This window comes from Triticum aestivum, chromosome 3D, assembly GCF_018294505.1.
Source record: "Triticum aestivum cultivar Chinese Spring chromosome 3D, IWGSC CS RefSeq v2.1, whole genome shotgun sequence".
In the NCBI taxonomy this organism is placed as follows: Eukaryota; Viridiplantae; Streptophyta; class Magnoliopsida; order Poales; family Poaceae; genus Triticum; species Triticum aestivum.
In genome coordinates this window covers 403,987,500-404,059,588 of record NC_057802.1, presented here as the reverse complement: position 1 = coordinate 404,059,588, position 72,089 = coordinate 403,987,500, and the positions used below count along the sequence as shown (strand labels likewise).

General features: G+C 44.8%; 3 protein-coding genes across 4 annotated transcripts; all 3 read left to right on the top strand.

Annotated features, from left to right (window-relative positions):
- The first annotated feature begins 26,716 nt into the window (after positions 1-26,716).
- On the top strand, positions 26,717-38,195 carry LOC123079207 (uncharacterized protein At4g18490). Its single transcript, XM_044501918.1, has 17 exons — positions 26,717-26,907; positions 27,009-27,096; positions 28,513-28,594; positions 28,858-28,978; positions 29,083-29,268; positions 29,355-29,567; positions 29,654-30,160; positions 30,428-30,610; positions 30,689-30,796; positions 33,061-33,246; positions 33,330-33,501; positions 34,427-34,491; positions 34,582-34,621; positions 35,031-35,183; positions 35,724-35,834; positions 35,926-36,000; positions 37,776-38,195. The coding sequence occupies exons 3-17, from the start codon at positions 28,531-28,533 to the stop codon at positions 37,779-37,781; spliced, it is 2,190 nt and encodes a 729-aa protein (XP_044357853.1). The 5' UTR covers positions 26,717-26,907; positions 27,009-27,096; positions 28,513-28,530; the 3' UTR covers positions 37,782-38,195.
- Positions 38,196-39,576: 1,381 nt separating this feature from the next.
- Positions 39,577-40,150, top strand: LOC123074758 (CLAVATA3/ESR (CLE)-related protein 3-like). The gene has a single exon (XM_044497515.1). It carries the CDS (start codon positions 39,716-39,718, stop codon positions 39,941-39,943), a length of 228 nt encoding a protein of 75 aa, XP_044353450.1. The 5' UTR covers positions 39,577-39,715; the 3' UTR covers positions 39,944-40,150.
- Positions 40,151-62,487: 22,337 nt separating this feature from the next.
- On the top strand, positions 62,488-65,588 carry LOC123079206 (pentatricopeptide repeat-containing protein At3g58590). Of its 2 annotated transcripts, none has more exons than XM_044501916.1 (3): positions 62,488-64,715; positions 65,188-65,436; positions 65,556-65,588. In XM_044501916.1, the coding sequence occupies exon 1, from the start codon at positions 62,706-62,708 to the stop codon at positions 64,689-64,691; it is 1,986 nt and encodes a 661-aa protein (XP_044357851.1). In that variant the 5' UTR covers positions 62,488-62,705; the 3' UTR covers positions 64,692-64,715; positions 65,188-65,436; positions 65,556-65,588. The 2 variants fall into 2 exon arrangements, with proteins under 2 accessions (XP_044357851.1, XP_044357852.1); XM_044501917.1 differs by having other exon boundaries at positions 64,834-65,436.
- Positions 65,589-72,089: the final 6,501 nt, after the last annotated feature.

Here is a 72,089-nt window from a genome sequence, read left to right as displayed (position 1 = left end):
TCATTCTTCCTTTTATCTCAGCAATCTCTTTGTCATCCTTCTGAGCTTCCCGAATCTTTCCTAACAATGTAGACTGAACTTCCATTGTTGCAACAAAATCTCTAGGAACAATCTCCAATCGAAGTTCCCTGAGATCCTCTGCTAACTCCTTTGGCAATCCCGTGCTCACTAGGGTGTTAGCATAACTCTTCCGGCTCAAAGCGTTGGCTACGACATTGGCCTTGCCTGGATGATAGTGAAGCTTCATGTCATAATCTTTTATAAGCTCCAACCATCTCCTCTGCCTAAGGTTTAGCTCCTGTGGTGAATGACCATATATTCATACAACCCGTACCGTGTGGTGAATGCTGTCTTTGTATATCCTTCTCTCGAATCTTCAGCTGGTGATATCCTGATCGCAGGTCGATCTTTGAAAACACCTTAGCTCCTTGCAGTTGGTCAAACAAATCATTGATCATCGGCAGTGGGTATTTGTTCTTGATCGTCACCTCATTTAACGCACGATAATCAACAACCATTCTTAGAGACTTATCCTTCTTCTCAACCAAAAGCATTGGGGCTCCCCATGGTGATGAACTCCGCCAAATGTAACCTTTCTCCAATAACTCATTGATCTGCTTCTTAATCTCCTCCAGATCATTTGCGGGCATTCGGTAGGGTCTCTTTGATATTGGCCCTGTACCTGGCAATAGCTCTATCAAAAACTCGATGTCTCGATCCGGTGGCATGCCTGGTAATTCCTCTGGAAAAACATTCGGGTAATCCTTCACTACAGGCACTTCCTCCTGAACAACTCTCGTGAGGGTATTTACTTGGCTCCTCCTAGGCGCATGCCTAGATACATACTTAATCCTTTTTCCCTCCGGGGTGGTGAGATAAATCGACTTACTAGCACAGTCAATGCTTCCTCCATACTTTGACATCCAGTCCATGCCTAATATCACATCCAATCCTTATGACTCCAGAATTATTAGGTCTGACGGGAAAACGTGGCTACCAATGGTTAAGGGTATCTGGTCGCACCATCGGCTAGCCATATACTCTGCTCCAGGTGAACTGACTAACAGAGGGGTCCTAAGGGTTTGGGTTGGTAGTTTAAACTTATCCACAAATCCCCTTGATATGTATGAATGCGATGCACCAGTATCAAAAAGAACAAGGGCGGTAAAAGACTTAACCAAAAACTTACCGATAACCGCGTCTGGCTGCTCTTCAACCTCCTCCACGTTAACGTGGTTCACTTGTCCTTTGTTGAATGGATTGGGCTTCTTCGCAGCACTCCCATTACCGTTTCCATTCTTCGCTTCAGGGCACTCCGTGGCATAGTGTCCAGTCTTCCCGCACTTGAAGCAAGTAATGTGACTTAGATCTCTCTTGGCGGGTGTGGCTGGGTTGGAGCGGTTCTGATTGTTGCTTGTTCCATTCCCATTCCCATTCTTAGAACCATTGTTGTTATGCGAACTTCCTCCGGCGTGGTTATGACCTCCATGGTTATGAACAAGTCCTCCCGAGTTCGGGGTTAGGCGAGGTTTCTGCTGAGCTCCTGAGTTATACCTCCCTTGCCCATACTTCCTCTTATGGCTCTCAATTTGCTGCTGCTTCCCTTCAATCATAAGAGCCTTATCTACCAACTCCTAGTAGTTGTTGAATGTTGCCACCATCAACTGCATGCTCATCTCATCATTCAGCCCTTCCATAAACTTCTCCTGCTTTGCGGCAGCTGTGGCCACATCGTCAGGGGCATAGCGAGATAACATGCTAAACTCATCCACGTACTGAGCTACAGTACGGTTCCCCTGGCGTAAGTTGTGAAACTCACGCTTCTTCATATTCATAGCTCCAGTTGAGACATGGGTTGTGCGAAAAGCTTGCTGAAACTGATCCCAAGTGACGTTGGCTATGGGGAAAGTGGACGTATAATTCTCCCACCATGAGACTGCTGGTCCATCCAATTGATGTGCGGCAAAACGCACCTTCTCAGCATCTGTGCATCCTGCGGTGGTCAACTCCCTTCCAATACGGCGTAGCCAATCATCAGCAACGATAGGCTCGGTGCTACTGGAAAACACCGGCGGCTGCAACCTCAGAAAGCGGGCTAAGTTGTCAACTGGAGGCGGGTTGTTGTTGTTGTTGCCTTGGTTCTGGACTAACAATTGCATCAAGGCATTCTGCTGCTGGATCAACTGAGTAAGCTCTGGCGGGAAGGCAAATCCGGTGTCACGTCTCGGAGGCATCTGGTGGGTTTAGAGGGGAGAGATTAGAATAGAAAAGGGGTCTAGTGAGAAAGCACTACCCATATGCACATGAGACAAACACAATCATTTCACTCAATCAATCAAGCAAGTCATACAAACGGTCTAGAACTATCGTAGAAAGTGCTCAACTACTACTATATACATGGGGAAATACTACTAATTATTTGGTGGTCATCTAGAAATTTTGATCGGTAGAAGACTCCATAATGTCTGCTCCAGCTTCGTCTTCAAAGTCACCATCACTGGGGTCGGAGTCAGTGTCGTCGATGATGATGTAGTTCTCCGGGCAAGTGGAATCATCGTCCTCTCCTCCTGGCGCGGGATCTCCCATGAATACTTCGATCTTCTTTATCAGGTCGTCATTCTTCTCCAATAGTGTTGCAATTTCCTCCTCGTATCCATCGCGTGTAGACTTAAGTTCTTCCTCCAGCTCGATGATCCTTGTCTTCGCCTTCTTCAAATCTATCATGTCTGCGCACATCTGATTCTCCTGGCGTCGAATGTGCTGGTTTAACTCCTGGATGAAAGCTGCAATGGATCTGTCCTTCTTGGTGCTGATCATCTCCCATTGCTCATCTCGGCGCCCACATATCTGGTAAATAGTGTCCTTGAGATCCTTGTTGTAGACTTCTCCAATGCGTCCCATGGTAATGTGGGCTGCCATGCTCTTGCCTAGACTCCAGGTGGGTGCTTCAAAAGAAAATTCTATGGGCTTAGTGGTTGGCGAGAACATCCTTCCTGGAACTTGAACTTGAATCATCCAGCGCTCCTCTTCTGGTAAGGTGGCGTTGTAAGTCCCGGTGAAGCTTGGTATTCCGATGTTCAGGTACCTAGTGACTTCCTTCAAGTGGCTTCCAAAGGGTGTGTCTTCATCCGGTTGTGCAAACTTATTCTTCAAATCCGCCATCCTAAGGAGTAGAAAATGGAGAGGAGTCAGAAATGAGTAGAGAAGACTGATCTATGGCTTATCTTAGTGGTCGTGTCCTACACTCAGCGTGTGCTCTGATACCATCTTGTAGCGACCCGACCTCAAACGATCAAGTCTCTGTGCTTCAGTGTCATCCCTGGATCGGTAATGCTGACACACACAGTACTCGAAGGATTTATAACAGAGTAGCAATCACACACTTATTACATCGAATGTCTCAGAAGAGAACTTATTACAATAAATATGGCTTAAGGCCATCTAATACGATAACAGCGGAAGGCTTGGAAGATAAAGTGAGTCCATCAACTCCAACGGCATAGCTGAGCTGCACGGCAACGACCTAACGAACCTTACTCCTCGTCTGAAAAGTCTGCAACATAATACGTTGCAGCCTAAAAACGGGTCAGCACGTGGAATATGCTGGCAATATAACACAGTAGAGCAAGAACAGAATAATGCTATCACTACATGCATATTTGGCTGGTGGAAAGCTCTACGGTTATAGTTTTGCGAAAAGCCAATTTTTCCCTACAACAAAGGAATAAGTTTTATTTTAACTATCATGGTAGTTGAAACATCATTGAGAAGGTTCCTCCAACTCAATCCCAATTAAAGTAATTATCAACCCAACAATATTAATTAAGAGTGATGAGATACTTATGATAATCCAAGTACTAGATACTCAAGATTGTCCATAACCGGGGACACGGCTAACCATGATTAGATTGTACACTCTGCAGAGGTTTGCACACTTTTCCCCGCAAGACTCGATCTCCTCCATTGGATTTCTTGCACTACATGGTGTTTGAGAAACGGATGACCGAGACACAGCCTTTCAGAAACATTAACTCTTTACTCCGGGCAGACCATACCAAACCTACATCCCTCTACCTGCTGATCCACCTCTTCAAGAGCTCATGCAACTTACTCAACTATGCTAGAGCCCATAATAGCTTGTGGTTGCACACGGAAGTTTCTAGCATGAAAATATCTCAGTTCCCTTTGAGCCTGGGTGGCGGACCTTAGGATGATCACACGGGTACTCCGGGATATCCTAGGACAACACTGGATTCTCCAGGTGCCCGACAAGCAATCCACCCAGATGTGTATTAAAGTTGCCACCTTAAGTTGAACCATTAATTAACAATCTCACATCTGTCATGGATTCACTCACCCAAACCACGTCTACGAGCATAGCATAGCAATATAAGCAATACGTAGAAGTAACTCCCAAGGGTTTGATAGTAACAGGGCAATAGGTTCTACCTCATCAACTACTTCCCAATACCCACAAGTTAATCACAACCTAATCATGCAGTGTTTGAGGGTTGAAACTAATGCATAAAAACTGGGTATGAAAAGAGTATGATCAATGTGTTACTTGCCTTGCTGACGATCCGCAAAACCTAGAGACTCGTAGTAGCACGCTTCGCACTCCGGGAATTCTATCGCAAACAAACAATAGCATACATAAGCATTCAAGCAAAGAAGCATGGGTAAAACTCGAATAAGAAGATCTAACCAGAAAGTTCAACTTAAGAACTCCGGTTTGCAAAAAGAATCAAATCAAACGGAGCAACGAAACTCAAACTGCGAAAGAAACACGATCCGTTTACTAATCTGAACTAGAGTCAAATTTTACAGTACCAAAACCTTGTTCAAGTTGATTAAACAGAAAGAGGGTTTCAAGACAAAGATCTAGGCGCTTGAATCGCCTGATTCCGATAAACGAGCGAAAAGATAAACTAAAACGAAAATCGGATCAGAAATCGCGATCGAAAATAATCGCGAAAAACCCGAGAAAAAGAAAAACTGACGAACAGGCTAACGAATGAACGTTCCTTGTCTATAACTAACGAGCGAAAACCGTTCGTTAAAACGAACATACGGACGAACGTCCGCTAAATAAACTAAACCAGAAAATAAAATAAAACCGATCTATTCTAAAAAAACTAGGGTTTTCTAAAAAAACCGGATCGGTTTTTCTCTCAAAACCGGCGGCGGCGAGGCGACTACCTTGGCGGGGCTCCGGCGAGATCCGGCGGTCTCCGCGGGGTCCGGGTGGGGCTGCGGGGCGGCGGGGAGGTGCGGTGATGCTAGGCGGTAGCGGCAAAGGGCGGCGGCGCGGCGCGGCTAGGCGGCGGGGTTGGCGGGGCGGCTCGGGTGGTGGTGTGGGGGTGCGGGGGCGACGCTATAAAAGGAGGGGGCTTGCTTGGGGGAAGGGGCAAGGCGGCGCGGAAGGAGTCCCGGCCGGACTCGGCTTCGGGCGGCGGCGGCCTCCCGTTCTCCTCGAGGGAGACGAGGCGCGGGGAGGTGGGCCAGCTCGGCTGGGCTTCGGCCCAGTCGGGCGCTGGAGATTTTTTTTAAAATAATTTTGCCGGAACTTAAATAAATCCTAGAAAATAAAATAAAAATCTAAAAATGACAAAACAAATTTTCACCGTCTAAATAAAATATTTAGAACGAGATGAACATTTTCATGGCCCTAAAATGCAACTTTGAAAAACGTGCAATTTTTCTAATTCAAATAAAATAGCAATAAACTCCGAATAAAATCAAATATTTGATTTTAATATTTTTCCTCCAATATTTCATTTACTTTGGAGAAGTCATATTATCTCCTCTCATATATTTCAATATGAAATATTTTCGGAGAGAAAAATAATTAAAACCAAAAATACTCGTTTCAATATTTGATAAAACTCAAATATGAAGGCAGGGAAATCCCCAACTCTCTCCGAGGGTCCCTGAGTTGCTTAGGATTTCGAGGATCGCAAAACGAAATGCATCAAAATATGATATGCATGAATGATCTATGTATAACATTCCAAATTGAAAATTTGGGATGTTACAAATAACATCTATATCAAATATACCTTTGTTCACTCTGCCATCCTTCTTATCTGCCAAGTATTTGGGGGCAGTTCCACTTCGAGTGACCATTCCCTTTGCAGTAGAAGCACTTAGTTTCAGTCTCGGGTCTAGCTTTGGGCTTCTTCATGGGAGTGGCAACTTGCTTTCCATTCTTCTTGAAATTCCCTTTCTTTCCCTTGCCCTTATTCTTGAAACTAGTGGTCTTGTTTAATCATCAACACTTGATGCTCTTTCTTGATTTCTACTTTCGCCGATTTCAGTACCGCGAAGAGCTCGGGAATTGTTTTCGTCGTCCCTTGCATATTATAGTTCATCACGAAGTTCTAGTAGCTTGGTGATAGTGACTAAAGAACTCTGTCAATCACTATCTTATCTGGAAGATTAACTCCCACTTGATTCAAGCGATTGTAGTACCCAGACATTCAGAGCACATGCTCACTGTCTGAGCTATTCTCCTCCATCTTGTAGGCAAAGTAGAGGTCTCACACCTTTCGACACGGGCATGAGTCTGAAATACCAATTTCAACTCTAGGAACATCTCATATGCTTCATGGCGTTCAAAACGTTTTTGAAGTCCCGGTTCCAAGCCGTAAAGTATGGCGCACTAAACTATTAAGTAGTCATCATATCGAGCTTACCAAACGTTCATAACTTCTGCATCTACTCCTGCAATAGGTTTGTTACCTAGCGGTGCATCAAGGACGTAATTCTTCTGTGCAGCAATGAGGATAATCCTCAGATCATGGACCCAGTCCGCATCATTGCTACTATCATCTTTCAACTTAGTTTTCTCTAGGAACATATCAAAAAACAGGGGAGCTATATCGCGAGCTATTGATCTACAACATAGATATGCAAAACTATTAAGACTAAGTTCATGATAAATTAAGTTAAATTAATCAAATTACTAATGAAGTCCCACTTAAATAAACATCCCTCAAGTCATCTAAGTGATACGTCATCTAAATCAACTAACCCATGTCCGATCATCACGTGAGATGGGGTAGTCATCAATGATGAACATCTCTATGTTGATCATATCTACTATATGACTCACGTTTGAACTTTCAGTATCCAGTGTTCCGAGACCATGTCTGTACATCCTAGGCTCGTCAAGTTTAACCCAAGTATTCTGCATGTGGAAAACTGTCTTACACCCGTTGTATGCGAGCGTAGATTCTATCACACCCGATCATCACGAGGTGCTTCGAAACGACGAACTTTGGCAATGATGCATACTCGGGGAGAACACTTTTATCTTGAAATTTAGTGAAGGGATCATGTTATAATGCTACCGCCGTTCTAAGCAAAATAAGATGCATAAAGGATAAACATCACATGGAATCAAAATATGTGACATGATATGGCCATTATCATCTTGTGCTTTTGATCTCCATCTCCAAAGCATCGTCACGATCTCCATCGTCACCGGATCGACACCTTGATCTCCATCATTGCGTCGTGATCGTCTCGCCCACTATTGCTTACAACTATTGCTAACGCATAGCGATAAAGTAAAGCAATTACATGGCGTTTGCATCTCATACAATAAAGAGACAACCATAAGGCTCCTGCCGGTTGCCGATAATTTACAAAACATGATCATCTCATACAATAACGCATATCACATCATTTCTTGACCATATCATATCACAACATGCCCTAGAAAAACAAGTTAGACGTCCTCTACTTTGTTGTTGCAAGTTTTACGTGGCTGCTACGGGCTTCTAGCAAGAATTGTTCTTACCTACGGCAAAAACCACAACGGTGCTTCATCAAGTTTGTTGTTTTAACCTTCTTCGAGGACCGACCGTAGTCAAATTCAATTCAACTAAAGTAGGAGAAACAGACACCCGCGAGCCACCTTTATGCAAAACTAGTTGCATGTCTGTCGGTGGAACTGGTCTCATGTGCGTGGACATGTAAGGTTGGTCCGGGCCACTTCATCCCACAATACCGCCGAATCAAAATAAGACATTGGTGGTAAGCAGTATGACTATCACCGCCCACAACTCTTTGTGTTCTACTCGTGCATATCATCTACGCATAGACCTGGCTCGGATGCCACTGTTGGGAAATGTTGCATGGAAAACAAAAAAAGTTCTATGCACACACAAGATATATCAAGGAGTTGCACAACAACGAGAGGGGGAGAGTGTGTCTACATACCCTCGTAGACCGTAAGCAGAAGTGTTTGACAACGCGGTTGATGTAGTCGAACTTCTCTGCGTTCCAACCGATCGAGCACCGAACATACGGCAGCTCCGTGTTCAGCACACGTTCAGCTCGATGACATCCTCCGCCTTCTTGATCCAGCAAGATGGCGAGGTAGTGGATGAGTTCCGGCAGCACAATGGCGTGGTGACGGTGATGGTGAAGTGATCTCCGTAGGGCTTCGCCTAAGCACTACGAAAATATGACCGGGGGTGTAAACGGTGGAGGGGGCACCGCACACGGCTAGGCAATTGTCTGTTGTGTGCTAGGCGCCCCCTCCCACATATATATAGGTGGGAGGGAGGGAGGAGCAGCCAAGGGGGGCGCCCAAGTAGGAGGAATCCTACTTGGGGTCTCTCCCAAGTCGTGCCCCCAGCCTTATATAGGTGCGGGGAAAAGGCAGGGGAGGGTGGCGCCCCCCCCCCTTCCTTTATCCCATGATAGGGAAAGGCAGGAGGGGCTAGCCCTCCCCCCTTTCCTTTCCTAGGGCTGGTCGGCCAGGGAGAGGGGCGCACCAGCCCCCTGTGGGCTTGTCTGTCCCTCCCTTGGCCCATAAGCCCATATCACCTACCGGGGTGTCCGGAACCTATTCCATGTTGGGAATATGCCCTAGAGGCAATAATAAAATGGTTATTATTATATTTCCTTATTCATGATAATTGTCTATTGTTCATGCTATAATTGTGTTATCCAGAAATCGTAATACATGTGTGAATACATAGACCACAACATGTCCCTAGTGAGCCTCTAGTTGACTAGCTCGTTGATCAATAGATAGTCATGGTTTCCTGACTATGGACATTGGATGTCATTGATAACGGGATCACATCATTAGGAGAATGATGTGATGGACAAGACCCAATCCTAAGCATAGCACAAGATCGTGTAGTTCGTTTGCTAGAGCTTTTCCAAATGTCAAGTATCATTTCCTTAGACCATGAGATTGTGCAACTCCCGGATACCATAGGAGTGCTTTGGGTGTGCCAAACGTCACAACGTAACTGGGTGGCTATAAAGGTGCACTACGGGTATCTCCGAAAGTGTCTGTTGGGTTGGCACGAATCGAGACTGGGATTTGTCACTCCGTATGACGGAGAGGTATCTCTGGGCCCACTCGGTAATGCATCATCATAATGAGCTCAATGTGACCAAGTGTTTGGTCACGGGATCATGCATTACGGTACGAGTAAAGTGACTTGCCGGTAACGAGATTGAACAAGGTATTGGGATACCGACGATCGAATCTCGGGCAAGTAACGTACCGATTGACAAAGGGAATTGTATACGGGATTGATTGAATCCTCGACATCGTGGTTCATCCGATGAGATCATCGTGGAACATGTGGGAGCCAACATGGGTATCCAGATCCCGCTGTTGGTTATTGACCGGAGAGTCGTCTCGGTCATGTCTGCATGTCTCCCGAACCCGTAGGGTCTACACACTTAAGGTTCGGTGACGCTAGGGTTGTAGAGATATTAGTATGCGGAAATCCGAAAGTTGTTCGGAGTCCCGGATGAGATCCCGGACGTCACGAGGAGTTCCGGAATGGTCCGGAGGTGAAGAATTATATATAGGAAGTCCAGTTTCGGCCACCGGGAAAGTTTCGGGGGTCACCGGTATTGTACCGGGACCACCGGAAGGATCCCGGGGGTCCACCGGGTGGGGCCACCTATCCCGGAGGGCCCCATGGGCTGAAATGGGGAAGGGAACCAGCCCCTGGTGGGCTGGTGCGCCCCCCTTGGGCCTCCCCTGCGCCTAGGGTTCGAAACCCTAGGGGTGGGGGGCGCCCCACTTGACTTGGGGGGCAAGTCCCCCCCTTGGCCGCCCCCCCCCCCTTGAGATGGGATCTCTGGGGGCCGGCGCCCCCCTGCACCCCTATATAAAGAGGGGGGAGGGAGGGCAGCCGCACTCAAGCCCCTGGCGCCTCCCTCTCCCTCCCGTGACACCTCTCCCTCTCGCTGAGCTTGGCGAAGCCCTGCCGAGATCCCCTCTACTTCCACCACCACGCCGTCGTGCTGCTGGATCTCCATCAACCTCTCCTTCCCCCTTGCTGTATCAAGAAGGAGGAGACGTCTTCCCAACCGTACGTGTGTTGAAAGCGGAGGTGCCGTCCGTTCGGCGCTCGGTCATCGGTGATTTGGATCACGACGAGTACGACTCCATCAACCCAGTTCACTTGAATGCTTCCGCTCGTGATCTACAAGGGTATGTAGATGCACTCCTATCCCTCTCATTGCTAGAAGACTCCATAGATTGTTCTTGGTGATCCGTAGAAAATTTTAATTTCTGCAACGATCCCCAACAGTGGCATCATGAGCTAGGTCTATGCGTAGTTTCTATGCACGAGTAGAACACAAACTTGTTGTGGGCGTAGATGTTGTCAATTTTCTTGCCACTACTAGTCTTATCTTGTTTCGACGGCATCGTGGGATGAAGCGGCCCGGACCGACCTTACACGTACGCTTACGTGAGACAGGTTCCACCGACTGACATGCACTAGTTGCATAAGGTGGCTAGCGGGTGTCTGTCTCTCCCACTTTAGTCGGAATCGGATTCGATGAAAAGGGTCCTTATGAAGGGTAAATAGAAGTTGGCATATCACGTTGTGGTTTTACGTAGGTAAGAAACGTTCTTGCTAGAAACCTATAGAAGCCACGTAAAAACATGCAACAACAATTAGAGGACGTCTAACTTGTTTTTGCAGCATATGCCTTGTGATGTGATATGGCCAAAAGGATGTGATGAATGAAATATATGTGATGTATGAGATTGATCATGTTCTTGTAATAGGAATCACGACTTGCATGTCGATGAGTATGACAACCGGCAGGAGCCATAGGAGTTGTCTTTATTTTTTGTATGACCTGCGTGTCATTGAATAACGCCATGTAAATTACTTTACTTTATTGCTAAACACGTTAGCCATAGAAGTAGAAGTAATCGTTGGCGTGACAACTTCATGAAGACACGATGATGGAGATCATGATGATGGAGATCATGGTGTCATGCCGGTGACGAAGATGATCATGGCGCCCCGAAGATGGAGATCAAAGGAGCAATATGATACTGGCCATATCATGTCACTATTTGATTGCATGTGATGTTTATCATGTTTTACATCTTATTTGCTTAGAACGACGGTAGCTTAAATAAGATGATCCCTCGCAATAATTTCAAGAAAGTGTTCCCCCTAACTGTGCACCGTTGCGAAGGTTCGTTGTTTCGAAGCACCACGTGATGATCGGGTGTGATAGATTCTAACGTTCGAATACAACGGGTGTAAGCCAGATTTACACACGCAATACACTTAGGTTGACTTGACGAGCCTAGCATGTACAGACATGGCCTCGGAACACGGAAGACCGAAAGGTCGAGCATGAGTCGTATAGAAGATACGATCAACATGAAGATGTTCACCGATGTTGACTAGTCCGTCTCACGTGATGATCGGACACGGCCTAGTTGACTCGGATCATGTTTCACTTAGATGACTAGAGGGATGTCTATCTGAGTGGGAGTTCATTGAATAATTTGATTAGATGAACTTAATTATCATGAACTTAGTCTAAAATCTTTACAATATGTCTTGTAGATCAAATGGCCCACGCTAATGTGCCCTCAACTTCAACGCGTTCCTAGAGAAAACCAAGCTGAAAGATGATGGCAGCAACTATACGGACTGGGTCCGGAACCTGAGGATCATCCTCATAGCTGCCAAGAAAGATTATGTCCTAGAAGCACCGCTAGGTGACGCACCCATCCCAGAGAACCAAGACGTTATGAACGCTTGGCAGCAGCGTGCTGATGATTACTCCCTCGTTCAGTGCGGCATGCTTTACAGCTTAGAACCGGGGCTCCAAAAGCGTTTTGAGCAACACGGAGCATATGAGATGTTCGAAGAGCTGAAAATGGTTTTCCAAGCTCATGCCCGGGTCGAGAGATATGAAGTCTCCGACAAGTTCTTCAGTTGTAAGATGGAGGAAAATAGTTCTGTCAGTGAGCACATACTCAAAATGTCTGGGTTACACAACCGCTTGACTCAGCTGGGAGTTAATCTCCCGGATGACGCGGTCATTGACAGAATCCTTCAGTCGCTTCCACCGAGCTACAAGAGCTTTGTGATGAACTTCAATATGCAGGGGATGGAAAAGACCATTCCTGAGGTATATTCAATGCTGAAATCAGCGGAGGTGGAGATCAAAAAGGAACATCAAGTGTTGATGGTGAATAAAACCACTAAGTTCAAGAAAGGCAAGGGTAAGAAGAACTTCAAGAAGGACGGCAAGGGAGTTGCCGCGCCCGGTAAGCCAGTTGCCGGGAAGAAGCCAAAGAATGGACCCAAGCCTGAGACTGAGTGCTTTTATTGCAAGGGAAGTGGTCACTGGAAGCGGAACTGCCCCAAGTACTTAGCGGACAAGAAGGCCGGCAACACCAAAGGTATATGTGATATACATGTTATTGATGTGTACCTTACCAGCACTCGTAGTAGCTCCTGGGTATTTGATACCGGTGCGGTTGCTCATATTTGTAACTCAAAGCAGGAGCTGCGGAATAAACGGAGACTGGCAAAGGACGAGGTGACGATGCGCGTCGGGAATGGTTCCAAGGTCGATGTGATCGCCGTCGGCACGCTACCTCTACATTTACCTACGGGATTAGTTTTAAACCTCAATAATTGTTATTTAGTGCCAGCTTTGAGCATGAACATTGTATCTGGATCTCGTTTAATGCGAGATGGCTACTCATTTAAATCCGAGAATAATGGTTGTTCTATTTATATGAGAGATATGTTTTATGGTCATGCCCCGCTGGTCAATGGTTTATTCTTAATGAATCTCGAACGTGATGTTACACATATTCATAGTGTGAATACCAAAAGATGTAAAGTTGATAACGATAGTCCCACATACTTGTGGCACTGCCGCCTTGGTCACATTGGTGTCAAGCGCATGAAGAAGCTCCATGCTGATGGACTTTTAGAGTCTCTCGATTATGAATCATTTGACACATGCGAACCATGCCTCATGGGCAAAATGACCAAGACTCCGTTCTCCGGAACAATGGAGCGAGCAACCAACTTATTAGAAATCATACATACTGATGTGTGCGGTCCAATGAGTGTTGAGGCTCGCGGAGGCTATCGTTATGTTCTCACTCTCACTGATGACTTGAGTAGATATGGGTATGTCTACCTAATGAAACACAAGTCTGAGACCTTTGAAAAGTTCAAGGAATTTCAGAGTGAGGTTGAGAATCAACGTGACAGGAAAATAAAATTCTTACGATCAGATCGTGGAGGGGAATATTTGAGTCACGAATTTGGCACACACTTAAGGAAATGTGGAATAGTTTCACAACTCACGCCGCCTGGAACACCTCAGCGAAATGGTGTGTCCGAACGTCGTAATCGCACTCTATTGGATATGGTGCGATCTATGATGTCTCTTACCGATCTACCGCTCTCATTTTGGGGCTATGCTTTAGAGACTGCCGCATTCACTTTAAATAGGGCTCCGTCGAAATCCGTTGAGACGACACCGTATGAATTATGGTTTGGGAAGAAACCTAAGCTGTCGTTTCTAAAAGTTTGGGGATGCGATGCTTATGTCAAGAAACTTCAACCTGAAAAGCTCGAACCCAAGTCGGAAAAATGCGTCTTCATAGGATACCCTAAGGAAACCATTGGGTATACCTTCTACCTCAGATCCGAAGGCAAGATCTTTGTTGCCAAGAACGGGTCCTTTCTGGAGAAAGAGTTTCTCTCGAAAGAAGTAAGTGGGAGGAAAGTGGAACTTGATGAAGTACTACCTCTTGAACCGGAAAGTAGCGCAGCTCAGGAAGATGTTCCTGTGGTGCCTGCACTGACTAGAGAGGAAGCTAATGATGATGATCAAGGTACTTCGGATCAAGTTACTACTGAACTTCGTAGGTCCACGAGGACACGTTCCACACCAGAGTGGTATGGCAACCCTGTCCTGGAAATCATGTTGTTAGACAACGGTGAACCTTCGAACTATGAAGAAGCAATGGCGGGCCCAGATTCCAACAAATGGCTTGAAGCCATGCAATCCGAGATAGGATCCATGTATGAAAACAAAGTGTGGACTTTGACAGACTTGCCCGATGATCGGCGAGCGATAGAAAACAAATGGATCTTTAAGAAGAAGACGGACGCGGATGGTAATGTTACCATCTATAAAGCTCGACTTGTCGCTAAGGGTTATCGACAAGTTCAAGGGGTTGACTACGATGAGACTTTCTCACCCGTAGCGAAGCTGAAGTCCGTCCGAATCATGTTAGCAATTGCCGCATACTATGATTATGAGATATGGCAAATGGACGTCAAAACGGCATTCCTTAACGGCTTTCTTAAGGAAGAATTGTATATGATGCAGCCGGAAGGTTTTGTCGATCCTAAGAATGCTAACAAGGTATGCAAGCTCCAGCGCTCCATCTATGGGCTGGTGCAAGCATCTCGGAGTTGGAACATTCGATTTGATGAGATGATCAAAGCGTTTGGGTTTACACAGACTTATGGAGAAGCCTGTGTTTACAAGAAAGTGAGTGGGAGCTCTGTAGCATTTCTCATATTATATGTGGATGACATACTGTTGATGGGAAATGATATAGAATTCTTGGGAAGCATAAAGGCCTACTTGAACAAGTGTTTTTCAATGAAGGACCTTGGAGAAGCTGCTTATATATTAGGCATCAAGATCTATAGAGATAGATCAAGACGCCTCATTGGTCTTTCACAAAGTACGTACCTTGACAAGATATTGAAGAAGTTCAATATGGATCAGTCCAAGAAGGGGTTCTTGCCTGTATTGCAAGGTGTGCAATTGAGCACGGCTCAATGCCCGACCACGGCAGAAGATAGAGAAAAGATGAGTGTCGTCCCCTATGCCTCGGCCATAGGGTCTATTATGTATGCCATGCTGTGTACCAGACCTGATGTAAACCTTGCCGTAAGTTTGGTAGGAAGGTACCAAAGTAATCCCGGCATGGAACACTGGACAGCGGTCAAGAATATCCTGAAGTACCTGAAGAGGACTAAGGATATGTTTCTCGTTTATGGAGGTGACGAAGAGCTCGTCGTAAAGGGTTACGTCGATGCTAGCTTCGACACAGATCTGGATGACTCTAAGTCACAAACCGGATACGTGTATATTTTGAATGGTGGGGCAGTAAGCTGGTGCAGTTGCAAGCAAAGCGTTGTGGCGGGATCTACATGTGAAGCGGAATACATGGCGGCCTCAGAGGCAGCACAAGAAGCAATCTGGGTGAAGGAGTTCATTACCGACCTAGGAGTTATTCCCAATGCGTCGGGCCCGATGACTCTCTTCTGTGACAACACTGGAGCTATTGCCCTTGCCAAGGAGCCCAGGTTTCACAGGAAGACCAGGCATATCAAGCGTCGCTTCAACTCCATTCGTGAAAATGTTCAAAATGGAGACATAGATATTTGTAAAGTACATACGGACCTGAATGTAGCAGATCCGTTGACTAAACCTCTCCCTAGAGCAAAACATGATCAACACCAGAACTCTATGGGTGTTCGATTCATCACAATGTAACTAGATTATTGACTCTAGTGCAAGTGGGAGACTGTTGGAAATATGCCCTAGAGGCAATAATAAAATGGTTATTATTATATTTCCTTGTTCATGATAATTGTCTATTGTTCATGCTATAATTGTGTTATCCGGAAATCGTAATACATGTGTGAATACATAGACCACAACATGTCCCTAGTGAGCCTCTAGTTGACTAGCTCGTTGATCAACAGATAGTCATGGTTTCCTGACTATGGACATTGGATGTCATTGATAACGGGATCACATCATTAGGAGAATGATGTGATGGACAAGACCCAATCCTAAGCATAGCACAAGATCGTGTAGTTCGTTTGCTAGAGCTTTTCCAAATGTCAAGTATCATTTCCTTAGACCATGAGATTGTGCAACTCCCGGATACCATAGGAGTGCTTTGGGTGTGCCAAACGTCACAACGTAACTGGGTGGCTATAAAGGTGCACTACGGGTATCTCCGAAAGTGTCTGTTGGGTTGGCACGAATCGAGACTGGGATTTGTCACTCCGTATGACGGAGAGGTATCTCTGGGCCCACTCGGTAATGCATCATCATAATGAGCTCAATGTGACCAAGTGTTTGGTCACGGGATCATGCATTACGGTACGAGTAAAGTGACTTGCCGGTAACGAGATTGAACAAGGTATTGGGATACCGACGATCGAATCTCGGGCAAGTAACGTACCGATTGACAAAGGGAATTGTATACGGGATTGATTGAATCCTCGACATCGTGGTTCATCCGATGAGATCATCGTGGAACATGTGGGAGCCAACATGGGTATCCAGATCCCGCTGTTGGTTATTGACCGGAGAGTCGTCTCGGTCATGTCTGCATGTCTCCCGAACCCGTAGGGTCTACACACTTAAGGTTCGGTGACGCTAGGGTTGTAGAGATATTAGTATACGGAAATCTGAAAGTTGTTCGGAGTCCCGGATGAGATCCCGGACGTCACGAGGAGTTCCGGAATGGTCCGGAGGTGAAGAATTATATATAGGAAGTCCAGTTTCGGCCACCGGGAAAGTTTCGGGGGTCACCGGTATTGTACCGGGACCACCGGAAGGGTCCCGGGGGTCCACCGGGTGGGGCCACCTATCCCGGAGGGCCCCATGGGCTGAAGTGGGGAAGGGAACCAGCCCCTGGTGGGCTGGTGCGCCCCCCTTGGGCCTCCCCTGCGCCTAGGGTTGGAAACCCTAGGGGTGGGGGGCGCCCCACTTGACTTGGGGGGCAAGTCCCCCCCCTTGGCCGCCGCCCCCCTTGAGATGGGATCTCTGGGGCCGGCGCCCCCCTGGACCCCTATATAAAGAGGGGGGAGGGAGGGCAGCCGCACCCAAGCCCCTGGCGCCTCCCTCTCCCTCCCGTGACACCTCTCCCTCTCGCTGAGCTTGGCGAAGCCCTGCCGAGATCCCCGCTACTTCCACCACCACGCCGTCGTGCTGCTGGATCTCCATCAACCTCTCCTTCCCCCTTGATGGATCAAGAAGGAGGAGACGTCTTCCCAACCGTACGTGTGTTGAACGCGGAGGTGTCGTCCGTTCGGCGCTCGGTCATCGGTGATTTGGATCACGACGAGTACGACTCCATCAACCCCGTTCACTTGAACGCTTCCGCTCGCGATCTACAAGGGTATGTAGATGCACTCCTATCCCTCTCGTTGCTAGAAGACTCCATAGATTGTTCTTGGTGATGCGTAGAAAAATTTAATTTCTGCAACGATCCCCAACATTCCGGTGACCCGATGGCTACTCGGTGCATCTCGAAACCCTTCTGGTGTCCGAATACCATTGTCGTATATATCAACCTTTACCTCTTGACCATTTTGAGACTCCTCGTCATGTCCGTGATCTCATCCGGGACTCCGAACAACATTCGATCACCAAATCATATAACTCATATAACACTATATCGTCAACAAACGTTAAGCGTGCGGACCCTACGGGTTCGAGAACTATGTAGACATGACCGAGGCACCTCTCCGGTCAATAACCAATAGCGGAACCTGGATGCCCATATTGGCTCCTACATATTCTATGAATATCTTTATCGATACAACCGTTATGACAACATACGTAATTCCTTTTGTCCATTGGTATGTTACTTGAGCGAGAGTCGATCGTCGGAATCTTCATACCTAGTTCAATCTCGTTAGTGGCAAGTCTGTTTACTCATTCCCTGATACATCATCTTGTAACTAACTCATTAGTCACTTTCCTTGCAAGGCTTCTTATGATGTGTATTACCGAGAGGGCCCAAAGATACCTCTCCGATACCCGGAGTGACAAATCATAATCTCGATCTATGCAAACTCAACAAACACCTTTGGAGATACCTGTAGAGCATCTTTATGATCACCCAGTTACTTTGTGATGTTTGATAGCACACAAGGTATTCCTCCGGTATCCGGGAGTTGCATAATCTCATAGTCGAAGGAATATGTATTTGACATGAAGAAAGCAATAGCAATAAACTGAACAATCAATATGCTAAGCTAACGGATGGGTCTTGTCCATCACATCATTCTCCTAATGATGTGATCCCGTTATCAAATGACAACACATGTCTATGGTTAGGAAACCTTAACCATCTTTGATCAACGAGCTAGTCTAGTAGAGGCTTACTAGAGACATGGTATTTGTTTATGTATTTACACATGTATTTAAGTTTCCGATCAATACAATTCTAGCATGAATAGTAAACCTATATCATGATTAAGGAAATATAATAATAACCATTTTATTATTGTCTCTAGGGCATATTTCCATCAGTCCAGCCATTTATCGACCTTTGTAACCAAAAAAACTCTAGAATAAAACTTGCCGAAAACACAAATAACTTGGCATGGTGCTTTGAGTTGGTCATACAAGGTGATGAAAAAATTGGGGCCATTTAAGAGATGTCTAGGAATGAGGTGGTCTCAAATGGACCCTTCTCTCTCTGTTGAAGATGCATTTTTTTAAACCTCAGGACTGACCCCAACTTTTGAATGGAGCTGGGCATGCCCATGTTAGGCATCCATGCCTGGTTTGAATGACTTCTGACACCATGTTCAAGTTGCGTCACATCCGACCTTTTTTCACCGGGAAAACTCTAGAAAATGCAAACTTGTCAAAAACCCAAACAACTTGGCATGGTTCCTTCAATTGGTCATACAAGGTCATGGAAAAAAGTTGGGATCATTTCAAGGTTGTTGGGAAACAAACATGCTCTCACACGGAGCCTTCTAGCCTACCCGAACACAGGCTTCAACATGGTCTATTTTTGGTTATCCTTGAAATGAGCCAAACTTTTGCAAGCATGTGGCATGCCCATGGTAGGCATCCATGCCATGCTTGAATGAATTTTGACACCGTTTGAACATTGTAACACGTCCGTGCATTTATCAGCCTTTTGTCACCGGGAAAACGCCAGAAAAGGCAAAACTTGTTGAATACCCAAACAACTTGGCAACGTGCCTAGAATTGGTCATACAAAACTATGGAAAAAATTGGGATCATTTCATGGATGTCAAGAAACAACGTGCTCTAAGATGGACCCTTCTAGCCTACCCGAACACTCTCCTTTGAACATGAGCTATTCTTGGACATATTTCAAATGACCCCAACTTTTGCAAGCAGGTGGCATGCCCATGGTAGGCATGCATATCAGGCTTGAAAGATATCCGACACCATATGCAACCTGCCATTTATCGGCCATTTATTACTGAGAAAACTACAGAAAATGTAAAATTTATTGAGAAACAAACAAACTTGGTGCCCTAAATTGGTCATAAAAATTCATAGAAAAAATTGCCATTTTACGGATGTAAAAAAAATGCTCACCCTCCGTTGAACATGGTCCATTTTTGGACATGCATGAAATGACCCAAACTTTTGGCATCAAGTGGGCATGCCATAGTAGGCATCCATGCTTGGTTTAAATGAATTCCGGTACCATATGCACGTTGCGTCATCCCGGGTCATTTATCGGCCTTTTTTCACCATGAAAACTCCAGAAAATATAAAACTAGTCAAAAACCCAAACAAGTGGACATGGTGCCTTGAATTGGTCATGCAAGGCCATGAAATAAATTGGGGGTCATTTGACGAATGTAAAAAAATTGGGGCCATTCCAAGGATGTCGGAAAAAGTTCATGCCTAAAAAAATTCACAAATTTGGAAAAAAAAATCACGAGCTAAAAGTTCATGACTAAAAAAATTCACAAATTTGGACAAAAAACATTCGGGTGAAAAAGTTTATGAAATTTTAAAAAAGTTCACAAATCTTGGAAAATTCACGAATTAGGAAGAAAAGTTCACGAGCTAAAAGTTCATGCATTCGAAAGGAGGTCATGGCTAAAAAATTCATGAATTTGAAAAAAGTGCATGGATTTTAAAAAATCATGAATTTGGAATAGTTCATGAAGATTAGAAAATTTTCACAAAGAAGTTTGAAAATTATGAAAAGAAAAGAAAAAGTAAAAAAGAAAGAAAGTGAAAATAGTAAAAAAGTTTGTGAATTAGTAAAAGAAAAAACAAAGAAAGAGAAATCGAAAAAAACTTGAAGAAAAACCACCAAAAAAACCAGACTGTACTGCGCTGCTTCTTTTATCGTTATATTTACTATACAAAAAGTGAAAAATGGGGGAAGTGGGCATAGCGAGTAAGTTGGACTAGTTGGTTAGGTCCGCTTGAAGAAAACTACACGGAGGAAGTTCCAGTCCCACAGCTCGCATGAGTTTTTTTAAAATTTAAAAGAGCAAAAAAAGTAAGTGGACCGAGCCCATGAAGGAAAGGGGTGTGCACTGGGCGGAAATGGCCGGCTCAGTCGGGCGGCCTGAACGTACCGTGTATACATTTCATCTGGCGACCCACGTAGTACCTTTTTTTTGCGAAATGGCGATCCACATACATATCATATGTCAAAGGTTCATATCTATACTTACTAATAAAGAGAATAGGTATTCTTGGTCCGTCACGCTATTTTACAGAAAACCCTTCTGATGTTTTAGATAATCAACATGCAGCCCAGTTTTAAGTCCGTCTATCCGAGGTGGTATTAAAATCTTTAGCGTCTGCCCGCAAGAAAAAAAGTCTGTCTTCATATGCTTGTACGCCTGACTGGGCCTTGGCCCAAGAAAACAAACATATACGTCCATCCTGATCCTTGCTAAAATAACCGTTGATGCTTGACTCGCATCGATCACTTCACGTATTTAACAGTACCACCTCAATCTCTCACAGCCATCTAGACCAGTTAATATATCTCTGAAAAATTAGAACTCACGTGGCATTTGAAACATGGAAAAACAACGAGAGAAAAAACATGCATTCATGAGACCTCTTCTAATGCAAAGGTGTTTAGGCTGGCCATAGTGGGGGTAACATAACCGGTAACATGCACTTGGGATTAGCAAACATGCTTATGTGACACAATTAAATAAGAGAGAGGGTTATAGTAACATAGGTAGATACCATATCATGTTAAATGTTATACTACTTTGTGTCATGCATGACAATAAATATGGTCATCTATGATACTACTTTATAATATTATGCACTATGAAGGTAGTATCATATGCATGATACTACTATATGTTACTCCCCACTATGAGTAGCCTTAGAGGAGGTGCATAGTGCATTAAATAACTTAGCAACTCAACTCCCCAATGCATAGGTGCTTAAGACTACCCACAGTGGGAGTAACATAGATAGTAATATCACACATATCTAGATAAAGTAGATGATGTGGCACAATAATTGAAGAAAGAGAGGAAAGTAGTAACATAGCTAGTTACTAGTACTATGAGTAACATCACACATATCAAGGCAAGATGTGTTTATAGCCTAATAAATAAAGTGTTACATGTTACCACACATATGTTACTCCCCACTATAGAGGTGGTAACATAGACTAGTAACATGGGCATGGTAATAGTCTATGTTACTATCCATTGTGGCTAGTCTAATTTGTTGTTACTAAGCACACTTTATTTAATGACTTAGCACTTAAAGTCTTTCATGCATTGGTTTGCTTAGGTTCTCGTGCTTGGCATTGGTTCTTCATGGAATAGCCAAAGTGCTATCTCCCCTTCTTAAATGTTCTGCCATGTCATTTTTTTGCTTACGTGGCATGCTTAGCACCTGTCCACCGTGGAGCACTGAGAAGGGCCTGAGGCACCATGGGAAAATCGACCGGAGCAAAAGCACGCACGCATGCATGCAGGGCCAATCAAAGAGTGAGATGCGTGCCTTAATAACTATATCAAAGAGAAACGAAACTACTATATCAAAGAGAAACGAAAGCTTAGATGCCTGCCTGATCAAATATGTGCCACATACATGAGTAACAAACTAAAACACAAACAACTGCTTTAATTCAGCCAGTGGAATGGGACGTGGCTTGGACGGGAGAGAGAGAATCATGGCTAGCTAACAAAATGAAAGAGGAGCACATAATGGGTAATTAAACGGAGGTACTTTGTCTCCCAAAAAAGAGACACTTTGAAACATGCACAGTACGTATATGCACAATGCATGTGCATGATGATGCCATCCATATATATATGGTGAGGTTAGCTCTTAAAATTCCCTTTAATATTTCTAATTAAACACTGCCCTTAGGGCGATTGACCCCTTTAGGTTGATATGAATTATTTGTTCTCAGCTTGGGTATATTACTTTTTAAAGGTTTTAACATTTTCTTGCTATGGCATGGTTCATCCAACACGGTGAGATTATTTTAGATTTTGAACGTTCCCTTGTGCTAGCGCGGTTCAGTGACACATGTGACGTGCGATGGACGTGCTCATCGCCTTGAGATGATTGGCCATGTTCGATGACCACTACGGCCATCATTGACAAGGGCGGAAAAGAGGATAAGTAACAACACGAATAAAATGGGTCTTATAGCGAAAAGTCCATTCTGCACCCGAGCTCATATGCTCTCGCATGAACAGTAAAATCAGAAAAAAATTCAAAAAATTCTATTTTTTTTTGAGAAAAACATTGACAAAAGTTCTAAGTGCCTGCAAAAATTCATCATGAAATCACATTCCTGTAAGGCGTGGCAAAAAAATCAAATTCAGTGCTTCAAAATGCGTTTGAAAGTAGCTTTTTCAGAGTACTGTTTTTGTTTTTTTTGCCACGCCTTCTAGGAATGTGATTTCATGACGAATTTTTGCAGGCACTTAGAACTTTTGTCAATGTTTCTCTCAAAAAATTTTGAAATTTTTTGATTTTTTTTTATTTTACTGTTCAACCGAGCTCATTTGAGCTCGGGTGCAGATTTGCCGCGTCCGTCTTATAGGATACCATGTTAAAATATAAGACGTGGATCCGGGAGAGAGTCTTGATCAATCATATTTATCGGGTAGGGGCATATTGATGTTATATTTCCCCGTTGCATCGCACGGGCATGTTTGCTGGTTACACTTACGTTTAGGGAGGGGCTTGTACAGACTCGTGGTAGAAACCGACGCAATGCAGCTTGTTCATTGGATCAAGTCGTCTGACAGTGATCTTACCCCGAACGGAGCAGTACTACATTTTGGCTAGCGGCCATGGCCGGTCGCTACGCGTCGTGCCAGCCCCGCGCATAGCTAGCCACCACACCCCGACGCTACGTCACGCTTCGCTGTAGTACTGCGTACGCTGCGTTGCATTTCTCAATCCCATGTCAGCTGGCATGCAGCAGTCGATCGAGGCCGCGAGCGCCGCCGTTAATCCCTGCACGCAATGCAAATAGTCCAATTACGCTGCTGACAGACAAACGCAGAGGCACGAGGTAGGCCGCGACAACTCGGCAGGAGGAGGTGGCGAACGGCGAGGGCGACGTCCATGGGCCCCCGCCGCGACACCGAGGGCGACGCGTCAGGGCCCTGCCCGCCCGGCCTGGCGGGAGGTTTTGGATCTGCACGCGCCGGGGCCCGCCGCGCCTGCAGTTTTGAAACTTTATATACGGACGCATGAGCGAGCGACGACGACGGATGGATCGATGCGCGGGCAGACCATCGTCGTCGACGCCGTCGCCGTTTGGGAGTGGCAGGCGTAGGGAGCAGCGGCAGGGGACAGCGCAAACGGATTATAATCGGTGAATAGTCCAGCGGCAGTGCTGCCGCCGCTGCATGCTACTACTGCATGGGTGAAGTTGTTTGTTACGGCGTGTGGTGGTCTATCTCGGAGGCTTTGAGCATCTACGAATGGGCAAATCTAATCCATATGTGATATGTGTCCGCGAACAGGAGCCGGCCGCCCTTCTTCTTCCCTTTTGCTCCTCACAACACGAAGGACTCGAGTTCAACCATACCGTAATACAACACTTGATACGGCTATAATGTGCCAAAAGATGTGCTATCTATTTTGTTCTCTACCAATTTTATAAGAAACAAACTATGTAACATTCAAGTGAGCTTTAATCTCAGCGTCAAGATGATCATAGGCTAATCTGAAAAGTGTGTCACCGGCGAGAGTTGCCAATGCAGTCGAAGAATCCAATTGAACGATCACCGGCTTGTCTGAATGTTAGATGGCCAAAGCCATGCCTTGCATGATTGCATGCATTTCCGCTTCAAAGGCGTCGTTGCAATGAAAGATGTACATATATGCCGCAAAGATCATATAACCATCCTCATTCCGCAGTATCATTCCAATAGAAGCATGTTCATCCTTTCTCGAAAAAGAACCATCAAATAGAAAGGGCTATCCAACTAGCTGGAGGGCGAGGCCATGGTACAAGGGTTGACAACCGTTTACTGCTAACCACACGGCCTTCCTCCGAAATTGGCATCGATCTTACCTTTTATTATTTCTTCTGTAGTAAATTTTCTTGCCAACTGAAGCGATTTGTAATAGCTATCCAAGTAGTCAACTGTAGCATGAACCGGGGTCTCACCCTTTTCATAAGTAATGTCGTTCCGTAGCTGCCATATTCGCCAAATGGTCATAATCACCAAGTCCCTAGTATGTTCTAAACACTTCAATGGCAGTTGCAAGAGCCGATCCTTCCCTGATTCAATTAGTAGAGCATCATCAGGTAATGGCCAAATCTTGCATAGACCTTTCCAGACTTGTCAAGCATGCATGCGTGTTATAAGGGCATGAAAGCTACTCTCTTTATCCTTGCCATATATCGGACATGAACTGCGCACTGGTATATGACGTTGAACCTTGCCCAAATTAGTAGCTAATGCCCCGCTCACCGTCTTCCATGCTAATATGCGCATCTTGAGAGGGACCTGAGACTTCCATATAGAATTCCAAATTGTCCGGTCGCCATCCAGCCTGTTACTGCTAGCATCATCATTTTGTCCATGTTAGAGATACGACACGCAAATCAAATGACGAAGAACAAAATCAACACATCTATTGGAGCTGTGTTTTTGCCCTCTAAAAAATGGTCCCGGACTATTTTACATCATCTATCGGAGATGCTCTAAGTATAACTTGGTTCTTCCAAGAGAAATAACTTGTCACTTACTACAAACTACTGCATTTGCCCCCTCCTCGGGTGTTGCCGTTGTACTCGACACTGCGCGAAGATCCCACTGCAACAGTTCCGACCTTTCGTTTGACGAGGCAGCTATTGACCTCGAAGATCCCTCTGTCGTTGTTTACACAAGTAAAAACATCCATATGTATGAAATAAATTTTTCAGCACACAAAAAATACTTGTTCACCAAAATAATTATATTTGTCTATTATGCTTTTCTTAAAATAACCATGGATTAAAAATTGTTCATATATATGAAATAAAAATTTCATACTATAATATATATATGGATAAATATTCATCACATAATTAAAAGTATTTATTTATACAAATAATAAACTCATGTGTTACAAATAAGTTTACATACTTTTACTAAACTTCATGATTTTGTCTAAGGGAATATATAAGACGACATGTAAAATATAGGAAATGATTTAAAAATAAATGCAAAAAGAAAGAAAATGTAAAACAACTGAAAACGAGAAGAAGCTGAAAAACGACTAAAACCTCAAAGGAAAACAAAACAGGGTAAAAACCTGCGGAAACTAAGAATGGCCCAGCCCATTTGCATGCTCCTTGCGCCATTGCCCTCTTATTCGACGCGTTGGATTCAAAGTATTTCCAAAGAAATTTTGGAGGATTCTAATCCTTAGTATTTTTCCCTATGTGGGTTGTTTGATCTGTAGTACCAAAATACACATTTTTCTTAGGATTCATTTGTAGTTTTCATAGATAAAATCTCATACACTCTAATATCATGTAAAGAATAATACATTTTTCTCGCGTACAATCAAATGCCCGTACTAACACTATAGTATTGAAGATGACATACCACTCCAATGTGTTTTTTCTTTCCAACATTTTACAACTCCTACGAATCAAAATAGACTCTAAGTGTGGAATAGTCCACAAGCACAATCTAATATGACTTTTTAAATCATTTTTTTTTCTAAAAATGCTTTCAGCTTAGCATTTTTAAATATTTAAGGCAGTCAAAAATAAAAATAAAATATATTCATATTCATATGTTAGAAAAACTTCACATTTATTAAAAAAATTCTCATGTGTTTTGAAAAACTGTCAGTGTATATTTTTCTAAAAAAATTAGTGTATACGAAAGAAAATGTTCACGCACTACTACAAAAGAATGCTCACATATATAGATGAAAAAATGTTTACATATCTGCCTCTGGAAAAGGATTTTTTTAAATAGAAGGTAAAATCAAAAAATTAAAATAGGAAAATAGAAAACAAAGTAAAAACAGAAGAGAGAAAAAAGGCAAAACAAAAAATGACAGAACGAGAAAAAAACTAAATGGGCCAGAGCGTATGCCGGCCTAGACTCTTGTATGCCGCCTTGCCTCGATTGATCAGGCCTGCTCCAGCCCCGGACTGTGTTCACTGTTCACCCACTTCACCCCTGTCTTCTTTCGTTCACCTCACCTCGCGTGTAGGCGCGCGCGCGCTCGCTCTCGCTCCCCTCTCTCTCTCGTGGCAACGACTGGCCGACCGCCGCCGCCCTACGCCAGGTGCCTAGGTATTCGTCGGGCCGTTCGCCGGCGACGAGCACCCACCAGGTGTGCCCACCCCTTCTCTTCCCTTCCCGCTGTGCGAAACCGAGCACCCACGACACCTTCTAGATCCGCCCCTGATTGGTGCGTTTTTGCTGTTAATCTAGGGTGATTTCTGCTCAATTCGTTTTGCGTGGATTTGCGAAGGTTTGGTGCAGGATTAAGGGAGGTCTCTACTCTCCACGCCACCTCTAGGTCTTCCACACCACCCGTTCCGTGCGTGTTTGCGCGCGCACGCTGTTTGATCAAATGTTTCCTTCGTTTTGATTACGGTGTACCGCAACCAGCAAGCAGTGGCATAATTGTGATAGTTTCCTGGGCGTTCGCGTGGCTTTAGCATTCCGACAAGTTTCATGATCTTGTTTGATTGCCTCGTGGGCTCTTATGAGCAGTAGCTAGTGTCATTGGAGTCATGCTGTTTTTCAACCCCTGCCCGTTGCCATTTTGCTGTTTTGATTCGACTCAGTAAAGTGGTTTTCCTGTCAACGAAATATAATTAGGGCATTTCTTCGAATTCCATGTTCATTTAATATATGGATGAGCAACACGGAAACTGAAAAAACGGAAGGCCGCCTACAAAAGATATCACTGTAGCTGACAATACTACAAAACCTCTAAAGTACACCAGTACTCCTGGTTTTCAAATCTTATTGGAGGGATCTTCAATACTGCTCTCCTTATTTTCGTGCATTTCATGGTTAAAATGGCGCATTAAGTGTTCTATAAGTTCTCAATGTTTAACCGTGTAGCCTGCTGTCAAACTCTGATTCGCATAGACTTGCTTTACCAAACTTCATTTGATCCTAAGTCTATTGTCAAAATGTCAAATAGAGGTCCCTTGCTCCAAATTTTGTCCAGTAATGTTAATTATTCCACTGATAAAAGACTGTCAAGGTCAAAGTTAACTTGTAGTTTGTTGTTTAAAATTATTGTCATTCTTCTGCAACAATTTATTGGTATCTAGTATGACATTGCAAATCAAAATTGTTTTCAGTTTAGTTCTAGTTAGTTCAAGCGTTCAGTTCTATGGCCCACTTGATGTTTTTGTTGATCATAGTAACTTTCTACTTTCAAGTTTCAAGAAATGAGCTGGTGCTCTGAATGGAATGTGTTCATATTATTTGTCGCCTGTCAGATTTTCATGTTCCCCATTGTTGCTGTTTTCTGGATCTTTGGTGAGGTCCTACCCATTAAGCACCTTGATGAGATTGCCTATAGTCTCTGAAAACATGAGCAGATAGGTTTTATTGTTTAAATCTAGGTAATGTAAGCTGAATAGAGGTATGATCTCAGAGAGAGATAGGGTAACTGAAAATCTAGTAGTCAGTCGATAGACCCTTTTGTTTTTTTATTCTATTGTTTAATGTCTCTCTATATTTCACATGTGCTTTGTTTCCTATTAAGCATAGTGGTGGGAAAAAACAAATCTGAATTGACCTATTCCTAATGTGTCACCAGCATAATTAAAACATCACCAGCATTTGCAAATGTATTTGGATATTTCCTGTATCTAGTTATTAAGAATATTAATAATACTGGCATACATGGTTCCACTTCCACTCTGTGTCTTTAGTGGTTCCTAATGTATTTTCCTTTTCCTTTGGCATGCAGTCCACGTTTGTGGGAACCATGGATGAATCACGAAAAAGAGCTGCCTCTAATGCGAATGCTAAAAATTCAAGTTCATCCCTTGGTATGTATCTTGTTATTATTGTGTTATGATACTAGGTTATCCGGGCACCTTGTTTCCTATATGCTGCACCATAGTCAAACTTATCTTAGACTGCTATATTGAAGATTTCTGATTGATGCTGTGTATGAGTCATGTCCATTGTATTTGTTTCCTGCTTACCCTCGAGAAATTAAATCTACTACATGAGCTGTGTGGTAGACTTGGAAAATGCATTTTAAAGATGTAATGATTTAACCTGCTGTATTCATGTTATTTATTGGCAGATGAAGACTTTGGCAATGATTTCCTTTCATCTTGGAAGTTACCAAAATCAGGAAAAGATACAATTGACTTTGACGTCGAGTCAGCTCCAAAGAGTAGCAAGAAGTTTAGCTTTGAGAATCTGTGAGTATTGCGCTTCAAAGTTTCCTTAACATTTGGTGCAAACAAGTGGAAATTAGTTACTATCTACTGTTCATGTGGCGCTGACAATCTCTTTCTTTGTCCAGTGATGATTTTGGACTTGATGGAGCCTTTGACAAATTGTCATCATTTAAAATGGGCATGTCTGATTTAGATTTCTCTAGTCCTCTGAAGAAAAAAGCGAAGAACAACAGTTCAAACGGCGATGAGCTTTCTGAAGGGAGAAAAGTAACTGAAAAAGACAACTTCTCCTTTTCCTTTGATTTTAATGAGTAAGTTATTCTGGCTGATGAAGACTGTTTTTCTCACAAAGTTCATGTAATTAGCTGTTCATTTTGTTTATTTTGTTTCCTTAAAGGCTGGGCAACTTCAATCTTGACACAAAGTTGGGCTTTGAGGAAAATGTTATGAGCAGACCTAAAGAAAAAACTGACCCTATCTCTTCAGTGGGTAACAAGGATCCAGAAAGTGGTATTTCAGGGAAGAGCACTGATGTTCCTGAAGATAGTAAGAGTAAGGAACAAATACAAACACAGAATGCTTGCACTTTGAAGCCTGCTCATTTGACAAGGTAGGCGAATCTAACAAACGGCAGTTGTCTGACTTTAAGTATGAGCATTACTGAGTCATCTAACGAAAAATGCATCATTTTTTCAGCATCAATCCTTCAAGTGTGGACCAACTTGAAGTAGATATGGTGTCAAATGATGTGCTTGAAGAGCACTCTAATGAGACATATCCAACAAAACCAGTTGTCAACAATTCTTCTCATAGTTTTCCTTCCACTGCTGTATCTGGTGAAGATCCAACACATTCGAAAGCAGTAGCAGTTCCTGAGAGCAGCAAGGAAGCTCCTCCAGTGGACCCTAGTAAAGTTAATATAACATCAAGGGAGAATAATAGCAGTGAGCAATCAGTTAGTTCACAATCCAGAAACAACAGCACTGAGAATGTGCCCATCTCAAGAAGATCAGGGGGCCAATCAGATTCTCAAAATAACCAGAATGAGCCTGTGGAGGAAGGTACATCTCTTAATGAAGGAAGTCATGGTAACCAATGTTATAGAGGCACTTCAATGAAGCCTCTAAGGAAGACATCATGCGGGACAAAGAATGTTGAGAAAGGGACTTCAGGTCCAAAGAATCTGTCTTCAACAATGCAGAGGTTTATCTTTGACAAAAGTTTCTTTCTCAGCAAAATAAAACCTTCAACCTAGTGTTGCTGTTTGTTTGACAAGAAAAGTCTCTTAAATTAGAACATCATTAATGTTGATTTAAGTACATTGCACATACATCATTACACACAACAAATGCTTCATGGAACCCATGGTTCTGTTGAGTATCATATTTTGATTTACTTGTTTGTGACCTAGCTTCTAGTTTTGTGTGTTGATCTCTTACTAGGCGAATGTGTTCTGATACATTTATGCAGGGAAATCAGAAATGTTAAACCTACACTAGTGAATGAAGCAGGAACTTTTTCTCTTCTGTCCAAGTCTGCAAATACGAAAGCAAGCAGGCCTCCCCAAATAACTTCAGAGACTACCTTAAATCAACTAAGTGGTGCCAATAACATGATCAAAAAGACAAATACACATCCTACAGACCTGAACAGGTAATAGATAGATTGGCATACTAGCATGTACTTATAAAATGATAAAACTGTATCACTAATGAGTGTTTTCCAATGCAGGGAACACAAGCATGCAGAGCCTGATAAACATAAAATCACGCCGGCAAAAACATACTGCAAGCCAGGATTACAGGGGCTGTCAACCACCTCCATGAATGCCAAACATGGGTACGTAATTATTCACCCTTCAAAGTACAACAATGTGCTGAGTTGAAATATATGCACATGTTTACCTGGGTATGCTCAACTCTGCTGTATTTTCTCCATATTATGATGATGACATGATGATATAGTTTCCATAAGATTTTTCTTAAGTCCCACCGTGTATGAACTTACCTAACATTGAACCGACAGAAATATCATTCTAAGGCCTCCTTTGGTTTGTTGGAATTTCAAAGGATAGAATTTCTAAAAGATTTCTTTTCCTATAGAGCCATTTGGTTTGTAGGAATGGATTCCTATTTTTATGTAGGATTGGTTCCTATCCTTCACATTTCAAAGGAAATTTTTTTAGCTATGGACCTAATGGAAAAATTCCTATCCTATGAACCAAATGACATCTCTTTTCCTATAGGAACTGAGATAGTACATGTGATCTCATTTCCTATGACTTTCCTATTCCTATGATTTCCTTATCCTATGAACCAAAGGAGGCCTAAAGTTTCACTCCTATTGATCTTGGTCTTTCAACAAATTTTTATTGAGTTTATGGCTTTATGCAGCGCTATGGTTTATGCGGTATGTGTGTCCTTATACATCAAAAGTGTGACTACCTTAAATATTCTGAATTTCAATGTATCTTTCATAGATGTGGTGGCAGAGGTTTCGTTATCTCTTGATAGTGGAACCCAGTCCATTTCTGGATCATATAGAAAAAAATGTGGTGGCAGAGAAGCAACTGATGCATTGAATAGAGTGGACTTGCATCACATGCATTTTTCTACCTTTCGAGTTTACACCATGACAATAATGCTCTTTGTTGCAGTAATATGTATCATTCTCAACTTTCGACAGCACTGGTAGCTAACAAGTTCCGCATGTCATTTACGCCATTTTTAGAATCATAGTATAGAAGGGCGCAGCGGCAAAGCTGTTGCCTTGTGACTAGGACCATTTGGTCACGTGTTCGAGTCCTGGAAACAGCCTCTTGCAGAAATGTAGGGAAGAACTGCGTACAAAAGACCCAAAGTGGTCGGACCCTTCCCCGGACCTTGCGTAAGCGGGAGCTATGTGCACCGGGCTGCCCTTTTTTAGAATCATAGTATAGTTTACATGGTAGCAATGTTGTAATAGGAAGTCACTTACCGCAGTGAATGTGATCCTCGTGGAAAAGGACCCCCATTGTATTTGAATTATAACTAACAACTGTACTTTGGGTTTACTTCCTGACAATCCTACATGGCATAATTCTTGATATTTGACGTACTCATGGTTTATCATGTCTCTAGAACAAAGTACGGCCTTTTCCAGTTCTTAATTGGTATTTTGAGTTCTCTGTAACAGTCAGTCATGATTCAGGTGGTCCGGTGCGACCCCTTGGCCCGGTGGACCGGACCTGGCTTTTGGCACCAATAGGGTAACCTGACGGCCCATATAACCTTTAGGGTCCAACAGGGCCATATCCTTTTGACCCTAGGGTCGAACCGCTCCTTCGTGCTTTGCGAGGCGCCGCTGGCCATGCTCCAACATGGGTGGTTGCTTCTGGCGACGCCCGCGCACGCCTTGCAGCTTGCGCTGCCGGGTCGGCTGTACGTTCGTATCGGCGTGGTCCGCCGCACCACAGCCACAGCCACGCCCGTTGCCTGCGACGGCTCGACGCAGCGCTCGCCCTGCAGCTCGTGCCGCCGCGCCGGCCGCACGTCTGTCTCGGCGTTGTTTGTGGCACCACAGGCACCTCCACACCGTCGGCCGCGATCAGTATACGCACCCGCACACATCCTGCAGCTCGTGCCGCCGCGCTGGCCACGCGTCTGTCTCGCGTCGTGCACGACGCCACGGTCACCACCACGTCCACAGGCCGCGACCGCCCCACAGAGCCAAAAATGGACGTCTTGCTGCTGCCAGACTGGGGGCGCTCATCCTGCTCTATCCCGACGCTGGTGGGTACACGACATGCGTGTACGGCACCGTGTCATCCTCGCCGGCGTGCGCCCGTTTACTAATTATTAGGGCCGAACCTAGGTTTACCCGTGTGGCCCTCTTAGACGAGATGTGGGCCGAACTGTGGACCTGTGGTTTTGCAAGAGGTTTAGAGGTGCAGTAACTGGTCCAAACCGGACCGGACCACTTGAATCTTGAACAGTCAGTCATCGTAAGTTTATATGCCCATCTATTTCTGGATTTATCCGCTTCTCTTGTTATTGTCAAGACAGTCTACAAATCTTGTTGTGAGATATTGTCAACGCTGATAAATATATATGCGTCTTTTTCAGACTTGAGCCACTTAGTGCAGGCAACTCATCCATTAAGAATGCTCCAAGCAGTACAGCACATACCACTGGAAATAATTCACTAACAAGTCAGATGCTCCTAAAAGGCAGCAACACCTCTGATATGATACAAGGCACTCCTTCCAAAGATGATAAAAGACCAACAACTTTCCAACTGGCCGGATCAAGGTTATCTCTACTCCAATATCTCTTTTTTTTTTTGTTCTAGAAATGTTACGTGAAAGGGGACTGAATTATTTTCCTGAATGTAGAGTTTCAAAAGTAGGCACCAGAAGTCCAAAGTCTGGCTTGATTCTGGATAAAGATTCAGTAAAATTGAGTGGGAGCAAGGGTTCCCCTGTAAGGACACACAAGATCCCAAACTCCTTCGTTGAAGGAAAAGCTGCATTGCTTAGTCCGTCCATTAGGCAAAAGATGCCCGAGGTTCTTTTCGTTCTGTGCAGTTTTATATCATCAAACACATTTTCTTTTATGCTTAAGCTTGTTTCCTTCTTTGCTTTATCCTAATTGCCTTCTTCCGAAGGTTGTGATTCATATCATTGCAAAGAGTTACATTCTCTAAATGCTAACATTGCATTGTTCATTTCCACATTGTGTTGAGTGTTTGTACCCGCTTATTTCGCAATGTGCTGAAGTGTTGTATCCGTATAAAATTTTACCCTGGAGTTACAAGTGTTAAATAATATATCAACGTAGAGATTGCCGTATCTTGATACTGCAAACTGATTAGATCATGTGCCAGATCTAAGAGATCTATGATGCAACTACAGAGAGTGCCTATTGGCCTGTCTCTTCAACTATATGATCAATCAGCGCATGCAATTCTTTAATCTAGATATGCAAAATTTAAATTGCACTATGTTTTGAATTTGGTATTATATTTCGAGTGCCAGAGTGCTATTTTATCATGGTCGATCTTCAAGCTTAGACTTGGGATTTCAACCAATTGACATGATCATATTGTGTAGATTATCAATCATTTAAACCTGGACAAATAAATATATTTTTTCTGTAAAATACTACCTCCATTCCAGAATATAAGGTGTATCGATTTTCGTGCAAGTCTACCTTGTGTATCTTTGACCAAGATTATAGAATAATATATCGACATCTACAATAGAAAATAAATAAAATATGAAAATACTTTTCGTGATGGATCTGATGATACAAATTAGGTACTGTAGATATTGATATATTTTTCTAAAAACTTGGTCCTTATATTTTGAAACGGAGGGAGTATTACCCAAGCTACAATGGAAAGAACATATCTAGTTTTGTTATCTGCGTTCTATAGTATAGGAGTATAATTTTTGGTACTTCTGTTAATGCTGTCAACTTCCCTTCTCAGGAATCAATCCCAGATCCAAAAGCCCCTGCTGTGCTGAAACGCGTCGTGAGATCTCCAGCTGTGAGGTTGTTGGTCCGACAACATCTAGTAGATTCAATGTACCTCTAGAGTAGCTCTTTTTATTGGAAATAACAAGTTTGCAATTTATCGTGTAGAATATCACCGCAAACTGTTCCAGAGTTGGGGAATCAAACAGTAAGTGTATTGAATATTCCTTAGTTGTTTGTTATTACCTCCAGTCCCAAAGGTTGCCTTGGTACACAGTCGAACATTTATAAGAACGACCATTAATTTATATTAAGTTTCTAGATCTGACAGAAAAATAATATCAAAAGATATAGTTATGAAAACCTTCCGCCACACAATATTTTATATCACTACGTTAATAAGTTTGTAGTCTCATGTTTTTCGACTATATTGAGCAAGAGGTTTGCCGCTTTGATGTTTTGATAACTAGAACTAAGAGTAGCAATTCTACAAGATGAAAGTAGCAGATATAAGCACATCTTGAGATTGTGAAAAAGACAAAGGTGACTTATGTTTGGAACTGGAGGTAGTATTCAGTTATTCACGTCCGCTCATTTTTGTTGATTTCACTGCCTAGATTCAAAGTGGAACTCCGAAAGCTCGTATGGATAATGCAGTTTCTTCCACAATACGGGAGATGGGTGACATTTCAGATCTAGAGTTGCCTGCCCTGTTAGAAGATGATGGAAATGTAGAGAAAGCTGAGGCTTGTAGAAAACAGCTTGAAGATGTGAGTAAATCTGCCAACGAATGCTTTATTATCCTTGTCTGAAAATCTGTTACTAGAATGTAAACTAGCAGTTGGGGTTCTCAGTTTGTGTTTGACTGAGCCTTACCCACCTTAAAACTGATATAGCTTTGGAACTGCACAGTTGGACTTCAGAACATTTCAGGGGCTGCTTTCCCAAATTTATTATATTTCGTGTCACTTTACTTGTATTTTAATGTTAATTATTTAAGAAGACTCTTGCTCCCCTTTTGATCACATGAGAAATATGGAGGGTGAAATTGTAGATGGTACAACTTGCAAAAGGTGCAGAATGCATCTTCTCCAGATCATTAATGTCACGGTTTCATGCTGATAAATGAATATCATCAGTATTCAGTAGTGACTAAGATGGTTATTTGTTTCCTTATTGATAGTGCAATACCAGTAATTTTATCCTCGATGCAACTGGTATTTTCTTACTCTACATGAATACACGTGTTGACGTGTAGAGGATCTGAATTAACAGTTGAGATATTTACGTTTTCATGTCGTATCATGCAGATGTGCATTTTGATGAAAAAGAAACACACGGAAGCTAAAGAACTAGCAGTTCGGGCTATTGTTAACAACAATATGCTGTTGATGCTAAACCACCCAATGTTTGAGGAGAAAATATCCTTTCCTACTTCTAACCAATTCACATGTTACTACTGTATATTCACATACATGGATGTTAAACTTGGGATTCCTTCACCAGAAGAACCTTTCTGCTCTTCAGAAATACGCCGACAGCATGAGATCCAAGCACTTACTTGAGGAAATTGTCACAATGGATACTGTAAGTTAACACCCTATTCCATTTATATGCTTCTGATTTGGTATGCTCCCTTCATTTCACTATATGTGACCCTGGCCTCGAAAACTCCTTTTCACTATGTTTGCCCTTGGGCTGAAACCATATTTTTCAAGTACCATTTCCCCCCTTTTGCCCTTAATAACCGCTGTTGTTTACTTGTTTTCCCGAACATCATGACATTGAATGCAGACTGTTTCCAATGCAAAACTGGACATGGCCAATACATGCTTAGCTCCTAGTCTGAGTCATCTTGAGCTTAGCTTTCTATATTTTCTTGCAGTTCTTCGTTTTTGAACCCTTTGGATTTCTGATCCTACCATCTTATTCTTTGTTTTACTCAACAGTTACGGCTTAAAATTACTTGTTTACCATCAATCCATTATGGGATAGTAGATGCCAGAAAGTAATAGAACTATACAAAGAAGTCTAGAGATCTTGGAGTGGAGGTACCTGCATGCTGCATTTATGTTGGTCTATAGTAGCCTCGGATCATTACCAGCATGGAGTATATCTTCAAAATGATTGATAATTACCTTTGCAGCACAACTTGGAGATGTTTATTTCCACACATTGGTGCTCTATTAGTTCGATTAGCGAATACTGCTTTATTCCTACATGATGGTTTGCTGTAGAACTATGAACTTAATAAACAAAGTTATGGAAGCTCAATATACTGCAACTCCATGCATCAGAATATGTGCAATTGCCATACGCGATCCTAGTTTCAGTCTCTTTTTGTTCTTCTAAAGTACCTTAAAAAGTGCTAGACACTGTAATTACTTGGAAGTGAGAACCAATCACACGAGTGCGTGGGATACCTATATTGCTTTTTTTATGCTAGTTTGACCTTCTTTAATGATTTGGTATGCAAAGTTACCTACTGATATGTTGAATTTAGAATTGGGCTGTTGGATGCATGAAACACACCACACTTTCAGACTTTCCTGAAAAGTATTATCAACTATACAGATTATGGTGTGAGTAGCAACTGCTTGACATACTATGTTTTGTTTTCCCGCCTGCATAACCCATCTCTGATCACTTGTAGGGATGTTTGGCGTTTTAGTTTATACCATTATGTAATACTTCTATCTGGTTTTATTCTTTTCGTTTAACATTTTAGCATTATGTTATTTAGTAGAACCGTGGTTCCAGATTGCTTACTTGCACATATTGGACAGCTTACCTTGCATTGCAGGCATCCTTGTCAGATGACTTCTGTCTTGTTTAGGCTGGCATTAGCGTATAATATCATTATGTTATTTAGTAGAAGTGTGGGTTCTGAATCACTTATTTACGCATGTTGTACAGCATGCCTTGCATTGCATGCATCCTTCTCAGATGACTTCATCTTGTTGTTTAGGGCTAATATCAATTGGCTTCCATCAGCTATATCAACCAATGTTCTATTGTTTCAATTGCCAATCGTATATGTTCACTGGGGTCTCTCATAGCACTGGAGTTACCACTTAAGTGGTTACTAGTGGCATATATTCCTAAAGATAGCTTTGAAGTAGGTTATTTGTTCTTTTATACAGTATACTTGCATTGGTTCAGTACTTTCAGTTGCAGTTTAAAAGGACGTATAGCTTGTGATAAATTTTATGCACGGACTACCTTGAGAAGTTGCCTTCTGTTTACAGGAAGTTCAGTTTTGTTAGCAGTTGTAGTAAAGCATCTTCATATTCTGCCAATATGAAACTTCCTCCATCATATTCCATTGTTTATAGTAACCCAGTAATATTTTGTTCTGGCAGTATTGATGCGGGAGTACTGTGGGAAAGAAGATGCTTCACCCTGGAGGAACACGGGTAATGCAAATGCAATGAAAGGACATATATAGGATTCAGCATGTACTTAATACCGAGACGAAGTTCAAACACTACTGAATAGCTAATGTAGTCACATTAGTTGCTCCTGTAGAGGTACTTTGCTTGCATGTTATAGCTAGCAGTTGTTTGGAGAGTGCTGGAATCAGTAGTTGGGTCGATTCCACTAGCACAAGACCTGAGTACTCAAATGGATGACAATCCAAGAGGGCATGCTTACGAAGTTTAGTTCAGGTGACTAGTCAATCCCCGGTGCCATCTGTGGTTAAATCCTGTATGAAATGCAACTGAAAAGAAGTCTAGTTTCACATTGGATCAACTATTAATCTAAGGGTAAAGTTAACGATAGCAATTAAGCATGGGCTAATTATGGTGGGTGACTAAGCATCCCATTCCTTCTTAATCTCGATTCGTAGGTTAAAAGCTGGTTAACTTTGGTGCCTCGACCTTTTTGTAAGTTAGTGTGTTACAAGTGGTAAATTTTGGCATTTCTAGTACACTTGGTAGTATGTTGGTTGTCTAGTTGCAGTACACTTGGTAGCACTGCCAGGCAGGCTTGGGTGATTACCAACGTAAAACATAGTGGGTGGGTGTCAGCAATACCTGTTGTGTTTTCTTAATTTTGGTTCACCTGGGAAGAGGGCCCCAGCGATCTTTGATTTATTACCTCTCTATTTACTAGACGATTTTGCGTGAACTAGTGCACATCACAATATGCGTGGTCTTCCCAAGGATGAAAGCAATTGTGACGGTCTCCACTTACAATGGGTGGTATAACGCCAAAAGCCAATGTGCTCTACATCGTTTTTATCCAGTTGCTTGGCTAAGTAGGGTAGGGTAGGGCCCCAGGTAGTCGAAGGTGGTGCTGGTGTGGAGGGTGTGGAGGAACCCATTGAGTGTGGAAGGTTAATGCTGGAATTAAAAGAGGTTATCGCTATTTACGGCTTGATAGCTGACACCGGCTAAGGCCACACCAACGTTGGTTTACTTGTGAGTCCACAAAAGCCAAAGCAATCTCGAGCAGCAATGGCTTTTCACATGGTTTGCCAGTCCTATTGGCTCAACCATACACCTACGTCCCTTCGCTTCGTTGTGACAACCGACGCCTAGCCTACCTTTCTCCTCCAATGTTGGACTCCCCTTTTCTTCCATTCGTTGTATCATCAGCAAAAGGTTGAATGCGTGTATCGAATCATGGATGAGATAACTAGCATCCAGAAGGAGATTGATATATCTACTCAAAGTTGGGAGTAATTTGCTGAGTTCGATCGTCGTACTCGTATCCGACCTATGGAGCTGCAAAGGCGCCTGAACCGAAAGACAACGATAACCGTCCAAGTCGGCCTTTAGGCAGGTGATATCTGATAGGGAGGGGGGAGGCGCATGCGTCCAAGCCGGCCGGTTGTGGTTGCGCCTTTGCTCCGTGCACGTACTATCGCCGGGCATACTCACACATTGGTCGCCTCTGATTGATCGAGAAGACAATGTGCGAGTGGTTGAAGCGCATGCACTCAGGAGATCGGCCCGGTTATTGGCCGGGTGCCCCAATGGAGGCATTCTTTAGTGAACTTTTTGCTAAATGAAAACGGCCGCCGATGCAACTGTCTAACCGGTCTATCCCACCGGCCGGAGTGATTCATCAAAATCTTACGTGGAGTCCATAACGCCCCGTGTATATAAGTCGGTCGATAGCTTAGGCATGATTCGTACTTCCTAGCTAGCTCCAGAGTCCATTGCCTTGCGGTGCCGTTGCATCGACGACCCTGCGTGCATCGGTTAGCTCATCTTTGCACGAAAGATTGGGGCATACATTGTCGCTGCGGCTCACCACAGCCTCCGATCAAGCGCCCGCCTCTCCGAAGCAATCGATGGCACGCACCACCAGCCTGGGGCTCTTCATCTGCGCCGTGCTGCTGCTCGCTGCCGCCGTGCCCTCGGAGTCAGCTCGGGTCTTGAGAGAAGCGCCGTCCGCCACTGATGGCGCTGGCGTCACCGAGGTATCCATGAAGGTGCCTGGCGAGGGGCAGAGGCAGGTCGGGACAGCGGCAGAGTCCAAGCGCCTGAGCCCCGGAGGATCGGACCCTCAGCACCATTAGGTGGCCACTGTGTTGAGCTCTCCCGTGCTCGCCGTGTCGAAGGCTGTAGGAAGGAACAAACAAAGGTTGGCGAGGGTGTTTTTTGCGACAATAATTAAGGTTGACGAGGATAATGTTTTCGTACTGCCCATTCGTTCGGTGCTGCTACTGTATGCTTTCACTTTGTCTCTTAGGTGAGGGCGCTTTCCTACTATATACTACTAGTACTATATATGTGTTCTATAATGTCATCATGTCCACAGAAATGTATTGGACCATGCACGTTTGGTGTGCATCCTTTCCGATCTGCTGTCTAATTAACTAACCTCTGCATTGCCAACTGAACTTGCTTTCTAGCAACCGCGGAAAGGGAGTGTCTGGTACTTTAGTTGCTATAGCAGCATGGGCTTAAGTAACGACTCATGCCCGCTGTTTGGCATGATAGGCTAGCGCTATGGTATCTAATACACAAAGTCATCCACTACGTACCAACCTCTGTTCTCTAAGTCCATGCGATGTATTTGCTGTAAGGCAGCCTTGTAGCCTGTAGTGCATCCAGCGCCTGCTCTGCATGCGCCAAAAACACCAACTTACGAGTGTAAACTCTAAAGCACACTCTGCTCCAAGAGTTGAGCTATCACATGCATAGAAATACCAGCCGAGATGAGATTGATCAAGGCGTGTCTGCTGGGGCGGCAGCTATGATCTGACTCCCAAGATCTGGCCATGCCTAGCTCCATAGCTCGCACCGGCCAAGGAGGCAACGACACGATGACTTCGATACAGCTTCACAAAATACGGTGAGTGAGGCAAGGGGGTTGAATCCCTCATGCCTCGAGGGGAAGCTGGAGATCGTGATATCTGATGGATGGGGAAGGAGAAGACCGAGGTGGCTGGCTTGTGGCGGCGACGATACGACGTGGAGATGGTGCTATCTTGTGTAAGAAGGGGATGCATGAGACGGCTCAAATGCAGCTGCCGGGAGAAAGATAAACGATGCATCACATTCTCAGTACGCACAAGACATCGATCTAATATACCAGGTTATCGTCTTATGGAACTACAAAGTTTTTTTTTCAAGAGTACGCCAATGGAGTACTCCTACTTTAGTGATCTAAAAGATCTTGTATTAATTTACGGAGGAAGTACCATATATTTTTGTAGAAGGCAACAATAGAAATGTAGAAGAATCCTATGTACACTGCACACAGTGCAACAAGAACACCCCACCAAAATAACAAACGCTAATTCCAAACCGCTCCAGCCCCTCTAAAGCACTAAGTTCTTCAATAATATGATCAACAAGACCTGCTGTGTAGGCACAGGGGCTCGCCGCTACACAATGCTTGAGATATGGTCAACAATATCCTCCTCTTGGAGGCAGACATAGCAGGCAGCCATTTGAAGTTGCAGATCACGTCGAACATGCTGGTCAGAGGACCATAGTATATGTTGGAAGGCCAACCATGCAAAGATCATGCATTTGAGTGGTGCCCAACACTTCTATATGCAAGTTGCTCCCAAGAACCTAATAGCTCCTTGGCACATCAGTCTGTAAACGGATTTTACCGAATGTTCACCATAGGGCGTCCATCTCCAAGTAAAAGCATCCGAAGCATCAGGGTTTACGGAGATGTCGCTCATTATAGTCCAAAGCCGAACCAACTGAATCTGCCCCTGTCCCGATAAATCTTCGATGGTGTCAGCAATCCACCTCTGGTTGTTGACATACCGAGCGCTTGTTGATGATCCTTTTACTCGCCTTTTGGGCACCCAGGGGTCGTGAACCGAAAAGCCGTTTATCTTTCTAATCACGCCAAAAAAGCACTCTTTTCCCATCTCTTAAACTTATCTGGACGAGGCAGTCGAAAATGTCTCTAGACATGCCATCAGACATGAGGTTAAGAGCCTGATATGGCCTGTCCGGCTCTTCCATCCTGAGCCACTCCCTGCCATCCAATTGCAAAGTAATCTAGACAAACACGATTTAGCGCTATGTGTTGCCGACTATTTGAGCCTGGGAGGGAGGATGAAGTGCTTCCCGTCACAAATTCTCATCCTGCTAAGCTACGTTAATTTTCTTCGGTTAACGAAATCCGTAAGTGTCAGTCGACCCCGCAGGTACTACTACATTTTTATCGGATGTGCGTCGTCACGATCTCTATACACTACAGGTTCTCGACGAAAAGGTAAAAGCGGGATGGAAAAATACTCCGTCCAGTTGGTACCGGCGGCTCTTCATTCAGGCCATGGATCGCTTTGCTTTTCCAAGTCTTAATCAAATCGATCGGCCGGAGCTGGTGCCGTCCGTTTAATTCGTTTTCTCCGGGCCGGCCTATGGGCGAGCAGATTTGTCGGCCAGTTCGGCCGGTACGTACGGGCATCGCCCTGCATGCCTATGCTGCGATCTCCAGCAGCGGTTGGAGTTGGACGGCCCTTCAAGATGTCTAACACTAGTTGACTGCTAACCGGTCCATTTCAAATCCTCCAATGACGTACTCTATTATCATATGCATATGCTGTGCGTTTCTTTCATATCGACCAAGTTTGATTGGCCGGAAAGGGGCAAGGCTGCATATTCTAGTCCTGCTTTGCTGCTGTTGGTAGGATGTTGATGGGTGCAATTCGTATTCTTTCTGATTCGGATGTACTGTGATGACCTAGTTTAGCCGGAAGGGATTTGCATCGTTTGTGGAAAATCCATCTTTCGGTGGAAGTATATGAATATGAAGTTTTGGCGTCCGCGTGCATATGCACTGAAATAATACGGGAGATACTGTTGGAAAGTTGTGAAGATAATCTATGCATGGGGTTAACTCCCGTAAGGACAGTGTGTTAGAAAAAGAAAAGCTTAAACTTTTTCTACAAGGACGACACCCATGAACACATATTACCACATGTTAGAACTTCGAAGTGAGCGTAGACCACAGATAAATTCCTATGCACATTGTGTGCATAGGTGTGGCCGTGTGGGCGCCCCATGAAAATGAAGTACCCGGAAAGAGAGAAATTCACCATGAAATCATGAATATATCCACTTAGTATTCTCCCTTCGAAGTGAGCATGCATGCAGTTGTGCTTCTGATGTCCTCACTTGGTCTTATTTTCAAATTAATAAAGTCAAATTTCCACAACGATATATACAAGGTATTGAGGTAATCCTTTTTGTCTTTGCTTGAACGTCAAATATCAAGCTGGCACAGCAAGATGGTAACAAACTACACTAAGCGAGTACCAACAAACAATCCCACATGCAACCCACCGTGAGCCGCAACATCAGCTCACCGGGCGACCCTATGCACTAGTGATGAGCCCATTCAAGGCTTCCATCCAAGGCAACATTAGGCCACCGACTGGCCTATGAGGGCCATCGACAAAGGGACAAAGTGGTGCTCGACATAGCAAGGACCATGCAGCTCAAACATAGGACTAACAACTTGATACCACATCGACAAGCGCATGAGAAGAAGGGTTGGGACATGAAGCAGCACTAGAAACAAGAGGGAAGTGTGCCAACGTCATCGAACGCCTATCAGACCATGCTACGATGCCTAACAAGACGCGTTTAAGGGCCCTTGTTCTCACACTCTAGATCGAGGAGTGTTGACCTTGCCGACAAGTAAAGCTTGATCAGAGCCACATCGACTACTACTAACAATACCAGAACCAAGCATCCACCACACCAATTTCACCGCCGTATCAAGACCCAATCACCTCTACCTGGGAGATCCGAATGTGTATAAGTTGGTAGGAAGCATGAAATGCCTATATGATGGAAAAGAGAAGCACCGCGGTACCACCTTTGAAATCCAAGTACTATATTTCTACTTATCAAGCAAGTGCATGTGTAGATATAACCAAGCTCTCAACTCTTAACTACTTTTTGTTCACTCCCGAGATGTCATCCACACTTGAATTTCTATTGCTTATCTCAGAAGCTTCGTGGGATCATAAAGTTAGTTGAAAATCTTGTGGTGGTAGGCCACACCAACTTTGTACCAATTTACTTATGTATTTAGCATGCAAAGTAGAATAATTTCACAATGATCCAGAGATCCGCTTATACCGCATCAATCTCTGAAAACCATCCAATCTCTTCAAATGAGGTTAACTGTATGAACCATAGAAGACTGCCATGGAATATGAGGATACTATGCAACATGTTGAAGACAAGCTTTCTTGAAGTCTAACCCATTGTCAGTCATAAGCTAAACAACATATTCATGCTCTATCTCTTCGAACACTTCTTTAAGGTTTCCATATGTCAAAATTGTGCATGTCTCCAATGGCATTACCAGGTTTGTGGGAGTACATAGGCCCATTTTGAGAAGACCATGAAGTTTATAGGGCTCATGTTAGAAGGTCCGGTTGATACCCTCAAATGGAAGAGATTATTGTAGCACTTTCAATATGGATGTGGAAGTAATAACTGTCAAACCCCTAAGGAGCAAGAAGGTTGGCCTTCTATCCTCTAGAGTCATGCATGCCACTTACACAACCTCTATGAACTTACATTTTCTACTTTACTAGAACTTAAGTTGATAGGTGTTTATGTAACTTCTTCCCATATTTTATGGACAAAGTCTAGAGACAGTGTAAAATATGCATCTCACTATTCTACCAATGTGATTTATGTACAATCTTACCTCGGGATTATCTCACAATGTGGTTAAACAACACATGTACTTATCATTGAATTCCCAATGACCAACACGACTATCTATTAAAAATATTAAGGTAAACCCAACCTTAGATTTAAGTTATAGGCTCATCATACTCCCATAGATCATAGTAACTCTAAACCCATGAGTTTTTTTTCATTCCTGCATCCCTCCATCTTTTATCATAACATACTATAGTGTTACCATATTGTATGTGTGCATTCATACAAAAGTGACTAAGGATCTCTCCAATGGCCTAAGTGCGGTGCATCTAACTTGGTTGCTCACAAAGACCTAAACAACTTGAGGGCTCATCATTAGAGTAAATATACAAGCCAAGTCTATAAGATACGTTCCCCATGTAGTATGATGATGCCATGAAGCTATTTTAAAAAATAAATTTACAATGCAATGAAGTAAATTCATCGGTGCAATAAACTTTATGTTTCTTAAAGAGCAAAATGGTGTTGCTCCTTCTCTCACTCATCATTATTTATTTTTACTTTTTATTTGGCGCCACCTGGCACATATTTTTTTGTCACCTCGACAATTCCGCTCTCATTTTTCTTAGTATAAGCAACATTTACAATGATGATCAATATACAATAATGGCATACTTCAACTAAATGTAATCATACTACAACTAAATAACATACTTCGTCCAATACACATGGCTCATCTTTTGGAGGGATCTATTTAACTTGCTTAGACACACTAGTGGTCGGTGGAGGTAAAACCACCGCAGTGAGGTCGTGATCTTCAGTATTGAAATCAACATCTTTCACCTATCAAACATGGAACATGGCGGATCTTGTTTATGATGTAGTCAAGTTCCCAAATCTCTCCGACCATGCCTGACCAGGATATGTGTGACGCCCGGGTAATTAAGCTACAGTAATCCCACGCTAATGGTGCCACGTTACCTCTGTTACTGTTGCTAATCTATCGTTAGATCAAAACCGGTCCAAAATTCAAAGCTCAAAATCAAACAAACAATAACAGTTTTCAAATATTAAAACTAAAATGTTCGGGTGGATTCAAATAAATCATGGATAATTATGATGGAGAAAACCACACTTATATAAAATCTTTAAATACTCTTAAATGAATAAAACAGTAGTCAAAACAATTATTGAAATGCCTTTTATAATTAATAAAATGTTAAACTATTCTAATTAGGTGTTAAACTTTTTATCGCAGTGGGTTTAGTGGTAGTACTAATTTAGGGATCATTTTGTACTTTACAAAACTAAAATAAAATGAGGAACAAAATAAAACAGTAAGGAAATAAAATAACAAAAACAAGAAAACAGAAAAGTCTTTAAAAAAAATGGGAGAGGCCCCCTGCCGCTCCTGGGCCACGGCCCACCGAACCGGCCCAGCCGGCGCTCCCTTATCCACCCACCCGGTGAAACCTAACCGCCCACCGACGCCCCACTCGCCCCCCTCTCCCCCACGATCCCCTTCCCCCCCTCTGGATCGGGATCGGCCCCGATCCCGTCGACCCCGACGCCCAGCGCTCGCCGCCGCCCGGGACCGCCTCGCCGGACCTTTCCCCGCCGTCCTTTACGCCGTCACCTCGCCGTCTCCTCCCCCACGCCTCGCTCCTCTCCTTCCCCGCCTGGATCGGGATCGGGACAACTGCGCCCCCGACCCCGCCGATGCCGCGTGCCACCTCGCCGCACCTCGTCGGTGCCCCGGTGCCCGCTGCCCTCCCCGGATCTCCCGCGCCTCTCCCGTGTGGGATCGACCCGGCCACCTCTCCGCCCTGGTCGCCCGGCCACCTCTCCGCCGCCGCGGCTGCCTCGCCGGTGCCTCCTCCCCGATGGTCTGCCTCCTCTCCGCCGGGTCGTCGCCGTCGTCCTCCCCAACCCCCACTGCCTAGACCCCACGACCCCGTGGTGAGGCCCCGGCATCTCCTTCTCCCCTGCTCGCAACGGCACCCCGCGCCCGACGCCGCCCCTGTCGGCGTGCTCCTCGACGACGCCCGCTCCTCGTCGCGCCCGGGGCGCGCCCCGCAACCGCCGCCCGCACGTCCCGCGGCCCCACGCCGCTGCAGCTCGTCGCCCGCTCCTGCTCCTCTGTCCGCCGCGGCTCGCTGCTGCTTCGTCGCGTCCGCCGTTCCCCGCACGCACCACAGCCCCCCCCCTTTGCACGGTCCCGCGGTCGCAGCAGCCGCTCACCGTGCCTACCTCCGGCCGCCGGCGCCCGTTGCCGCACCGCCCTGCTCAGGCCCGTGGTGGCCGGCGCTCCCCTCCCCTGGTGGGCTCTGGTGTGCGGGCACCACTTCGCCCGCACCCGTTAGCCCACACCCACTACGGCCCCCAGGGCCAATGACATGTGGGGCCTACCCCAGAACGTTTAAAAAAAAGGATTTAAAAAAAAGAATTAAAAATAAATAAATAATAAGTAATTAAAAATGTAATTAATAAAAATAAATAAATAATAATAATAATAACTTAATTAATAAAAATGTAATTAATAAAATTAATAATTAGTAATTAATTAATTAAGTTAATTAATCCTAATTAAATTAATCTAATTAATTAGATAGTTAATTAAACAGTAATTATTTAGCTAAACCCTAATTAAGCTAAGAAGTGTATGACATGCGGGACCCACCCGTAGTTGACCCGGTCAAATGCACAGTTGACTGCTGACGTCAGTATGATGTCATGCTGACGTCATATTTTACTGTTCTGGATAATGTTGAATAAATTAATTAAATAAATCCTAAAATGATTTAAATCTTTAAAAATTAATATAAATAATCCGTAGCTCGAATGGAAAAACTTTGTATATGAAAGTTGCTCAGAACGACGAGACGAATCCGAATACATAGTCCGTTTGTCAGCCACACGTCCCTAGCATGGTGAACCTGCAACATTTCACCTCCGGTTCATCTGTCCGAAAACGTGAAACACCGGGGATACTTTCCCGGATGTCTCCCCCCTTCACCGGTATCACCTCATACCGTGTTAGAACACGTCTAGCTCTGCCTGTTGTCCTGTTATGCACTTGCTTGCTATGTATTTACTGTTTCCCCCCCTCTTCTCTTCGGTAGACCCCGTGACGATGCTGATGCCCCTGTGGTCGACTACGTCACCGATGACCCCTCCTTCTTGTCTGAGCAACCAGGCAAGCCCCCCCCTTGATCACCAGATATCGCCTACTCTTCTCTATACTGCTTGCATTAGAGTAGTGTAGCATGTTACTGCTTTCGATTAATCCTATTCTGATGCATAGCCTGTCATTGTTGCTACAGTTGTTTCCCTTACCTGCTATCCTACTGCTTAGTATAGGATGCTAGTGTTCCATCAGTGGCCCTACACTCTTGTCCGTCTGCCATGCTATACTACTGGGCCGTGATCACTTGGGAGGTGATCACGGGTATATACTATATACATTATATACATGACACATGTGGTGACTAAAGTCGGGTCGGCTCGAGGAGTACCCGCAAGTGATTCTGATGAGGGGGCTGAAAGGACAGGTGGCTCCATCCCGGTAGAGGTGGGCCTGGGTTCCTGACGGCCCCCGACTGTTACTTTATGGCGGAGCGACAGGGCAGGTTGAGACCACCTAGGAGAGAGGTGGGCCTGGCCCTGGTCGGCGTTCGCGGATACTTAACACGCTTAACGAGATCTTGGTATTTGATCTGAGTCTGGCCATTTGGTCTATACGCACTAACCATCTACGTGGGAGTAGTTATGGGTATCCCGACGTCGTGGTATCAGCCGAAGCTCTTTTGACGTCAGCGACTGAGTGGCGCGCGCCGCATTGGACCGTAAGCTCGCGCTTGTATTAAGGGGCTAGGTCTGCTTCCGGCCGCGTACGCAACGTGCAGGTGTGCATAGGGCGATGGGCCCAGACCCCTGCGCGCATAGGTTTAGACCGGCGTGCTGACCTCTCTGTTGAGCCTAGGTGGGGCTGCGACGTGTTGATCTTACGAGGCCGGGCATGACCCAGAAAAGTGTGTCCGGCCAAATGGGATCGAGCGTGTTGGGTTATGTGGTGCACCCCTGCAGGGAAGTTTATCTATTCGAATAGCCGTGTCCCTCGGTAAAAGGACGACCCGGAGTTGTACCTTGACCTTATGACAACTAGAACTGGATACTGAATAAAATACACCCTTCCAAGTGCCAGATACAACCCGGTGATCGCTCTCTAACAGGGCGACGAGGAGGGGATCGCCGGGTAGGATTATGCTATGCGATGCTACTTGGAGGACTTCAATCTACTCTCTTCTACATGCTGCAAGATGGAGATGCCAGAAGCGTAGTCTTCGACAGGACTAGCTATCCCCCTTTTATTCTGGCATTCTGCAGTTCAGTCCACTGATATGGCCCTTTACACATATACCCATGCATATGTAGTGTAGCTCCTTGCTTGCGAGTACTTTGGATGAGTACTCACGGTTGCTTTTCTCCCTCTTTTCCCCTTTCTATACCGGATTGTCGCAACCAGATGCTGGAGTCCAGGAGCTAGAGATCCCGAGGATGATTCTACATGGAGTTCGGCTTCGAGGAGTAGTTAGGAGGTCCCAGGCAGGAGGCCTTGCCTTTTCGATCGTCGCTACTTTTGTGCTAGCCTTCTTAAGGCAAACTTGTTTAACTTATGTTTGTACTCAGATATTGTTGCTTCCGCTGACTCGTCTATGATCGAGCACTTGTATTCGAGCCCTCGAGGCCCCTGGCTTGTATTATGATGCTTGTATGACTTATTTATGTTTTAGAGTTGTGTTGTGATATCTTCCCGTGAGTCCCTGATCTTGGTCGTACACATTTGCGTGCATGATTAGTGTACGGTCAAATCGGGGCGTCACAAGTTGGTATCAGAGCCGACTGCCTGTAGGAATCCCCCTTTCCACACTCCTTGGCCGAAGTCGAGTCTAGTCATTGAAAAACTTTTACTAACATGGCTGTGTGGCTTACGGGCCCACGTCGCCATTGGGTGGTATTAGGATCTTTTACTCCTTGTCCTATACTCTGGGACTCTGATCTCTCTTCTATTCGGGTTAATGAATTTTACTAAATCTAACATTAGGATCTCGTTATCACTTTCACCCGGAGAGCCCCTTATTACTGATGATCGTCTGCTGCACGTGAAGACCCTGAAGATACTCTCCGCTGATAACCCGAGAACTTGTGTTCATCGCTTTTGCAATTCCCTTTCATCGATAAACTCCTATGGATAACCACGTATACTCGCCATTCATACAATGTTTCCCAGTTGATCTTGTTATTACAAGATACCCCGAAATTCTCTCTGTTGTTCCGAGAATCCTTTGAGCTTACTGCCTTGCTGTTCTTTGTCACCTGAATACCCCTACGGATAATTCTCGCACTTACCGAGTATCCGCTCATCCCCAGTTGATTCAAGTATTTCACAAAAGTGTTCAAAATACTATTCGATCTTCCGAAAATCCTCAGGAGCCTGTTGCTCTTGAAATTCTTGCTTACTAGCATTATGATTAATCCCATAAACCTCGAAATCTTATTGGCACCCTTTGTCATTATCTTTTTGAGTCCATTGATTCAATATGTTGCGAATGCTCGCAATCCTCAATCAGATCCTAGAATTCATCCTTCCGGCTCAGACATCTTTAACATGAGCTGGATCTCGACCAATCAAATCGTCATCGATTGTACCCCTAAGGCTATTCAACTTATCCATCCCTAATCAGAGCATTGCTTCTGATCCCTTGTCTTGGAATTCATAATTCCTTTGCATTTGAGCTTTTGAGTTAGTCAGTTGTTTCTATAGTCTGATCTCCTTGCATTCTTTCTTCCTCTGGTTGAGTACTGATGCTCACATCAGATCCCTTGGGGACCACCAGACCCTTTTGTCGGATTTTATCCGACAATGTCCTCCATATTAAATAAGCTGGTGAGCTTTTCCTCGGATACATGATGCCTTTGGTAAATTGTATCCTCTGCCTTGTGAACCATACTCTACTTTCGAGCTTGTATTATTTACTCCGAAGTTCGTGGTATATGTTCTAAGAAGCCCTGATGGGTTGAACCTATGCCTTCCTTAATATGTGTGAACTCGAAAGTTTTCACGAGTCATACTCTCCTGGTATTTTGCCATATAAAATTTCAACACTACAACTTCATCGAACGCGAGAAGTAAATGAAAGGATATGCATTGGAGAAGTGGGAGTCGACCTTGAACTTTGTGTTCATGCCCATGGACACGATGTAGATCTTATCATTAAAAGCTTCTCTTAAATTAATTATTCCCTTGGTATAAGTTCATCTTATATCTGGGATCTGGCCTTTTGCAATCGTGGTTCCGACCATGTTCTCCTTTAAATACCATTTCTTGGACAAGTTAAATCACTTGTCTTCTGCAGGTCAATACGCCTGCCCAACCTCTATTATGATCTACCTTTGAGTATTACCCCTGGTATCTCGGGGATATCTTACCATTGCACTACATCTTATAAACTTTGATGAAGTACTACCTTACCTTGTCTTTGTCACTTCATGGGCTCTGGGTTGTTTGTCAACCGAGAACACCGAATAGTGAATCAAGTCCGCACTCCGATTCAATAACTCTAGGTAATTTTCGTTGCTTACGAGTTTAATAATCATTAAGTCATTCCTAGCCTGATCGGCTATATCATTAGCGTGCTAAATTTTAACTGTGCTACCTGGTCCTTAACCCCGGAGCACAACTTTCGATGATGAGCTAAGCTTACGCCGATCTTCCTCTCATACCATTTCACCTTGAACAACAAGCTTGATTTCAAGCGTGTGTCCTACCCATGGTTCCAATAACCGTCTGCTTCATCATTCCTTTGACTTGATGTCGTCGCTGATTGATTACATCTTCATGAAATCTCTCGACAAATGTGTCGTGATCATCATCAACCTTATGCGCTCTTCCAGGATATCGATTGAGTTCATGATGAGAAATACCATCCTTGCCCTCGATGATCTGTGTTATCATCGACCACTTTATTGCCTTCCCACCAACACAAGCTTGTTCGTGTTTGGTGTTATACCTTGAGTTCCTTGCTATCCAGCAATTGTTCTTCTTTACCTTGGAGTATTACCATCTTTTATGTCAAGTATGTCGTAAGAATTTCACCACCTCGCATGACATCTTGGTACAGTGATACTTCTCCCCATCACCATTCTTCTTGGTCCCCGTGTTGTTTCTAAAAGGAATACCAACAAATGGTCTGTGATGTGTAAATTCTAAACTTCTAGCAACCCTATTGCTTTGAAGTCATTGGTCTATAGTTTCATTCTACGTCTATGGCTTAATGAATCATCATTCGAACATTGATTGTGCTACCTAGCCCATATTTCGGTTGCACATTTCAACCAATGTTTAACTGTGTATGTTTTCCTCGAGCATACATCATTAAGTCATTCGATCTAGCTAATGTTATCTCCTTGTTCACATAGTGGTGGAAATCCATCTTTTGGAAATCTCAATGGATTGTCGCTGAGTCAAGCAGTCACCTCCTCACCTCTCCTTGATTTAATTATGAACCCTTGTTCGGAACTCGCTTCCATAGTTCATCTCCCGAGAATCTTCGATGTCGTTTCGACAATTTGTGTTGCACCTTTTCTTCTCAGGCATCCTGAGTCTGAGTTATCCTGACATCAATCAGATCTGAATCTCGGTCAGATATGATGGTTGGAACATATTTCCAAGAGTTATAACATTGGCCTATTTATGACCCGGTAAGGTGATGTCTGCCTAACACACCTGGCGGGAGGACCTATTGTTATAAGTTTTCCTTTTTAGCAAGGTTAGCTATTCTTCCATGAGGAAATTGTAAGACTTATTCTATAAGTTGTTCCTGATGGATCCTTTTTGTTTCCAAAGTCTGATCTTCACCTGTTGACCATGTCAATGCTATCTCGAAGCATGTCTATGGTACTCTGATTTTCAACAGGAACATTTGAAGCCCAAAGCTAATTGTTTCCTGCTCAATTATCCAAACACCGTTGTATGGGTAATGTCATGAAATTTCTCTCCCGTACCTAAAGAGTTTTCTACATTATATCACTGTCATGGATATCATGCTCTGCTTGTCCTTGGGAAGGATATACCCTTGAAATATGTGTTTAAACACATTTTCCTTTCCATTCTTCTGTTTAATCTAATAATCATATTTTCCTTTCCATTGTTTGGTTTAACCTTTCTGGTGATCTATATGATCTAAGCAGTAATATTCTCCTGCTCATGTAAACACCTCGGTGTACAACTCTGTCAGTAAGACCCTGTTACTATTGTTGGTGACATTTCGGTAACCACTGATGTACGAGAACTTTGCCTAATGGTCCGCCTCGTTTGAACGAGCAGGAAAATGGTTCTCTTCGTCCCTCGCCCTTGGTACCAACGTGTTGCCGACATAACTGACAGGGTGTTCCCTGACATGCCTTGCTATCATGACCGTGCGAGATGTCACCGCTCCTATTTTTAACCCACATGGTGGGCCCATAACCCACAGTTCCACAGGATCGAAACCTGACTCTCCTGTACACCCCTTGTTCCCAAGGTTATTCCTCACACTTGGCTTCGTATGCAATTCACGTGCCACCTTTCTTGAGATCATCAATTTTGGTATCAGACACAATACTTATTCTCGTTGCTCAGAACCCTTCAGGCATCAAACGATTGCCTACCCGCTCGAAACTTCCCCACGATACCTCCTTACTTTGCTCTCGATATTGTCTTAAATTTCCATTCGAGAGTTACTTTCCGCCACCTTTCCCGATGTTATCAACCAGATAGTCAACCGTTCAGAGGCCTGTTATTCCGAAGTTACCCCTTGTCCTTCGTAAGTACGATGGAGTTCCCGAAGGAAGGATGCCAGCTTCATCATGATGACCTGAAGCAGGAAAATGAAGACATCAACGTAATGGATCAACCGCTTTGAGAATAGCAACCAAGACCGAGAAGACTCGTTAGAATTTCGCGACCAAATCCCTTCCCCCTTACTTCCCCTCTTAAATCTCGGGACGAGATTTCTTGTAGTGGAGGAGAATTGTGACGCCCGGGTAATTAAGCTACAGTAATCCCACGCTAATGGTGCCACGTTACCTCCGTTACTGTTGCTAATCTATCGTTAGATCAAAACCGGTCCAAAATTCAAAGTTCAAAATCAAACAAACAATAAAAGTTTTCAAATATTAAAACTAAAATGTTCGGGTGGATTCAAATAAATCATGGATAATTATGATGGAGAAAACCACACTTATATAAAATCTTTAAATACTCTTAAATGAATAAAACAGTAGTCAAAACAATTATTGAAATGCCTTTTATAATTAATAAAATGTTAAACTATTCTAATTAGGTGTTAAACTTTTTATCGCAGTGGGTTTAGTGGTAGTACTAATTTAGGGATCATTTTGTACTTTACAAAACTAAAATAAAATGAGGAACAAAATAAAACAGTAAGGAAATAAAATAACAAAAACAAGAAAACAGAAAAGTCTTTAAAAAAATGGGAGAGGCCCCCTGCCGCTCCTGGGCCACGGCCCACCGAACCGGCCCAGCCGGCGCTCCCTTATCCACCCACCCGGTGAAACCTAACCCCCACCGACGCCCCACTCGCCCCCCCTCTCCCCCACGATCCCCTCCCCCCCTCTGGATCGGGATCGGCCCCGATCCCGTCGACCCCGACGCCCAGCGCTCGCCGCCGCCCGGGACCGCCTCGCCGGACCTTTCCCCGCCGTCCTTTACGCCGTCACCTCGCCGTCTCCTCCCCCACGCCTCGCTCCTCTCCTTCCCCGCCTGGATCGGGATCGGGACAACTGCGCCCCCGACCCCGCCGATGCCGCGTGCCACCTCGCCGCACCTCGTCGGTGCCCCGGTGCCCGCTGCCCTCCCCGGATCTCCCGCGCCTCTCCCGTGTGGGATCGACCCGGCCACCTCTCCGCCCTGGTCGCCCGGCCACCTCTCCGCCGCCGCGGCTGCCTCGCCGGTGCCTCCTCCCCGATGGTCTGCCTCCTCTCCGCCGGGTCGTCGCCGTCGTCCTCCCCAACCCCCACTGCCTAGACCCCACGACCCCGTGGTGAGGCCCCGGCATCTCCTTCTCCCCTGCTCGCAACGGCACCCCGCGCCCGACGCCGCCCTGTCGGCGGCTCCTCGACGACGCCCGCTCCTCGTCGCGCCCGGGGCGCGCCCCGCAACCGCCGCCCGCACGTCCCGCGGCCCCACGCCGCTGCAGCTCGTCGCCCGCTCCTGCTCCTCTGTCCGCCGCGGCTCGCTGCTGCTTCGTCGCGTCCGCCGTTCCCCGCACGCACCACAGCCCCCCCCTTTGCACGGTCCCGCGGTCGCAGCAGCCGCTCACCGTGCCTACCTCCGGCCGCCGGCGCCCGTTGCCGCACCGCCCTGCTCAGGCCCGTGGTGGCCGGCGCTCCCCTCCCCTGGTGGGCTCTGGTGTGCGGGCACCACTTCGCCCGCACCCGTTAGCCCACACCCACTATGGCCCCTAGGGCCAATGACATGTGGGGCCTACCCCAGAACGTTTAAAAAAAGGGATTTAAAAAAAGAATTAAAAATAAATAAATAATAAGTAATAAAAATGTAATTAATAAAATAAATAATAATAATAATAACTTAATTAATAAATAAATAAAATAAAATAAAAAAAGTAATTTAATAATAGTTAATTAACCCTGTTAGAATTATCTAATTTAATTAATTGTTAATTAATAGTTAATTAATTAGTTAACCATAGATTACCCTAATAGTCTATAATGTGGGACCCACGTGTTGATGACTGTTGTGTCAGATGATGTTCATCGCTAGCTGTCATCGCAACACTGTTCTGGATAAATGTTGAATAAATTAATTAAATAAAATCCTAAAATGATTTAAATCTTTAAAAATTAATATAAAATAATCCGTAGCTCGGAATGGAAAAACTTTGTATATGAAAGTTGCTCAGAACGACGAGACGAATCCGAATACATAGTCCGTTTGTCAGCCACACGTCCCTAGCATGGTGAACCTGCAACATTTCACCTCCGGTTCATCTGTCCCGAAAACGTGAAACACCGGGGATACTTTCCCGGATGTCTCCCCCTTCACCGGTATCACCTCATACCGTGTTAGAACACGTCTAGCTCTGCCTGTTGTCCTGTTATGCACTTGCTTGCTATGTATTTACTGTTTCTCCCCCCCTCTTCTCTTCGGTAGACCCCGTGACGATGCTGATGCCCCTGTGGTCGACTACGTCACCGATGACCCCTCCTTCTTGTCTGAGCAACCAGGCAAGCCCCCCCCTTGATCACCAGATATCGCCTACTCTACTCTCTACTACTTGCATTAGAGTAGTGTAGCATGTTACTGCTTTCGATTAATCCTATTCTGATGCATAGCCTGTCATTGTTGCTACAGTTGTTACCCTTACCTGCTATCCTACTGCTTAGTATAGGATGCTAGTGTTCCATCAGTGGCCCTACACTCTTGTCCGTCTGCCATGCTATACTACTGGGCCGTGATCACCTTGGGAGGTGATCACGGGTATATACTATATACATTATATACATGACACATGTGGTGACTAAAGTCGGGTCGGCTCGAGGAGTACCCGCAAGTGATTCTGATGAGGGGGCTGAAAGGACAGGTGGCTCCATCCCGGTAGAGGTGGGCCTGGGTTCCTGACGGCCCCCGACTGTTACTTTATGGCGGAGCGACAGGGCAGGTTGAGACCACCTAGGAGAGAGGTGGGCCTGGCCCTGGTCGGCGTTCGCGGATACTTAACACGCTTAACGAGATCTTGGTATTTGATCTGAGTCTGGCCATTTGGTCTATACGCACTAACCATCTACGCGGGAGTAGTTATGGGTATCCCGGCGTCGTGGTATCAGCCGAAGCCTTCTTGACGTCAGCGACTGAGTGGCGCGCGCCGGATTGGACTGGAACGCCACTAGGGCTAGGTCTGCTTCCGGCCGCGTACGCAACGTGCAGGTGTGCATAGGGCGATGGGCCCAGACCCCTGCGCGCATAGGTTTAGACCGGCGTGCTGACCTCTCTGTTGTGCTTAGGTGGGGCTGCGACGTGTTGATCTTACGAGGCCGGGCATGACCCAGAAAAGTGTGTCCGGCCAAATGGGATCGAGCGTGTTGGGTTATGTGGTGCACCCCTGCAGGGAAGTTTATCTATTCGAATAGCCGTGTCCCTCGGTAAAAGGACGACCCGGAGTTGTACCTTGACCTTATGACAACTAGAACTGGATACTGAATAAAATACACCCTTCCAAGTGCCAGATACAACCCGGTGATCGCTCTCTAACAGGGCGACGAGGAGGGGATCGCCGGGTAGGATTATGCTATGCGATGCTACTTGGAGGACTTCAATCTACTCTCTTCTACATGCTGCAAGATGGAGATGGCCAGAAGCGTAGTCTTCGACAGGACTAGCTATCCCCCTTTATTCTGGCATTCTGCAGTTCAGTCCACTGATATGGCCCTTTACACATATACCCATGCATTTGTAGTGTAGCTCCTTGCTTGCGAGTACTTTGGATGAGTACTCACGGTTGCTTTTCTCCCTCTTTTCCCCTTTTCTATACCGGATTGTCGCAACCAGATGCTGGAGTCCAGGAGCTAGAGATCCCGAGGATGATGCTACATGGAGTTCGGCTTCGAGGAGTAGTTAGGAGGTCCCAGGCAGGAGGCCTTGCCTTTTCGATCGTCGCTACTTTTGTGCTAGCCTTCTTAAGGCAAACTTGTTTAACTTATGTTTGTACTCAGATATTGTTGCTTCCGCTGACTCGTCTATGATCGAGCACTTGTATTCGAGCCCTCGAGGCCCCTGGCTTGTATTATGATGCTTGTATGACTTATTTATGTTTTAGAGTTGTGTTGTGATATCTTCCCGTGAGTCCCTGATCTTGGTCGTACACTTTTGCGTGCATGATTAGTGTACGGTCAAATCGGGGCGTCACAATATGACACCTGGGTACCGCTAGCCAGGCAAAGGGCTGCCAAAGTTATCTCCGAGCATGCAGAGTCAACAACTCATGCCCAGGTGAAAAGGTGGATCTCACGTCGGCTTGGGAGTCAAGGCAGCACTAACCTACTCGCGCACAACAGGGTCCGACTCAACCTAGTGGCAGAAGCCGACCTTTAGTCTGTCCTGAATCATGTAATCGTAGCTCGACTAGGTATATAAGGCAAGCTACTGCGACTCTTGGGGGGGAGGGGTCCAAGATTCTCTAGGGCCATCTAGTGCTAGGGTTTCACCTACCCCCTTCCTCCTCCTCGGCTGTCACACCCAAGAACTTGTAACCCAAGACAAAATCTCGAGTGATTTCCTGATTGCCAGTGAGCACTCGAGCAATGCAACCCAAGCAGGCAGGACTAGGGTGTTACCTCAGCAGGGAGGGTCTAAACCTAGGTAGATCACATGTTTTGTGTACTACCGTCTTGATCCACCACTCGCATTCCCCTCTAAACAAATTAGTCGTCATTCGACGATACTACCAGACTCAGAACATCGACAACACCGAATACCTGGCCTTTTTGCACTCGTGCCTTGCTTAGACCTCGATGTTGCCCCACTTTTTTGGTACACACCCTTTTGTCTTGAGCCTTGATGCATCCAAAACATATCTATAACTTTCTAACTTTTCTTGCATATTTCTTATCATTTTATGCAATACTTTATAATTTTTTGACCAACCTACTAATAAATTTTCAAAGGGGGAATTGCATTCTTTTGTGTTGGTGATTCCAGGACCTCCACGAACTAAATAAATCTGGAAAACATCAGGCCAAGGTAACTTCATGAAGGATGAACTCCTGCAAAAGGGAAGGTCCAGGGGCTTCCTGTGGGCCCCACGCACCTTCGGGGCGGGACACGCTAGGGGCACATGGACACTACCATTAGCAATCTTGTTTCCCTCCGTTATCTAGGAAAACATGTCACTCAAATTCTCCATGCCTAGCATATTCTCATCTGTACCAGGAGCATCGCCAATGTGTATAGAATCAGGGTACCTAACATTAGCGACGACAACAACATCAACGCTGCACTGTTTGTACTACCAGGTCGGCTAAAAAGAACACAAAAGAGCGGTCACTCTAGCTAGTGGCCTGCATTGATCTGCCAACTGGACAGCATCATTTTAGAAGATGCATCATGCATGAGTGCATGTTACTCGGCTATCTACAGAATCTTAAATGCAGCTATCTTGATGCATGCATGGCAGAATTAGGTGTGGCCAAGAAAATTAAGATTGGAATTAGGGTGAGAAGATGATAGAAACAAAAGGTGAGGTTTTGAATGGCTGATTGCACCGGTCATTGTCCGTTTGCCGTGAAACATACATGGCCCAGCATGATAGCGAGCTAGTCCAACAAAGTAACAACTAAATGGCCTATGATCGAACAGCGGCATGCATAATTAAGCTAGCTAGCAAGAGACTGATCAAGCCATCCCCGCACTTAATCATGCCTTCCCGTGCATTCCATAATTAATATTCACTGGATAGTAGGACGGCATTTTCATAATGGCTACGCGATATGATCAAGATACTGATGATAGTTTACGGAGCGCAATGTTGTATTGCTGCCCTTAAGGATAGATAGATAAGATACGCAATGTGGAACTTTGATATGGATGTATTCACACCTTGGTGAAAAGATAATTAATTGAAGAGGCCGGGCCCGGTCCCCTTCCCTCTTCTTGTAGCGCGAGCGCAAACTAAGTATACTTCAGATGGTTAGATTCTTGTGTGGGATCAATCCATCCGAGTTCAAGTCAAACTAGACGGGTACACGCATGTTCCCTGGGTTTATTTTAAGCTTTTCGATGTTATTCTTTGAGTAGTAAAATGTTTCCGTCGACTATGAGATGCTTATAGGGGTAGTGTGAATGTGTGCGGGTCACTGCATGTACTGTGTTTCAAAAAAAAGATCCCCTTTCTCTTGTGTTCTCCGACAAAAAAGGCATCCAAGGGGCTTCCCTAATTGCCCAGATTATCCGGAATCCCCCACTCTGGTGTCAAATGAAGGGGCAGAAATGGTGGACGCCTGGATTGTTCGCTACGTAGGTGCGGATACCCCATCCCCACCCGTACCTCACCCAAACCCCCACCCATCCCCACTCCTCCCATGCTAGGACCATCATGTCCAACAAATAGATACCAAGTGCAAAAATAAAAGAAAGACGGAAGAGAGGTTCAAAGAATTCATGAAGATACAATCAAAGAAGGTTGAACTTAAGAAGGAGAATATTGCACTTGAGAGAGAAGGTGAACATTGTTGCAAGAGGGCATCAATCGACACTAGCATCATGTATGCGAATGCGGTGAAGTGGGTTCGCATGATGCATAACAACATCAATGTGCGCCATGAAAATCGTGGTGGACATTGATTCACTCAGTCCGTTGAATGTGTATTATGAACTTCTGTTGAATTGTTTGTCATGCATAATTGTTGATTTTTGTTGTTGTTGAATGCATGCTATATCTATCGTTGAATTGTTGTTGAATGTTGAAAATGTGAAAAATTGAGTTTGACAAAAATTTGGACAAGTAAGGGACGCTCTTGGGTACCAGTAAAAATTCAGACAAGTAGGGACGTTCGCATTCTAGCAGAGGGTGTAATTAGATGCATACCCTTGGAGATGCCCTAAGATCGGCCTCCGGTCTTTCAATTTTATTTATTTTGTAGCCGGTCATAACTCTGTTGTTCAAAATGTGGAACACTATACTTTCAAGAATACATTTTTTAAACTTCTTATACCCCGTAGTACCACCAACTAATATCTATAGGGAGAGCGGTAAAAGTGCTTGCACACACAAAACTCACCTAGATGCCCGGATGAAAGTGCTTTTTGGGTGCACCTTGCTAGTTGACACAATAGTATTGAACATATAATGCACCCTAATCTAGTGAAATTGAGAATTGAGATGGGTAGAGTGGTTTCTTTAGGACTGTGGGTTTTGGATCCTTCATGAAGTTTCATACCAAGGTACGTTTGTTTCTGCCCCTCTTATAGTATGGTTGTCCCATACTTAGTGTAAATCTTATATTCATCAAAAGTAATAAAATACATTCTAAAAGTTTGAGATAGACAACAACTTGAAAAAAAGTAGGTAGGGGTCACCATTGATGTTCCACTTTAAAGCCATTGGTTAATCTTAAATATTTAATAAAAATGTTAGTTCGCTCAATGGTTGTGTTATAAAGCATCAAAATCTCGGTAAGAGTATCTAAGAGATGCATTTTCACCATATTAAACAACCAAAATGCCAAAAAATAATCTTATTTGATATACAATATACAATGCATGATTTAGTGAATACAGTTACTTTAGGGTATAGTGTGTTAGATACAGGATCAATGCTTACTCTCTCATTTTCATCAAAGTATGTCCCTAGCTAGATAGTCTTTCTCCCCACACTACTAGTAAGATATGAATTAGGTTTTCTAGCAAAGTTTAAGTAATCAATATATTTTGAGCCAAAATTTCAATTTATAACTATTTTGTACAAATGTGTTTAAATAGGGAGCAACTAATTGGAGGGTGCCCCTTGTGTGGGGCACTTCTGCTAGCGCGGGAGCGGCCATCACGCCATGTGGCCCGTCCAAGCGCCACCATCTGCCATGTGTTGGGCGCTTCCACATCGAGATATTTTTTCTTCATTTTTTGGGTTTTGTGTTTTTCTCGGTTTTTGGGTTTTCCTGTTTTTTTCCTGGTTTTTTTGTTTTTTCTTGTCTATCACGAGCTCGAAGCACAGTTGTGGTTTCGTGTGAAAGCGCAATTGTGCTTCTCGTGTGGAAGCACAAATGTGCTGCTTGTGTGAAAAAAAACACAAGTCTGCTTCCCTGATAGTGAAGCACAATTGTGGTACTCGCGTGAAAGCACAATTATGCTTCCCAAAAAAGTGAAGCAGGTTAGTACAAGTTTTGAAGCACAAGTTAGTATAGTTTTGGAGCACATATTCCGTCCAAAACAAATCTATCAACATGGAATCAAGTTTTCACGCAAGGAACACAACAGTGAAAATGGTTCATGATTTGGACACACCGTTCGAGAGATAAATCATTTTGAAAACCGATACAAAAAAGACAAATAAACCCACCCTCTCTCCCATGGGATGAAATCCCACCAAAACTGTCTAATTGCGACAAGTAACACACATGTAGTGTGTCACTTGTCACCACGAGAGGAGGTGAGAGTGGCCTTTGCAAGAGGTACCCTTAAAATTATAAAGAAATTGGGTCCACGGCCTGGCCCAACAAATTAGAGCCCAACATGGGGAAAGGACGCCTCCATGGGCCTCCAAAGTCCAAAGACACACCATAGTCATTGGGATGGCGGTTCTGCGAGTTCCTGTTTGATGCTTATGGCGTTTGAATTGTAGCCAGCGCTCGCGCGAAGCCTCTCCACCCAACAGATAATTTTTTTATTAACTATTAGAAAGCTTCTTAAGTTAAAAAACATGAATCTGAAAAAAATAAGTTCAAAATTTTGGAAAATGTTTAGGAGTTTTAAAAAGGTGCGCCAAAATTTTAAAAATTTCATGAATTTGAAAAATGTCGACGAATTAAAAAATGTTGGCGAATTTTAAAAACATAATGAATTGGAAAAATGTTTGAAAATCATTTCTAAAAATATCCACGAATTTCTAAAAATGTTCGAAGATTGGGAAAAGTTCTTGAATTTGAAAATAGTTCCACGTATTCAAAAAAATCACGGATTGAAAAAAGTTCATGAATTTTTAAAAATATATTCATGAGATTTCCTTAAAGGTCATGTTTTAAGATGAAAAAAAGAAAACTAAAATAAGGAACAGGAAAAAAAGAAACAGAAAAAGAATAAAATGAACAAAACCGGCCCATAGCTCTGCGTACGAATGGAGCTATGGTTGGCGCCTTACGCGTCAAATAGCAATTTCCGACGGTCATCCCCTCCCGCGCTCTTCCCTTGCCCTCGGCGGCCGGAGCCGGAGAGGCCAACTTCCACCACCTTGTTCCACTCCAGCGAGCCACAGTTGAACCCCATCCACGCCAACACAGCTCACATTTACCATCGCAGCCGCCCGTTCCCCCGACTCCCGCTCGACTAGACGGCCTCGGTCGATCGGTCCTGTGCTCGCCTCACGCCATGCCCACCTCCCGCACGACGGAATGCCGAACCCGGACCCGCCGCTCTCCCCGTCCCTCTTCAACTCCCTCATCGCCTCCCGCGCCCGCGCCGGCCGCGCGGCCGACGCCTTCTCGCTACTCGCGCGCATGCTCGCCGCGGGCGTCGCCCCGACCGCGTTCACCTTCGCGCCGATCCTCTCCTCGCCCTCCGTGTGCCCCCGCCGCGCCGCGCAGTTGCACCCGCTCATCCTCAAGCGCGGCCTGCTCCACAGCGACCCGTACTCCGCGACGGCGCTGCTGGGGTTCTTCGCGCGGCACGGACGGTTCGGCGAGGCGCTCGACCTGTTTGGGGAAATGCCCGCACGGAGCGTCGTCACCTGGAACTGTCTCGTCTCTTCGTTCGCGCAGCATGGGCGTGTCGAGGACGCCGTGCTTTGGTTCAGGGAACTCGTGAGGAGCGGCGATGGCTTGTCTGAAGGCTCTCTCGTTGCGGTCTTGCCTGCGCTTGTGTCACCGGACCCAGTTCATGGGCTTGCCATCAAAACCGCAATGGATTCCTTCTCGGCAGTTGCTAACTCGTTGCTGAATTGTTACTGTACTTGCGACGCAGTTTGCGCGGCAGAGAAGCTATTTGATGGGTTGATGTTCAGAGATGCGGTCTCGTGGAATACAATGATCACTGCTTTCGCTAGGAGTAACTTCCCAGGGAGAGCTTTTGAGCTTTTCTCAGCGATGCATGGTCAGGGTGTTTCTCCAGATGAAACTACATTTTCCAGTGTTCTTTACGCTTGCACCAGTATAAATGCACAGGAGCATGGGAAGTCTGTTCACGCCAAATCTATCAAGCATAACCTCAATACGACAGTATTTGTGAGTACTTCACTGGTTGATTTCTACAACAAATGTGTTGGTAGGAGGGACGCTCTTAAAGTACTCGAAGAGGTTCCTCATAAGAGCACTGCATGTTGGAATGCTCTGCTTTCTATCAAGTCAGATAGTGATTTTCCAACTCTGTTTATGATCCTGAGAGATATGCTGCGATCAGGGATTAGCCCAAATGAATTTACCTTTTCTTCCTTGCTCAAGGGTTCATCACTGTTGGATGTGCATCAGATTCACTCATTGGTCACAAAACTGGGTTATGACGGTAATGACTATGTTTCAAGTGCTATTATATCTTCCTATGTCTCACTTGGCTTTGTTTCTGATGTCCTGGCTTATGGAGTTACATTGGATCCTGACTCCTGTAACGTCTCCATGAATGTTTTAGCTGGGGCATATAATAGAGCTCACATGTACCAAGAAACCAAGGAGCTACTCTTACATCAGCAAACTAGTGATAATATTTCATGGAGCATACTTATTACTGCTTGTGCACGGAATGGTGATTATGCTGAAGCTTTTGGACTTTTCAGGCAGATGAGAATTTTGGGGCATCATTTTGATAACTATGTAGCTGTGAGCTTGCTGAGTATTTGTACAAAAGTTAACAGCCTTGTTCTTGGTAGGCTGGTGCATGGGGTAATCATCAAGACCAGTTATGGGTGCTCAGACACTCGTACTAATAATATGTTGCTAGATATGTATGCTAAATGTGGTAGAATTGAAGACTGTCTGAAAGCCTTTGAGGAAATGGAAGATAGGAACGTAATCTCATGGACAGCTGTGATTTCAGGCCTTGCACTTAACGGTTTTTCTCGTAAGGCCCTGGCATGGTTTAAAGCTATGGAAGAGGCTGCTGTTAAACCTGACAAGGTAGCAATTCTGGCAGTCCTTTCAGCTTGTAGACATGGAGGACTTGTGCAGGAGGGAATGGAGATATTCAAACGTATGGAAGCTGAGTACTCAACTGAAGCTGGGATGGAGCATTACATTTGTGTGGTGGACATGCTATGCAAGTGTGGTCATTTAAAGCAAGCTGACTCTGTGATTAGAGGCATGCCTTTCCGCCCGAGTACTATTATTTGGCGTACATTCCTCCAAGGATGCAATACATATGGCATGCTAGATACTCAAGTGTTTAGCTAGTGATGGTCTTGGTAAACAATAGAGGTGGGTGTTTTCTCACATGAATTCAGCAAATGGTTGTTGCCAAATTAATATTTAGACTATACTAGATATCAAATGAATTTTGGTTGCACATAGTGTTGATATTGTTACAATTATGTAGGTTATAATTTAAATCATACGGAGTATGTTTGAACAACCTAGTAATGGAGGATATGTGACTTGCTGGGCACCTTTATCAACCACTTCACCTCTTTTGTTCGCTCCATTATATCTATGATGAAGGGTGTTGATTGGAAACGTCCTCATTTGATGAATCTTTTCTGGTTGGTGGTTCATTGTGGGTCGGCATTTCTTTGCTCCGTTCCGTAGTTCCTTTGGTTTGGCTTTGTGTTCTGTCATCATCTAGTGGCTAACTACAGAAGGAAAATGCCTTGCTCTTTCTGCATGTAGTGATGCAAACTAGCAAAGAGGCGTTCCGTGTCAAAATTGACCATGTTGTTACCTTCATGGTCAGAATTCTGCAACATGGAGGAGGCGAAAAGGATGGCTTCTATTCCAGTTGACCTGAATATGTGGCCCTTAAAGATCCAGCCTCCATATGGTCAATGAAATGTTCACTTTGGCAGTTAGAACTTGAAACTGGTCGTCATTCTTTGTGAAAGTTGCAAAGGTGGTGTGAAGGTCCACAAAGAAAAAAGGAAATGTGTACCTAGTTGGAAATATCTGAAGAAATATTGCACAGTGACTGAATTCAGCTATTCAGGTAAGAAATGGAATATGAGAAATGAAGATGATCTCATGGCATAAAGTTTAGTGAGCATTAGGAATCTACTGGGTTTGGTGGTTGACTTTCTGTACCTAATGAAATGTTTTAATCCACAGGCAAAAGGAGAGTAAAAGGAGAAAGGCTGTTGTCAAAATACCAAGGTGTGGTAGCCACTTGCAGCCTATGAAAATGTGGAAAATGACTGGAACGTGTTCAGTAAGATCCCCTCCTATTTACTATGCTTGACTCGTGAATCTAATTGATGGTGATTTGCATGATCATACCAGAGCAATGCATTTATAATGATTAGTATTGTGAGGCTGCTCTCTCTTTTTCTTTTTTTGCGGATGATTAGTATGGTGAGGCTGCTGTCACCAGGTGTGTTTCCTGCTCAATGAGTATCTGAAACGTGGATTCCTTTTTTGTAAACAAGTTCTTGCGAGGCGCCTCTTAGCATCATGGATTAGTCAGCCAAGGTCGTTAGGCTGTGGCAAATCGGTTGCAAAGATGATAAAGCACAGAGTCAGCACAGAGGCATTAACTAATTAACAGAGGTACACAGGCTTTTGACGAAGCATGCACATTAGTAGCAAAATATGGGTTATATAATACCGAAGCATGAGCTTTTATTGGCTATTGCTTTTCATTCCACTAGGCATTGTCTACGTAGCTCCAAAGGTTCGCGTTTACTAATTGAATGATGACCAGGCACTGTTGTCCTGGTACTATAAAGGTGATCTGGTCAAAGAATTCAAAGCATTATCTAATCCAATGGCTGGTGGGCTGAGATATCACGACCTCCGTATCAAGCTGGGATTGCAAAGATTGACAGTTGAAGGAAGATCCAGCTTACTAGATAGTACATGTCTAACAATTTTAAATTCTGATTAATTTTGGTTGGTGCCATATCTTATGCGTGTTGCAAGGTACTTAGTGTATCTCTGAATTGTAGGCAGGTAAACTGGCATTGTACTTGGTACGACACCTTGATGCAGATTGCAACTGTGACTACTGACTGATGTCTACCTGCATATCGTCACAATTTGTTCTCTGTGACTGGAAAATGCACACCTAAGGTAGGAGCTCTCCCTCCACGGGGCTTACTGGATTCTCAGTGTGCACATTGGTTTGGTTCAAAAGAATTTCGTAGGAATGTTGGAGGATTCAATTCTGTACGAATTTTTCCTAAAGAGCTTGTTACCTTCTTAGGATTAGAAACCATAGTAACTACTATGGTCTACTTTCTATACAATTTCAAAGAAAATTTTCAGTTAAGCCCAGCACATTGATATTTTCTTTGTTTCTATGATAACTATGCCATGCACCTAATACTATAGAAAAATTCTTGCATTTTTACTGTAGTGCTACCAACAGCTTCTATCACCAACTCATGTGTTTTAGTTTCCGTAGGATTCAGTATTTTATGCCATCTTGTCTATTCTTCTTTCATCTGATGGTCTAGATACTAGAACGATGAAGTCAGTGACATCACAGCGTAATGTCAAAAGATGTGGTGCCATGGGGACTCTTTGGTTCATAGGATTCTAAAATCGCGGAAATAGGGAAAATTGATGGTTGAGATACATCCAATGGTAGAATGCTCTAGGTCTGTACCATTGCTATTGTTTTTTTAACAATCTTTTTTTTGTTAACACTAACCATCCCTTTGATCAATGTTGAATATATCATTGGTGTGAATTTTCCACCATGTGTTCTGGATAACTGAATTGAAGTTTATAAATTCATGACATGGCAGTGGTGACATGTTAGGCATAAGTCAGTGCCTAAGGAAAGTTCCACTTCACTACTGGGCATGCCATTGACAACAGGGCATCACTCAGTTGTCTAGAGCTGAAGGTGCTCTCCCAGCCCAGCCCACCCTGGTTCAAGGGATGCTTAACCTCCCCGGTGCTCGTGGTAATGTTTTGTACTCCCTCCGTTCACTTTTATAAGTCGTTTCAGACAACTGAAATTCAGCTGTTTTGCACGCTGTGTGAAATGTCTACAGCGCCTTATAAAAGTGAATAGGGGGAGTAAATCAAAATGCTGCGGGTGCTGCTTAGGCGGTTCTGTAGTTCCTGAGAACTTGAGCTATACATGTATGTACATATTCTGCCTTTGTTCAATTTGGACGTCAACTCTCCCTTGACCATTGATTTCAGACGTTATCACGAAAAATATTTAATATATGATGGTATGTCATGACTTTTGTTGCCAAATTCGGTACAGTAGCATATTGTCCATTTGGAAAACTTGAAGAGTTTCCTTTTTTGCATTATTGGCCTCCTTTGACTGGCTTTGGCACATTGGGCTAGTAGAATCATCTCAAGTAGCCACAAATGTATGAAGACATGGTTGAAAATATATGCTACCCACATTTAAGCATATCTGCGGTCAAAAGCTTCAAAAGATTATGTTCATGCATGCATTGCATGTATTCCAAAACGCTGGGCACCATACATTGTCAAATATCATGGAAATTCTCAGGAGCATGCATTATTCCAGTTTGCAGAAGCAGACAGGCCACACGTCAGCTAGCTAGCTACTTTCAGTAGTTCAAATCGTGGCTTATATCCTTTCATTCTTGGATACATCGTCCACATACACGATGATAGCTGAGAGCGGCGGTGGCATCCCCCCTGCTTATTGGCGCACTGATGCATGTGGAGTGGATTATTGCGGGCAATTAAGTAAGCAAGAGGCCAGCGTCGACCGGAACATAGGAGAAGAACATTGGCTCATGGCGTGCGTAGGCGAGCACGGACACGGAGCATATGCTAATGCAGAAAGGGAAAAAAGATGGAGGGTCAGTTATGATGGACGCATCATCTTCTTAGCCGGTGGCAATGGTGGCCACTCGGACAAGATCACGCCAGGTTCATCCAACATTACTCCAACGCCACCCCTACGTGGCCCTCTTTGTCCTAGGCAGAGGCAGGCACACAATGCGCGCGGTGGCTCCACTACTCCCACCAATTATCCGCAACAACGGACGGACCCCGGGCCCACGTTGTAACCGCCGGTATGGTCCATCTCATCGAGCTAGCTCGTCCTATAAATAGAGAGCGGCGCCTGGCCATGAAGGATATCTCTCCACAGCAGTTCAGCACACACCTTGTACTACCACTGCCTAGCTAGATACGCACCGAGCACCTACGTACGTACGTGTAAGCATCTCGTCTCGCGGTTTAACGTTAGCTAGCTCCATCCATCATCCATGGCGGCCCGCGTCGGCGCTGTCGTGCTCTGCATGTTCTTGATCGTTAGCGCGGGGCTCGTGGCCACGCCGACCGAAGCTCGCGCCGTGCCGGACGTCGTCTACTCTGCTGCGGCCGGCAATGCGGCCGGCGGTGGCATCCGTCGGGGCAGGTGGAACAGCGCGAGGAGGCTGGAGGGAGACGCCGCCCGGAAGCGGGAGGTACCCGGCGGCCCAGACCCGCAGCACCATCACTAGACACAAGCGTCAGCTGCATGCGACGTGCCAACCCAACGTATTACGTATACCGTATATGATACGGATTCTCGTGGAGCGTCGGGTGGATCATACGACGTAGTACCTCGCTGTTGTATCTCTGGGATTGTGGATCGGACCGGAGAGGTGAAATAAGTATGGTTTGCATTTGGTTTAAGTATAGTCCACACATGGTGCAACCCAGTTGTAATAAACAAGCTCATGCTGTTGAAACACGCAGATAATAATACTTCTGTGTAGCAATGATCTACTGTATCAGCGAAGACTGGATTGTCCTTTTAAGCTTGGTCATCCTACGTGGTGTTGGGATAATATTATTCCTTACGTACGGTGTCGATCGTCCACTTGAGAGATCGATCATGGAATCATGCATGCACGATGAAACATCTGCATGCGGATCTCCTTTTATGGACTTGTCGACGCACATTATTTCATTTTATATACTAAAAAAAGAAGTACGTGCAACTTTCCAGTGAGTGTGACCGTAAACCGACTGTAATCACGAACCACCAATGGGGTCAGCGGCGTGTCATCTGACTCATCATGGTAGGCTCAGAAAGACCATTGAGTAGTGAGAGATACTTTCTTTTAGCGCCGGCGGGCGAAAACCGGTCCAGTCGCGCCTCAGGAGCCCGTTTTTTATTGGGTTGGACCGAAATGGAGGCAGGCGGACCCAGGCCGAACCCGGCGCGCTGGGAGCGCCGGGCGAGCAATTTTGGCGTGAACTAACCGCGGGCCCGCCGCGTCAGCGACACTCGCCTCGTCGTCCTCACAACGTCTCGGTTTCCCGCGGGGAATCAATGCCAAGGCTGCCGCCGGTCAGCCTTCCATTGATTCCTCACGGACGACGCTTTCTCACGGGCGGCGCGGCGACGCCCCCCTCCCGCCACGCGTACACACGGCGCCCGGCTATAAAAGCGACGGCTCCCCCTCGCCTCTGGCCACACCCCGCCGTGCTCTGCCTCTCTCTCTTCGTGCGCAGCCGCCGCCGACGATCCTCCCCTCTCTCCCCAAGCCCAGCATCGATGATGGGCGAGCGATTCCCCGACGACGCGGCGGCGGCCAACGGCTTTGGCCGCCGCTCGCTGCACGGGTGGGAGGCGTATCTTCTCTTCAAGGCCAACATCCCGGCGCCGCCCGACATGCGCGCAGGGCCGGGCGGGTGGAGGCTCAGTGCCGGTGGCGTCCCCATTCCCCCGGTGCCCGACGTCAACGCGTGCGCCGACTACTTCGCCGACGAGGTCGACCGCGTGCGGGCGTCGCTGACGGAGGAGCAGCGCGCCCTCCCGCAGTACGTCGCCGACAACCACGAGGCGTGGGCGGCGTACTTCCAGCACCGGCAGGAGCGGCGGCTGGCCTCCACCAACGGGGCGCCGGTGGTGTGAAGGAAATATGCCCTAGAGGCAATAATAAAGTTGTTATTTATATTTCCTTATATCATGATAAATGTTTATTATTCATGCTAGAATTGTATTAACCGGAAACTTAGTACATGTGTGAATATATAGACAAACAGAATGTCCCTAGTATGCCTATACTTGACTAGCTCGTTAATCAAAGATGATTAAGTTTCCTAGCCATAGACATGTGTTGTCATTTGATGAACGGGATCACATCATTACAGAATGATGTGATGGACAAGACCCATCCGTTAGCTTAGCATAATGATCGTTTAGTTTTATTTCTATTGCTTTCTTCATGACTTATACATGTTCCTATGACTATGAGATTATGCAACTCCCGAATACCGAGGAACACTTAGTGTGTTATCAAACGTCATAATGTAACTGGGTGATTATAAAGATGCTCTATAGGTGTCTCCGATGGTGTTTGTTGAGTTGGCATAGATCGAGATTAGGATTTGTCACTCCGTGTATCAGAGAGGTATCTCTGGGCCCTCTCAGTAATGCACATCACTATGAGCCTTGCAAGCAATGTGACTAATGAGTTAGTCACAGGATAATGCATTACGGAACGAGTAAAGAGACTTTTCGGTAACGAGATTGAACTAGGTATGATGATATCGACGATCGAATCTCGGACAAGTAACATACCGATGACAAAGGGAACAACGAATGTTGTTATGCGGTTTGACCGATAAAGATCTTCGTAGAATATGTAGGAGCCAATATGAGCATCCAGGTTCCGCTATTGGTTATTGACCGGAGATGTGTCTCGGTCATGTCTACATAGTTCTCCAACCCGTAGGGTCCGCACGCTTAATGTTCGATGACGATTTGTATTATGAGTTTCGTGTTTTGATGAACTGAAGTTTGTTCAGAGTCCCGGATGATATCACGGACATGACGAGGAGTCTCGAAATGGTCGAGACATAAAGATTCATATATTGGAAGGCTACATTCGGACACCGGAATTGTTCGGGTCGTTTCGGATAAGTTTCGGAGTACCGGGGGTTACCGCCCCCCCCCCCCCGAGGTTAATGGGCCACCTTGGGCCTTAGTGGAGAAAAGAGAGGGCCGGCCAGGAGGTGGCGTGCGCCCCCCTTTGCCCAGTCCGAATTGGACAAGGGGTGGGGGTGGTGCCCCCCTCCTTCCTTCTCTCCTCTTCCTCCTTCTCTTCTTCTCCTACTCCAAATAGGAAAGGGGGGACCGAATCCTACTTGGACCGATTGTCCAAGTAGGACTCCCCCCATGGCGCGCCCCCTAGGGCCGGCCACCTCTCCTTCCCCCTTTATATACGTGGGAGGGGGGCACCCCAAAGACACACCAAAGTTTCTCTTAGCCATGTGCGGTGCCCCCCTCCACAGTTACACATCTCGGTCATATCGTCGTAGTGCTTAGGCGAAGCCTTGCGCCGGTAACTTCATCATCACCGTCACCACACCATCATGCTGACGGAACTCTCCCTCGGCCTCAACTGGATCAAGAGTTTGAGGGACGTCACCGAGCTGAACGTGTGCTGATCGCGGAGGTGTCGTACGTTCGAAACTTGGATTTGTTGGATCACGAAGACGTTCGACTACATCAACCACGTTACTAAACGCTTCCTCTTTCGGTCTACGAGGGTACGTGGACACACTCTCCCCGCTCGTTGCTATGCTTCTCCTAGATAGATCTTGCGTGATCGTAGGAATTTTTTTGAAATACTACGTTCTCCAATAGTGGCATCCGAGCCAGGTCTATGCGTAGATGTTATATGCACGAGTAGAACACAAAGA

Coding starts and splice junctions, on each gene's coding strand:
- LOC123079207 (XM_044501918.1), top strand. CDS start 28,531: ATGGATGAATCACGAAAAAGAGCTGCCTCTAATGCGAATGCTAAAAAT. Junction 33,247..33,329: donor TTCCAACTGGCCGGATCAAG/GTTATCTCTACT, acceptor TCCTGAATGTAG/AGTTTCAAAAGTAGGCACCA. Junction 34,622..35,030: donor CAGAGTTGGGGAATCAAACA/GTAAGTGTATTG, acceptor TTCACTGCCTAG/ATTCAAAGTGGAACTCCGAA.
- LOC123074758 (XM_044497515.1), top strand. CDS start 39,716: ATGGCACGCACCACCAGCCTGGGGCTCTTCATCTGCGCCGTGCTGCTG.
- LOC123079206 (XM_044501916.1), top strand. CDS start 62,706: ATGCCGAACCCGGACCCGCCGCTCTCCCCGTCCCTCTTCAACTCCCTC.